The following is a 72,089-nucleotide window of genomic DNA, read 5'->3' on the forward strand; positions in this document are numbered from 1 at the left end:
ATTCGGAATCATTTGCAAACTCGTTTTATGCATGCTAGTATGGCACGACCTATGGAAATGAACGGTCGTCTTTCTCATATTAAAAAGGGAGATTCACAAAATATGGATGGTTATTTCCGTGAGATAAAGGTTATCGCTGATTCTTTAGCTGCTATTCAGTGTCCTGTTTCGAATCAAGATTTGGTTCAATATACTTTATTTGGTTTGCATCGTGACTATGACCATATTGTCAACACTTTACTTCATTATCTGTTTCCTTTGAATTTGGATGATTTACGTCCTAAGCTCTTGCTTCATGAGCAACGTATCAAAAGCTCCAAGGAGTGGTTGGATTCTTCCTCTCAACATGCTCTGGTTGCGGTTCAGTCATTTGGTTCTAGTACTTCCTCTACTAAAAAGTATTCTGGGTGGCAGAAGCAAAGGCAAGAACAATAAAAACAAAGGTGGTAACAATGGTGGTTGCAATAGTAATCGCGATAATGGTGGACAATCAAATTCTCATGGCGCTGGGAACAACAATAACACTGCTAATCGGGGACGCCAAAATGGCATGAGTAACAATTCTGACTTGATATTATCTAGTGTGCCTTGCCTTGACTCTATTACTAATGGTCTGCTGGAATAATTCGTCAAGTAGCAATTTAAGCTCTACCCCTACTTCTGATACTTGTGGTCTGGTTGTTTCCAGGTCATTAACTGGCTTATTACCCACAACGTTTCAGTTCTAGCTTTGACCTTTTTGTCTCGGATAGTGTCACTCGAGCCCTAGCTGCACTGTCTGTTGGTAGTGAAACAAATGACTCAGTTTGTTACTCGAATTCGGGAGATGCATCCAACATGACTCCTCGTGATGGTAAGCTTTCTGATATTCTTCCTTACACTGAGTCAAGTTCTATTGTAGTTGGAAATGGTACCTCTCTCCCGATTTAAAGTGTTGGCATTTTGACATTAAAAACTACTAGGCGTCCTCTTATTTTGTCTTATGTTTGTCATGTGCCTAAATTGAACATAAATTATTATCAGTGAACAAGTTGTATCAAGACAATGATTGTGTTGTGAGTTCTGATAAAATTTTTGTTTATGTTAAGGATCAGACAATGGGGGAGGTTCTACTTCGGGGAATCAGTAAGCAAGGTGTCTATCCTCTTCAACCCATACTTGTCGCCACTGAGTCTATTGTTCCTGCTTTGCTAGCCACTAAGGAGTCTGGAGATTTTTGGCATGCCCGTCTTAGTCATACTTCATCTAGAGTTTTAGGATCTTTATGTTCATATAAGCTTATCTCATGTACATCTAAATTTCATGATGACTGTGTTGGTTGTAAGTTAGGAAAAATTCATCAATTACCCTTTGAACTAGTTGAACATGTTTCTCCATATCTTTTATATAAAATTCATAGTGATCTTTGGCAATCCCTTGTTTTATTCAATCAACTATATCGCTATTATGTTGTTTTTGTTGATGATTTCTCACGCTATTCATGGATTTATCCCTTATATCATAAATCGATTGTTCATTCTCAATTTCTTGTGTTTCAAAAGATGGTGGAAAATCTTTTTAATTGCAAAATTAAAATTTTCCAACATGATGGAGGTAGGGATTGGAATTTGATAATTCCCCTCTTCTTCACCATTTTCGTGACAATGGTCTTATTTTTCAGAAGTCTTGTCCCCATACTCAAGCTCAAAATGGTGTTGCGAAAGGTAAACATCGTCATGTTATTGAAATGGCTCGAACTATGATCATACGTTTTGACTTTCCTGCTGAATTTTGGGTTGATGCTTTAGGTTGCCTAGCGCGGTTCTAGTGGGTGTCTCTCCTTTTGAAAAATTATTTTCATCGTTCTCCTTCATATCATTTTTTGAAAACGTTTAGTTGTGAGTGTTTTCCTTTGCTCATGGATTCTAAAATCAACAAACTTCAACCTAAATTTAAGGCCTATGTTTTTATTAGATATGTTATGGATTATAAAGGTCATCGTTGTATTGATCTTGTTACCAACAAAGTCTTTATCAGTCGTCATGTTCTGTTTCATGAACATAAGTTTCCTTATCGTACTTTAGTTGGTTCTTCCGTGCCTTATACATATCCTTCGATCTTGAATGAAAATTGGAGTCCCACTACTGTCTCTTGTTGTCTTCCCTAGCTTTCCTTCCCCAAGCCCAAACACAACTTGTGCATGCTATTTCCCATGCCACACTTGATCAGCTCATAGCCCTCCCATCTATCGTTAGCTCCCCTCCCCTCAATTTTGTGAGCTCTGCCCAGCCAACTAGTATCTCATTGCTTGCTGGATTGCCCTCCCCCAAACTCGTGTTCTATACTCGGCACATTGGCCTACCAGCAAGCGCTAGCCTGCAATCCCCCCTCCCTAAGTCTTCTGTTGGGACCAACGACAATCGAACGTGTGCTGGATCTCCCTCCTCTCCTCTTGCATCTGTCGCTCGTCCCATAGGCTCCCCAGAACACGCTGGCACCCCTTCTTCCCCTTTTGGGCATGTTTTCCCATGTTAATTCCCTTTCTCATGCGGTTGGGCCAAATTCGGCTTTGTCTCCTGGTACTTCTTCCTCCACTACACTTGTTGTGTCTACCCCTTCCTCTGTGCCTAGTTCTTCTCCGGTTGTCTTAAATCAATACCCAATGGTCACTCGGTTAAAAGATGGTGTGTCCAAGCCACACGTCTTATTGGACTTAAAAACTGATATTATTGAGTCTTAACCAACTAATTTTAAACAAGCGTTTAAGGACTTACGATGGTGTCAAGCTATGTTTGATGAATACTAAGGTTTAATTAAAAATGATACATGAGAGTTGGTACCTCGCAACTATGATAAGAATATACTTGGGTGTAAGTGGGTTTATCGGATTAAATATAATTCTGATGGTTCTGTGGAGCGGTTCAAAGCCAGACTTGTTGTTTTTGGCAATCACCAACATGCAGGTATTGATTACTTTGAAACCTTTAGTCCTGTTGTTAAGCCTACTACTGTTTGCTTAGTTCTTACTAGTGTTGTTTCTTTTAAATGGACAATTCGTCAATTAGATGTCAAATATGCTTTTCTTCATGAAGAGGTTTACATGCGTCAACATTCATGTTTTGTTCATCCATCTAAACCTATACATATTTGTCTTCTTCACAAGTCCATTTATGGTTTAAAATAAGCCCCTCGCGCTTGATTTTCTCGTTTCAGCAATTTCTTATTATTTATTGGCTTTCAGTGCAGCAGTTGTGACACTTCCATGTTCACTCTCAAATTCCATGGTCATCTCATTATACCTTTCTTATATATTGATGACATTATCCTCACTGGTAGTAGCTCTCATCTCATCTTCATTACTTCTTAGGAGTTCAGGTTGTGCATACTCCCTCTAGTTTATTTTTGTCTCAAAATAAGAATGTTTCTTATTTAGTTCGTAAATTTCATCTGCATACTGTCAAACCATGACAGTTCGCACGCATGTTGTAGCTAGAGTTACATTGTCTCTCCTTGAAGGAGAACTTCTTGCTGCTCTCACAGACTATCGTAGTATGGTTGGTGCTTTCAATACTTAACTATGACTCGTCCAGATATTGTGTACGTTGTTAATATGGTGTCTCATTTTATGCATGCTCCTCACACTACTCATCTTCGTGCTTTTAGAAAAAAATTCAGATATCTACGTGGCACCTTAGAGTTTGGTCTTTTATTTTATAGCAGCAGTTCTCCCAGTGTTGTTATTGCCTACTCTGATGCAGATTGGAGGAGTTGTCCTGATACTCATCGTTCTACTACTAGTTATGTTGTTTTTCTTGGGAATAACTTGATTTCCTGGCGCTCCAAAAAGCAACCTATTGTTTCTAAATCCTCCATTGAAGCCGAATATCGCATAGTTGTGTACACTGCTGCAGAAACTATTTGGCTCTGGCAACTTCTTGTTGATCTTGGCTATTTTCTTTGACGTCTTGTGATATTGTAATGTGATAATGTTTCCACTAGTTATGTCACTGCTAATCCATTTCACCATGATCGAAGTAAACATATTGATGTTGATTACCACTTTGTTCGTGAAATGTTGCCAAGGGAGGTCTTATGATTCGACATGTTCCTACTTAGTCTCAGGTTGGTGATATCTTTACTAATAAAGGTCTATCTACTGACTTGTTTACTAAACATTGTTCCAATCTATCCATTGTTTCACCCCGTAAACATCGAGGGGGTGTATTAGAGCAATATTGTATGTAAAACGATAGAAAGGATTCTTAATAGTATTAGGTATGTAAACCCTATTTATATTGAATGTCAGGGTTTACCTATTTAGGTTAACACAATTCATTCTCAATACTTGTACAAATATAAATACAATTAGCTAATGCATTGTGCATGAGAGGTAGATGGTGAGAAGAAGACTAAAATTAACCAGCGTGAATATGGATGAATGGATTATATTTGCGTGAATCCCAAATTTCAATCAATGAAGTAGATTGATGTGCATAAACTAGGATACTATCTTGCCTTGGTTTAGTGATTGAGCACTCATATCAACATCCTAACCTTTGAAAAACTCGGAGTTCAAGGTTCCTTATCAATGTAGGTGTTGATTCGAATACCTAGATGAGGTCTTGATTGGTTCATCTTGGATTTTGCGTCATATCTAAATTGGGTCGAAACAAGTTTAGTTCTAATAAGCTTGCATATTGAGTTTAGTTCAGTCAATTTTGGTCCATTTTGGATTAGCTAATTGACAAGTCAAATGTAGAATATTAGGTCAACTTATTTATCGCTTAACATCGGGTCGGTTTTGGGTCCACTATGAGTCATCAGTCTACTCAATTTTTCTATTACAGGTTCGCTATTTTAATGAAAGAGAATCTATTAATAATCAATTCGATCAACTATTAGGGAAATAATCTGAAAATTTGATAATATTATAAATGATGGGGACGTGGTGGTGAAGTTTGATCGATGTCCGGTATTTCTTTGCTTTGGAGATGCAAATAAAGCAGTGAATTTTATGGCTAATAAGGTTCATTCTTACCATACCCTCCTTTATTAGTTTTTCTCTTATTCTATTGATTTTTCACTCATCATTTATAAGGATGTTTTAGTTTGGCACTTGGATTTAGAGGTCTAGAATAAGTTTTCCTCCTTAAAAAAAATGAATGACTATTTGTTATTATATAGGACTTGATGTCATTTAAAATAGTCTATTGTTGTATGGGGGCTGACTAAGTTCCATACCGGTCCTCCTAGACCGATATGCACTGTCATGGTCAATACACTTCCCACAGATCCGTTGACTTCGTCATATCGGTTTAATTAGGATACCAAAACGGTACTCCTTCCTGGGACATTCTCGATGGGCCTGGGTTTGATCCAGTTTCTATCTAAATGCGCCTACAGGCCTAAAGATAAACATGTATAGAGGATAAAAGTATATTCTAAAAGGATATACCTACGTCCAACCAATAGGAGCATAGTCCTACTTGAACAATGACTCTTGCCAGCTCCTATAAATACCCCGTTGATCTGAGTCATAAGCTACGTTCACAAACACAATTATACTCTACTTGAGAGCTATCGATTTACTTAGTACTGACTTAGGCATCGGAGGGGCATTCCTCGGATCAACCCCCGAGTTTAGCTTACATGTTCTCTTTTGCAGGAAACGAAACCGGCTTACATACGAAGGACATATCAGTTCACACCCTACTACTTATTCCATACCGGAACAACCATCATTTAATAAAGATTGAAGAAACCAAAGAAAAGGGGATAGAAAATTGATTCCATTTCTTCAAGACCAAATATATCGAACGAAACATACTCTAAATAGGTGTCGATGAGATGAATTTATCCAAATATCGATTCAGATCAACTTTGTTAAGTCTAGTTTTACACTAGCAAGAAGAGTTGGATAATAGTAGCATGTTAATTGTTTATACTGTTTTCATCAAAAACAGGCCAGCTCATGATCCCAAAAATATATCTTCACTTATCTATCATTAGAACCATATGACCAAATGTGTGAGACTACACTGAAAATAAAGGACCAAAAGGTCAAAAAGTGTATTACCACGAAAGGAATCAGTACCAAACCCATTATTATCTTTATTTATAGCACTTAAGAAATGTTTTGCTTCTTGTAAATTAATTAATTAACTGATGCTGAGATCTTTCGGCAATTAATTGCCTACCATAATTGACCAGAATTATAAATGTTGGTCCTTTAGCCTATGATAATGTCATTCATTAAACCCCTAAAGGAGACACGCATGCTTTTAGATTTCTAATAAATCCAACTTCCCGTGGATAAAAATGGTGAAAAACGTCTAAAGTCCACGTGTGAGTGAGACAGATCTTTGTCCCTTCTTTAAATCACTTTGTCTCTCTTTTTTACACGTCATTTGTTTTGGAATGTAGTAACAAATAAAAGCCAAAGATTTCCATCCAATAATGATATTATAAGTTGACAATAGACATGATTGATGATTTATAAGATATATAACGAGGGAGTGAGTGAAGGACTGAATAATCCAAGGATTCTTTAATGCCATTACCATTCAACAACCCCACTCAGAGCAAGGAGGCTAGAGAAATGATAAACAACTAACCTCTCCTCAATCCTGAGTTTAGATTGAGCTTTAGAAGGGACGGGGCCGTATTTGGGCACGGGCGAGAGGTATGTGTCCAAGTTTCAAAATACAAAGTCCAAGTTAATAAAAGTTAAAAAGAGAAAAAAAAAAAAAAAAAGTTAAAAAAAAGAAGAAAAAAAATCCATTATATTGCGGACCGTTGAAAATGACGCTGAATTTACAATCTTTTTCAATCCACTTCTTGTTCAATTTTTGGGAGTTTCCATACTTATTCAATTCTTCCACTTCTTTTCTACAAAGGGAATGTGTGATGACTAATGATATTAGCAGTGGAGGAGCTATTGTGAGCCAAATAAATAAAAAGTTTTATCTATTTTTTTTTAATGAGGCATTATGAAATTAAAATATAATGTATCAATTTTGCTCACCTATAAAGAATTTTTAAGACGTTTCGTACTATCATGACTTTAAGATCACAAGAGACATCCTTATTAATAATGACTTATCCAAATAATTCAAATAATAAAAAACGATAAATTAAATATATGACAATATTAATGGAACTAATTTAATTAATTAATTGAAATGTCACGTAATCAAGAATAAGTTCTAAAGGTTAGCTAAAGAGTTAAAAATAAATCATGAACAAATACATGTTTTCAATATGGCAGCAAATACAACCTCATATATCCCATGTTTACATACTTCTGGATAAACAAATGGGAGATCCATGAAGAGGGGGAAGATTTTGATGGTTGAAAATCAAATTTGTGTTCAAGAACATAACAATGTTTAGCTCTCATTTTAGTTTGGCAATGATCTTAAAAATCTTTGTCTTGAAAAAATCATATATGAATGCAACACCCAAGTTGAATTCGATGGTTTATAGCGCATCGACTTAAATGCGGTTCTCCTACCAAAAGGAGAAACCCAAAATACTCTCTGAAGAGAATGTTGAGTCTACAAAGGAATGTGACTCTTTGAAGAATCATGAGCCAAAAATTCCAAGTGACATAAGGACTAAGGTCATTGAGATTGCTCATGCGGTAAAATGAAATACTAATCTCACTCTTGCTTGTCAGTTGTCCAGATTGTGAATGAATCCGCTCCTCCCTACACTTCCAAGTTCCACCACGTGTATTACCCTTTTGATGCATATTGTCTTCCCCTAAAAAGTTACTACAGGCAAGTGATTATCGACTACAACTATCAACGTTAATGACTTAATTATCACAATCATGAAATAGTGAAGGCATCCATCGCCAACAGTTGCTTACGAGTTTTAGTGGTTTACTTAGTTTTTACTTTATATGATTTGTAAGAGCTAATAAAGCTCGGTCAGTGATATATTTCAGTTTATCGTTTATGTGATCTATTCCTAATTTGTAATTTAGGTTTTTAAGTATGCACATTATATCGATGTATAAAAAACCCCATATTTAGTAAATGCGAGAAAGAGAATGCAATGAAGAGGAATTTGGGGTTGCTGACTTTGGCTGAGGCTGCATTGAGAAGGAAATTTGGACAAGTAGAAGAATCGGGCACTAGGTGACTAGAAGCTTGTATTGGTGTTTATTTGTTAGTGTTCCAAAGACTCCAATAAGGACTATTTAGTTATTTGACATGCTTAATAGTTAAGTTAATATCAAATTCGAGTCAAGTTGATATGATAAAATTAGACTCAAATTAAATACCACATTAAAATTTAATACTAAATTTACTCTTACTTGGTACTAACTACTAAGTTTTAAAAACTTGATACTAACTTAATACTCTAGCTTGTGAAATAAACATATTAACGTTATTAAAGCTTTCAAAAGACTTACAATTGAACACCAAGTGTTTCTCAAATGACTAGCCATGAAATGAAGAAGGTGACGGCAGCATTGAGAGGTAAGTAACAACAACAAAAAATAAAAAGACACACTAAATTGTTACTAAATCAAATTTGTCAACGCAACCCTATAATAATTAATACTTTGACTTAATTCAGTTGGACAACAATAAACAGATAAATAAATGATTAGGTCAATTCCTATCAATTTTTAGGAAGAAATTGAACTACTTTAAAGTATAATGCAAACCAGCAAATTTAACAAAGAACTTCATCAATAGATTATCGATAGTTGGACAACTATACGCAGACAGATAAAGGACTATGTCAGTTCCTAACAACTTTCCTACAAGTTGAACTACTTAAAGTATGGTGCAAACTAGCAAAGTCATCAAATAACTTCGTCGATACCTTTTTTTTTGGGTTTTACCATTTGATCTTTGCACATTTGCAGCGTACAACAGTAAACAATTACAGGTTTACTTCAGTAAAAATTATTACAAAAACAATATTTCCAATGAATATATATATATATATCAAGATAAATCCAACTAAATCTCGAAGATAGTGATATCGACAGATTTAAACACAAGATAACTATCAACAATAAAATGGTAAAAATAAAATAGTTTGGAACAACAGATTTTTAGCAAGGAATTTCTCACAAAAACTTGAAGCTTAAAAGGTGGCTTAGGGTAAAAAATATAATTTATTAATACACTTTTACCTTGTTTAATCATGCTCTTAAAAATTAGAATCATGTAAAAGTCCAATGGTTGGAGCAACCTCATGGTCGGGAGTTCGACTCTCATCAACCCCATATTTGGAGCATTTCTGTTGATATTTGCTTCTGTCTGCTTGCATCAGTAAATTACCGAATCAAAAAAAATCATGCTACTAAAAGTACGAATCAAACCACTTGCTTGCAACTATTATATAACCGCACAGGCCTAGTGATATTGACATCATCTCCAATTCTAAAGGTCTTGAGATCAAGTGTCGCAGCTTTCAGGAGAGATATATCCAAATTTACCCCTACTTGTAAAGAGCTATAACTTACCTTATTAAAATTTAAAAAACCAATGGAGAAAGTATATAAAAATTGAATGAAAGCATAGTACGTATAATTATCAACACAAAGCAACGAAAAAATTGAAATAAAAAGGTTACAATGGAAAAGTGTCCTTACAGTTACTTAAACCCTATATACAGATGCAAAACATGGCAGCCTATGAGAAAGTCAAGCATTAATCATGTCCCTTGCTAACTTGCAACATAACAAGAAGAATGAAATAATTAGCACATTAGATTGAAACATTAGTGAAACATAATAGTACACAAGACGCTTCATATCGCAAAGGACACAGAAGTGATTACTGTAAAACACCAAAATTGATCGCCCCAACAGGGACTTCTGGCATACCACAAAATTCGTTATGAACTCCTTATACCCAGATCTGTAAACGAGCTCAAGTCCCGTATATATGTCTGTGAATGGGTTGGCTATTGAAACTCTTAACCACCTCCAACCACGGCTTATCTACGACTATAAGAGAACTTTTGGAAAGGTGACCAACAAATAAAACAGGATGTTTAAACTGGAAAAATTCAAAATTTCTTCTACCATACAGCTTAACATACATATCAGGCTGCTGCAACTTACGCTTTAGCGTTCCATTTGAGCTTAACAGCTTCTTTGAGACGGAGTCCAAACCACTAAGCATGTCGGTAGTGACTTGGTCACTACTATCATCACGTTCCACAGGCATTCCAAAGTCAATCAAGCACATTGCCCTGTGACAGAATTTTATTAATAATCAGACTCAGCTGTTTCCTCCATTACAAAAACCAGAAGCAGACAGCAAAACTAAGATGAATAAAATTCACAGCTATTTAAATGTCAAGAAAGGAATTGAAGAAAGCTAAAGCTATTGAAGAAAGCTAAAGCGTAAGTTGGATGAGATAAAAGCACAACATTTAGTAAGCTATTGGGAGAGGTGGGTCCTTGTTGTTAGAATGCACTCAGGTTAACATATAGTAAAGAAGCTCCGTGAAATAACACTAGGGATAGCAGCAAGAACTTAAATGCATCAATACTAGATGAATACATCCCCTATTATCCTTGAGGCACTAAGGAACCATTTCCAGTGGTTAGCTCCATATCAACCAATTCAATGCCATAAACTATGATACTCGAACACAATAAAATCTCCGGCGTACCGGTGTCGACACAACCCGACAAAGATACGTGTACGGAGTACGTGTCGGATCCTTCAATTTGCACCCAGATACACCCATGTTAAAGCAATTGTGGACATATTTAGCTAGGATGCCTTCTCAGTTCAATGAATCTTTATGGTGAAAGCTACGATGCCTAGGACCCCTTTGAGTCCTTGTAGTCATTTCATGAAGGGGAAAAGAAGGAAAATTAGGCATGGCTCACTTATTACACCCTCTATCCCACTTCAAATGCCTTGTTTCCTATCATTTATTCTATCAGTCCCAACTTCTCAGTCCCTTTTGAGCAGTCTAATTACTCTACTACAATAACGAAACGTCATTACATTTCAGATATACCCTAATTGTACAAGAAATAAAGTCGAGGATTAGGTAGTCCATGCATTGAAGTATGGGGCGGTTTTAGAAGTTCATAGAAGTTCTAATTTTAAGTTTTTAAGAGGTCACTACACTCGGGCTGCTGTGATGCGTTGGGCAATTGCCTCTCCCTGCCTTGTGTCAAGGCATGCCTCATACACACTTTTACGATAAACAAGTGAGGCCAAGTAATATTATAAGAAAGTATCCCGTCTGTAGTAAAGTTGTTTCAAAATCACGAACAAAGTAAATTTATTATTTTCATAAAACATAAGAATCAAAAATAAACATATTTGGATCACCTCAAATCATAAGCCTATAGGAAAACAACAAATCAGTAAGAGACGGGGGGCCAAGTAATTATACGGAGTAAACAAATTGCGACTCAAACAATTCACATGATTTAACTTGCACTCAAACAATTCAAAACTAAAACACGACAGCCAAACTACACTTGTAAAAGATGACAAAGCAAACAATAAATTAACAAAGCAGTGAAACAAACACCAAAGACTAAGTAGAAAGGTAAGAGAAACCCACCTTGAGCTATAAACAATAACAGATGATGAACTCGCAGATGGTGGGAATGAGAGGCCAATGACCTCACCCGGAAATTCCTGGAACCTTCGAGGCAAAGCAAATGAGTTTTTCCTAGACCATTCGCCCAGTTGTTTGGCCTCTACATCAAATGCATATACTTGGTTTGATGAGGTTGTGATGATTAGCACATTGCTACTCTGGGGAGAGAATCCACCAGCAGTAACAGCAGCACCATCTAATCTTGATATAAACCAATGTTGTCTGCTTCCACATAAAAAAAAAAGGGGGGGTGGTGGTTCAGATTAGACATAAGAAGCAAGCTATCAGAACAGCACGATAGATAATCAGAAGAAATTTTCAGGATAAACAAGCAAGGTAAATCTATGATGTGAAAAAAAAAAAAAAAAAAAACAGAACAATATCAGAATTGATCACATGAGAACTCAGTAATACAAACACCCAGCAAAATTAGACTCAATGCAGCTAAAAGTGAACACAATACGGCAGTATTAGATGAATGATTTGGACATTATTATTAGACAATGTCAGATAGCACTTGCAACAATCATGTCTCTCCCCAATGGACAATGCTTCATGTGCATGCATAAAAGCAATGAAATAAGAACTAAGAATATACTACCTCTTTTTTTTTAATTGCAACATATGCCTTTTTGCACAAATATTAAGAAAAACGGAAAAAAAGAGTAAATTTAACCCCAATTGTCCATGTCCATGCTTTTTGCATGTAAGGGTAGGTAAAACGAGGATAAAACGGTCAAATTTCCCCAAACCAAGGAAATGTTGCATCTAAATTTTAATTCCCACCATTCTAGGATACATAAGAGCGCCCTTGACAACCAAAAAGGTGGGTTTTTCTGGTAACTCAAAAGGTAATTTTTCTGGTAAGACTCAAAAGGTGATATTGCTATGTAATACTCCCTCTGTTTTTTTTATTGTTACAATTAACACTTTTCCACATGCCACTGCAAAACTTTAAGGTCAATACATCTCTAATAGTGTATTTGTAAAAATTATAAAAAGTACATATAAATAAAATTCATATTAAGACAAATCTAACAAGATTCCACATGACTATATTTTTCTTCACGTACAAATCTCAAACGATTGTCAAAGTAAAACTTGTGAAAAGTGTAAAATGTAAAAGTGTGCAATTCAAGAAAAAAAGGATGGTAGTAAAACTCAATCTTCAAGAAAAACCACAAACTGTCACTACTATATGAAGGTGCCACTTCCTGCTTAAGGTTGTTTCAAGTCTCACCTTCCTTAACATACATTTCCTACTATTGGTTATTTTTTAACACTATTAAGTGTATTTATCCAACAAGGATAGTTAAGGAGAACAGACGAGATTATTATATTAATCAACCCCCTGATTCTCAAAATGCCCTGCAGTTCCAGTCCTTAGGACTACACAATTTGGCAATTACTATTTCTCTTGAATAGTATACAGGAAAAGCCCTCTCCTTGCTTCCTGGATTGAGAAAAAGGTAATTGGCCATTGGAGAGGCCAATTAGAGTTAATCAAAATTGGCTATCCTAGTGTTGTTTCAGCATTAGTTCCTCGATCTGGTAGTCATAATACCAGTTATACTATTTGTCAAACTACAACACTGTATCAGATATTTAATGCTTATACAAGAAGCATCAGTATATCTCTATTCCAATAGAAGAGAACTAGATACAAAATATTGCAACAAGCTGTACAATTTTCATAAAATAAAAAGCTAAATACTAAGCATATAAACAAAAAAAATTAAAAATAAGTTCCCAACAATGCTTCTTACCTATGTATCTCCATATTGAAAACATATATATCTCCAAAGCAATTTACAGCCGTCAGCCATTGCCCATCAGAACTTGTGAATAATTTTGTAATAGGAGGTTCACGTGGTTGAGAATACTCATCCTGTGTCTTACGGCAAGGTGTGAAAACGTGAACTATCCCTGTCGATCCAAGATCTACTACCTGCAACAAGAGGTTAATGCATATGAGCATAACTCCTTAGACCAAGTTTTGAGGCTCAATCAACTACTAAATATAGTTTCACAGTTTTCTTCTATTCAGTAATCAACGAAAAAAAACAATACTCACGAGAGGACATAGAAGTTAGTTAATAGTTATCCTCAACAATTGAAGTAGCAATCATCAATTGATAACTAAACTATGCATTTCCGTCCACAAGGATATGTGATCCCCAATTTTGAGATTGCCACAAATGCCAAGTAAAGCTCACCGAAACTTTAATACCACACAAGAAGAAGACAAAATGGGATATGAGGTCACCCTCACAGAGTACAGGAATACAATAGAAGAGGAAGGATACTTACATATATTCGTCTATCACTCCCCGCAACAATTAACCGGGATGAATCTGAAGTGAAAATCAAGGCATGAGCATAGGGTAATTTTCCAGGAAGTTGTCTTTTGTCAATAACCCACGCACTTTTGCAACCTTCACCTCGCCTTAATTCAAACAGTTTAGGCTTGACATGATTAGAAAAGCAAAAAAGTTTCCCAGAAGGAGACATTGTGCTACAAGTAACCTTTCCAGATCCCTTGCTACTTACACGAGCCAACAAATTAGTTGCTGCACGTGCACCATAAGCCTTATCAAGATCAGCGCCACTTCCCAACTTAAGAGACAAGACATCAACTCCATTAGAGGTTTGAACTAGAAGCAATGGCATTTTGTTGAAAATGGAGTTTTGGACTATATGCACAGGCACTCTTTGAGGAGCAGGGCAGACATCATGAGGTGAAAATTTCGTGAATTCATTGGCAGAGTACGCAAAAATCCTAGTGTCGTCGCCAGCTGACAGGAGCATTGGAACCCCCAAATTGGCCCACTTGTGATAACTGAAGTCCAGAGACTTTTCTTTTCTACGAACTCTCTTAACCTTTTCATCTGGGAGCAAATCTGTTAATAGAGAACACAGGTCTTATCAGAAAATAGGCACCTAAAAGGCTTCTGTATTATGAGAGAAAACTTGAAATAAGAAAAGATGTTCCACCCATGATGAAAATTATAGGAAAGAAGTAAAGCACGAATACAAACCTTCCTGGATTATCGGCACTACAACTGTCAAAGCCCTAACATCATGTGTATGAACATTTTTATTATCAACATAAACCCATCTCTTCCTGGCTTCCGAAGCTAACTTGCTAGCATGACCAGTGTTGGGATCATGTTCTGAGAGCTTATATAAGATCACCTGTTAAATAATTACACAGTGTCCATCAGCTCAAGTTTGCTACTGCATGGAATGAGATACTGAGAATCTCGTATCAATCTTAAACTGCAGCATGCAACACCCTTCACACATCAGCACAACAAATACACTTGTCTATACGAGTTGCACATATTACCAGAAAACTAATTTGAAGAGATACTATGTCCACAATCTCCGGGCCTCTCAATTCTAAGCACGATGCACAACTGAAAGATTGCCGAACGCCAATACATGGGTTCCTTGCTTCATCTCCTTGTAGTTCTGCATGTAACCAGAAAACTATTCCAACAATCATAAATATCCGTAACCTCCAGCCTCTCTTTTTCACCAGGAATCATTAATTGACAAACTTCCCAATGTCAATTCAGGGGTTGCCTGATTTTCCTTGGTCAAATTCAATAAACCACCATCTTTATCGGAAACAAAAATATCAAACTAGCTACAAACTTCTTGCAACCATTGGCAGTACATATGCAACTATTACCCACCCAAAATCTATCAACTTCATGCAGTCACTATCAATAGAGAATGCAACTATCACCCACTTAAAAACTATCAAGACAGAAAAACAAATTCAAAAGGAAATAAAAATCTTTGCAAACACCATAACATGAATGACCCTATGTATGTCTGTATGTGTGTGTATCTATATGAGTGTGTTTATATAGTGCTCTTGGCAAGGGTGATCAGGAGTAGGTCCTCATATAATTTATTAAATAAATGATTCTATCAGGCACCAATATTAGGCTGAAACAAAAATCAAGATGAAACATGTTAAATAATCAACCTATTAATTTATCACCCGCAAGCTCAACATAACAGCCCATAAGACAGAAAAGGCCAAGTACATAAAGAAAACAAAGCAATGCAAGAGCTGATTTCTATAAGCAACCAAGTAAACTAATGATTATCTTCCAGTCTATAACATCCGTCATATTAACATTAATGCTATTCATCATCATGGCATCTAAGAGTTTGCATGCAAGAATCTCATACCTTGCCATCAGAACCCGCAGAAAACACCTTATTGTGGGAAGGAGTAGCAGCCAGAGCATATGCATCACCTTTGTGAAGCGAGTGAGCCTGCAAAAGTGTTCCGTGCTTAATATCCCAGAACTGAACACTGCCCGTGCTATCAGCACTGACTAGAACCCGACACCTGAATTTTACAAAAGTGTGTGAGTAAGCAGATAAGGTGAATATGCCCACTGGAGACCATTACAACGAGTCATACACAATGATTATGGTATACTCGTGTCTAGATGTACATAGCCTGACCTCCACTAATCAGAACCTACTAATGATGATACTTTATGCAACAAAAATAGCTTAAGTCCCAAACCTACCTCAGAGCAAGTAGTGACCAGACACAAAGATCTGACGATGTACCCAAACCACCAAGACCTACTGTTATCCTATATAATTCATGCATACGTTTTGCATCCCAACATCTAATATACCTGCAGATTACAAAAGTACAACATTAGATATCCCTTCTTCTTGCTCATTTTACACAATATCATCCTCTAAAGTTAAGACATTTTTTCAAAGTTCCGGGAAAGCATACCCATCACTACTTCCAGAATAGATCAAATTTCCATCAGGACTCCAGGCTACACTAAGAGCTCGGCCTGTTATACAAGAGATTAGACTGTAAATACCAACACATTCTCAAAACAACCCAAAACGTCAACAAAGTCATTAGACATAGAGAACTCACCGCTGACCCTGGGCATAGCTTTATGGTATGTCAACTCATCACAATCAGGGATGGTATACAATCTTACACAACCATCATCACAAGCAAGAGCTAAGCGGCGATTCTCTAAAGATGATTGCTCATTAAGCTCAAATGTATCATCACTATCATCATCATCACTACTTTCACTAATCTCACTATTATTATCTATCACAACCCCATTCCCATTCCCATTGCAATGTGCTTCATGCTCAACACCTCCCATAGGACTCTTACAAGGCTCCACCGCCATCTGCCATATCGATACCCCAACCGACTCTAGCACAGTCTGCCATCACAAAATTCAAACAAAATGAGCTGAATAAAACCAAATCCAATAGCAATTCAAAATAATGTACCGAACCGAAAGCGCAAAAACTACCTTTCGATTCAATTGATAAAGATCCCACTCCGAAACCGACCCATCAATGCTAGACGAAAACAACCTCCCAGAAGGATTATCATTGGAACTCGTGCGGCACCAAACAAGAGACGATATTCTCGAATTCGCATCGCCATGAATCGTCTAAAACCATATCCAAACATAATATACCAACATAAACAACAACCAAAATGAAAATGAAAATGAAAATGAAATTGAAATTGAAAAATCAACAATCAGAAAATTAGAATGAAAAAAGAAAAGATACCAATTGACAGTGCCAACCAATAGAACCAGGAGAAACAAGCCAAATCTCGAGAGAACCATCTTCTCTCGCAACAGCGACTTGAGTATCGTCGGCACTAGTAGTTAGGGCAACTACAGGAGATGGCTTCCAATCGATAGAACTAATAACGTATTGTTGGAGCATATTATTGAGCTAATCAATCAATCAATTTAGGGTTTAATATGGAAAGAGAAAAAGAGGAGAGAGAAAATTCTCTCTTCGTCGATGGAGGAGAGAGAGAGAAAAGAAATGGAAGAAGAGAGTGAAGAGAGGAGAGTCTAGGCGACGCCCAATTTTTAGGTTTTGGAGGGTTTAAGGATTTTTGAGGGGTTTTCATGGATCCTCCTGTATCCTCTGTGTGTATGACCCGATTGTTTACGGGTTTTGTTTTTGTTTTGTTTTTCCTTTGAGTATGAAACGGGAGTCAAATTGTAGTTTTGAGTTTACTAATCTAGTTAAGCTCGATTTGATGCTGGTTTACTAGGTAATATTTGAATGTTGTTGCGGATGTCAACTAGTTTAATGGGTTAAAGACGGAAGGTAGTATTTTAGATTGAGGATAAAATCTCATCTATATCATTTATCCTTTACACGTCAACTTACATAAAAAAAAAATTGAATATTGCTCAGTTATTAATTTAGTGATGAAATTAATCTAACTTAAAATTATATTATTAGATTGGAAGAATTTGTTAGAATAATGTTTTAGATGCATTTTTTTTCGAGACGCAACTTTTTTAAAAAAAAAATTGTCAAATGGATATCTTAAAAATAAAAAAAATTGCGAGGAACAATCTTGACTTATTTTTCGGCATTGGCTCATTAAAACTAAACACATTATGGGCACCTGATCGTCGTATCTTATGCTTCAACCCTATTTCGTTGCATGTAAGCTCTAGTATTATTCAAATGTATGGAGAAAACTTGGAGCCCGCCACGTGTCATATAAATGTATATGTTGATATGACCCCAGATAAGCTCTAACATGATACTCTCACCATCTAATTAATTAGAATGCCATCATTTGTACCACCAAGCCATATCACTCCATTAAAACTAAAGTCTAAATTCAAATAGTAAATGCTTCTGCCTCATTAAAAGTTTGTAAACAAAATAAAAGCACAACAACATCACCCTTTGATTTACAAGAGAACACAAATGTTCAAATGTTTATAAGTTTGAACGCATATAAAAACCTTATAATTTTTACCACATTCTCAAAAGTCTCTTATTTTCCCCTTGAGTTTCCGTAATCCTTCTCATAATAACTTATAATAGTTGGAGATATGAAATCCCTCTAATTGAGCACCAATGAACTCACTTAAAATGTTTTTCTTCCAAGCATTTTCCTTGTTCTTAACTTCATAGCATCCATGGCAACTTCTTCCTCCAAACCTCCTTATTTAATAAAATCCTTTGTTTTCTTTTCTTGAACATCCGCGATTGACCTAGCCGATGATGGAGAGAATTATGTTTTGCTAACGGAGGATACCAAAGATTTTACACTTTTTCACCCTTATATATATTACACCCTCATCTATCTATACAAATATATTAAAAGGCGTGTGTGACAATGTATAGACGCCACGTGACACCTCTATTACTCCATTAGAATTATCCAATGTGTACATAAGTCATGTTAATTAACAAAAGTAAAATTACCTTGCAACAAGATTTGAACCCGTGACCTCTTGTTACTATACATGACACAATTAGCATCTCAACTAACTTTTATTCATGCTTTAAGTGTCCACATTATTATATGTGTACCATTTAAATGTTGAGGTCTCGTTAATATATTTTTATGGGAATGGAAAATATACATATCAAGTTCGGAAAACAATACCAATTTGGGGCAACGTCCGGGCCCAAATACTAGTTATCCCCTAAATAATATTGGCATAAATTGAATACTTTGGATTTTGTAACTGAAAATTTAGAAATTTCACTCCCTAATTTACGCCCTTTCATTATCTTTTATTATTCAAATTAATAATATTGAATAATATTTTCAATTTCTTATATGTATGTCCACAAAGTAACTCAGAATTGTCTGTGTCAACTATTAATGAACATTTAATGAGGCAGAAGACATATCACTCTCTTTCATTAACCTATATTATTCAAAGATTAATAAAAAAAAAAAAACCTATATTATTCAAATAAGTAATATTAGCTATCTTGAATTTCTTAAATATGGGTCCAAAAAATAACACAGAATTATCCAGGTCAATTATCTTAAATTTTCCCTTGAGTAAATGTAAAACCTAATGACTATATATTGGATTTCTCGGCAATTATTTGTCATGAAGTACAAACATAATTAGACAACCAAAATAGATCTCATCCATGAAGTTTCACTTGACATCATATAGAAAAAACACACATTTAAAAAAATCAAAAAATAATCATCTAAGTCTAGTATACAACATAATTTCTGAATGATTGGCCTGCATGATTAACAAATTCTATGGGCATTTAAGAAAGACAAACTAACTATAATAAGATAAGTAGCTCCTTTAATTCATATAGGTAAGCTCTAATGATTTTTATGTAGTTATATATAAATTGACATGTTTTTTTTATTTAAAATTATTTTGATTGTGAAGTAAATTATTGAGGTTCTTTTAAATTAAAGGTGAATGATTTTTAACTGTTCAATACCGTCACTGTAAAATTTGTTGATGAATTAATAATTTCCTTTTCAGCGACTTTAATAAAATTCTTTAACAATTATAAATGTTAATAAACCATATTGTTTGAACTTTGTAAATATGAAATATTATGTTATCACGACATATTGCTAACTTTTTTTGGTTGAAGATTCTAATTGATTTCGTGAATTGATTGTGTCAATCTAGTTTGTCGAATTATTGATGTTATTGCATATTTCATTTTTGACCTACTCATATGGCAAGTTTCATTGATTCTCATTTTTCATTTTTTTATAAAGAAAAATATTATTTTAAATTATTAGAGGATATTTTAGTCACTTCAAAAGAGGACATCACATCTCATTCCTTGACTTATATAATAGAGATAAGTAATCCCTAATGATTTTCTAAGACAAGTGAATTTAAAAGTAAGAAGTGATCCTTCTTGTATAATTAATTAAAAAATCCAACTCCTCGATAATTATAAGTAGCTCTTAGTATTTTAATAAGTAAACCCTAACAAATATAAGTGACCCATATATATTAATAAATAACTCCAACGAATTCAATAATAAACCTAATTATAAGTAACCCTTACTATATTAATAAGCAATCCCAATAATTATAAATAACACTTGTTTATTAACTAATCACCTCAAAATATAATAGGTAACCTCATATGTGAACTGATCGAGCATCCACTAATGATGTGGCTGGCTACATATAAGAATTTTAATGGAGGAAACGAGAAAACGTTTCGTTTCCTCGGTGGAGGAACCAAAAAATTGGTTCGTCTCCCCAGCATTTGAATTTCGATTTTTTTTGTTATGCGTTGTTGCATGCGTGTTTTTTTAAATATTTTGTTACATGTTTTATTTAATTTCGAATATCTAGTAATTATTATGTGTTTTTTGTAATTTTATGTTACAGGTTTTTTAATTTTCAAATATTTAGTAATATTAACATGTTAATTACTATGTTAAAATATTTATATAATAATTAGATGTAGTATGTTAAATGTAATTAGTTAAATTATTAGATGTATTAGTTAGATGTAGTATGGTAATAATTTTAAAATTAGTTAAATTTTATATATGTTAATGTAGTATGTTAATAATTAAGATGTATTAACATATTAGATGTATTAGTTAGATGTAATAAAATTAGATGAAATATAATATGTTAATAATTTTATAATTATATTAATTAAATGTAATACGTTAACAATTTTATAATTATATTAATTAAATGTAGTATGTTATTAATGGATAATTATATTAATTAGATGAAGTATTACTTGTGAAATTAGCATTTTATATTAATGTTAATAATTAAATTAACAACGAATGTGCTACGGTCACTATTAAATAGTGACTAATTAAAAAAAATTGAAAATTATGCTCAGTCGAGGGCTTTAGGCGACGAGAGTGTGGGTCTTGATGGATCTGGTCCCCGACACACTCGATCTCGTGGTGTTAATGCCTCGAGTAGGAGGGCGAGGGCAGAAGAGCGCGTTAGGCCGGAACCTATTCCTGAGGATGCGCCTCATAGTCTGGGTTGGGATACCCATGATGAGGAGGAGTTGGAGAACGCCATGAGTGGTGGTGCAGAGGAAGCCACTTCCCGTGTGACTGTGAGGAAGGGCAGAGGACGGAGGTTCGTTTCAAAATCGTCAGGTTTCGCACGTAGACGGACTTCGAGCAGGGCCAGAGCTGCTAGTGATATTTCCTGGTTGGTCAAGGAGTCTATACCTGGCGGACCTCTGGACGGCAGCATGATTCCAAGTTTTCCGATTCACCTCAGTGCACTTATCTACGATGATCCGTATGCTGCTACAATGATCATGTGCCATAATCGTGCTGGTGTGGTTGATACTTTGAGGAATTGGAACTTCGATCGCCAGTCGCAGCATCGTATACATGTGTCTTGTATAGCCCATCTCCCGTTCATCATGTATTCGCGCGCACCTAGACTTCCCATTGATTTCAGCGTTTATAGAACGTTGGCAGCCCGACACGAACACGTTCCACTTGCCTTTTGGGGAGATGACGATCATGTTGCATGATGTTTTAAAGATTATAAAATCGGGGTTGTTCACCCCATCACCAAGGATCAAAGTAGTCCAATAAGGATGCAAGTCTGTCAGTTACAGACCCTGCTTCGCCTCCAAGCGTCTGCGTATCATGCATGCACAAGGAATGCCATGTGTGGTTCTCAACGAGCAACCACAACGCTGATAGACCTCATCGGCCAACTCCCACATACGTATTTCCTCGTGTCATAAAAGCTCTAAACAGTAATGCGAAACTCGACCATTTAACATAAGCAAAGCCGCATTTTTGTATAAGATCCCATGCCGACTCCAACTCTCCTCCAGGTCATTCGTTACTTTTTTCACCTGATTTTCTATCTCGCTATGAGCAATAGAAAATATGGTGTCCAATGTAGCTGTACTACTGAAAACCCAAGATTTCAGAGCTGAGTGTGCACTTTCGACTCGGCAAGTGCACATATTCCCAAGATGAAAAAATTGTCCGTCCAAGCCCGAACGAACTTGTAACACCCTCCAAATTTATGGGTGACTCTTATTGCACTTCTTACAGATAAACACCTTCTTATTATTGTCTCCTTGTCTCCTTTGACCTTGATTGTTGTTGTGAGAACTGTTACTGTTGGTATAACGACCTCCCTGATGGTTACCCCGCTATTATTTCCTCCTAGCGAGCCTTTTTCTCATAACCTTGAGTTTGAGAGTTCCCACTTTGGTCCTTCCTCTTGATTCGTCCCAACACTTCCTCTTCTCGTTTCAAAATTCTCTCCATGTTGCAAGCTTTACCATAAGCCTCCATAAAAGTGGGGGAGGTACTACCGCCTAGTCTCTTTTGAATTCTAAAACTAAGTCCATCCTCAAATTTCTGGGCTTTTGAGGCTTCATCAGGAACCATATTGGGGCAAAACCTAGCATATTCATGAAATTTTGAGCATACTCTTCTACACTCATAGTAGATCCTTGATTGAATCTAGTGAACTCACTACATTTTTATCTCCTAATGTGCTCGGGAAAGAATCGGGCCCTCATAGCAGTCTTAAAAGTAGACCAATCAAAATTAGGTTGCATACGAATGGTAGGTCCTTGAGTCTCCCACCAAAGATCAGCATCCTCTCGAAGGTAAAAGGTAGCATGGTCAACCTTTTGGTTGTCAGGGGTTCCTTAGAGGTGAATATCTTTCTATTCGCGCAACCAGTTTTCTAACACAAGAGGATCTTCTCGACCAATGGAGGTTGGTGGTTTCAAATTGGCAATTTTCTTGGCCATGGTTGCTTGGGATTCCTCACCAACATGGTTGTTGAGTTGGTTTTGGAGAACAAGTCCAAAACTTTGGGATAATTGCTCAAGAGTTTGCAAACGAGCAGCAATTTGTTCGGAAGTCTCAGGCATGTTTTTGTTTGTGCGTGAACGAGTATAGACGTTAAATGGCATAAGCTACTTAGAAAAGAGAAAAATGGTGTGACCACCATTTATTATTGATGTAAAGTATAATAATGAGACATAAGTATTTAGTTTGAGCTAGGAACACAACTTTAGAAAAAGTAAACATCTTTATTCAATCATTCAATCAACATAACATCTTTGGTCAACATAACATCTATTGGTTCTAAAAAAAAATCTTATTGCACGTAATAAAATAAAAGAAAGAACAACTTAAAGGTCATCATCCTCCATAGTCTCTTCATCTTCCATCTCGGACTGAGGGTGGGTAGGGTAGGGCTTCTATTAGCTTCCCTTCATCAGAACTAGAGCCATTTAATTGAGATTGTAATAGTATTCTTCCATAGCATCAATCATGACCCTTCGTAGATACTCAATAGTCAGAAACCATGATCCTTTATGCGTGTACCTCTCAACATTAGGTGTATCATTAACATAAACATCATTGTATTTTCTTTTATCTCCTAATGGTCCTCGCTCGGGTAGGGTTGTCAATAAAACATATGCTTTCTTTTCAGGAGTGCAAAAGTCTGAATCTCCATATAAATCATTAAAATGGTAGCTTTCAGTAGCCAAGTTCAAATGATGGACAAAATCACAAACATCCTCCCCGTATCTCATGCGAATCAAGTAAGGTGAAGCAGAGAGAGGGCCAGTGAGTTTCCTCGCTGTCCTTTTTCTTACGGTTTGGTGAAGTCTTGTCATCTAAAACATAAAGAAGCATATATTAAGTACTTAAAAGTAGTACTTCAAAACATTAATAAAATAAAATAATCCCTTTTCGAACCCACTCTCATAACGTAGTTCATTTAGTCCTAATTTTATTTATTTAATTTACTTAACCTATCTAATTCATTTAACTCAACTATCCCTAGTTAATCTTAAACCTAAGCTCTGATACCACTTTATAACACCCTCCAAATTTAAATAAGTGTAATGTCAAATAGGTATAGTTTTAAGAAAATCCTTTATTCAAACTTGGAGGATATTACCGCCCATTCACTCTCTAAGAGTAAACGAAAGGCAACAAAAAATAAGCTAACCCAATTATCTTAAAATAGAAATATCATTACAACCAAAGTTAGATAAAATCTAAAATAGTAACTCCAAGATAGAAAAACTAAATAAGGTCGTCTAGGTGAATTATCTAAGCCTCCTCACACGAGATCCCATCACCAAGTCCAACCTGCAAAGTAATAGGAAGAGACAATAAGAGAGACAACTCCCAAAAAATCAGAAAAACTGAGTAATTCGACTCCATCCCGTAAAAATAATAATTTTAAAATAAATTTTGATTTAGAAATAGAATAAAGTGCTCCAACAAAAATAATATTAATGTTTGGATTTTCAAACGTTTGTATTACTAACTCCAGATACAAGTCACATCATAACATTTATTCACACAACTAAAAACAATAATTTTAAATTAAGAGAGGGAAATGTGAACGCCAGTAGGCCGGGACTAATCCCTATTATCCGCCTACTTCACCAAGAGGTCGTCACCCCAATATAAACATGTCCAAAATCATAGAGTCCCTAGTGTGCACACCCCTTTTACTTGGATCACAACAAATAGAAGGAAGACAACAGTTTCATATCGTATATAATAATTAACCTATAGATAGCTATACCATCATATAGGGCAACCTGTTCAACACCCTTTCGGGTTTCATTACCCTCCTTAGTTTTTATTAAAAAGTCATGTGTAACAATCCGTATTTTTATACTTGTTAAGTAAGTATTTATATTATTTTAGTTTATAAAAAAGTAATTCAAGATACTCTTTTATTAAATATATTTTATTTCCCTCAAGTTGACTTTATCTTAAAAAGAGTAAAAAAAAACCTAATTCCTAAATTTTCTAGGTTTAAGTACCCAACTACCAATTATGTTATTATTTTGAAGAGGGAGGAAAAAAAAAAGTAAAAAAAAAGAAAAAAAAGAAAAGGGAGTAGTATTACTGTTACCTAATCCTAATTGCCAAATATCAAACCCACGACTCCTTCTTTTTCCTCTGTTTTACATCTTCCTTTCTTTTCTTCAGTTTTCAACTCCTTGTAACAAGTATCAAGGAAGCTACAAAAATTTCCATCAACTATCATCATATACCAATAGTAGTTCGTCCATCTTCACTACCTCTTAGTTTTGTGGGTTGATCGAAGAAAAATAGTTGTTCTTAGGTTTGTTATATCGGGTCAAAGAAGAGCGTTTTCGGGTCTTTGATAGAGCAACTTCACCCTATTACTTCCCCTAATCAAGTAAGTTATAAGTCTAAGTTTTAATGATTTCGTATTTGGTTGATTATCTGAATTTTGGGTTTTTATAAATTAGGGTTCTTGAATAAATTGAATTGGGGGAAAATTTTGTTATACGAAATTGTGTATTGATTCATGTTTGATGTTTAGTTTTATTTGGGTATCAGATTTTTGAGATAGCTTACAAAATTATAACAATTGCGATTTGTTCTAAAATTCTTGTTGTGTTGGATTGATGGTTAGTTGGCTTGTTTCAATTATTAGTCTAAAATTATTAATAAGTATGGATTTATGGTTGTTGTGTGGTACTTGTGAGTGATTATGTATAATTTATGTTTTAAGCAACTAAAACATGTTAAATTGTTTTGGTTCACTTTAATTACATTGCACAATGGACTTCATTTCCGTTGAATACAATGTCAAAGGTCTGATATTGTGTTTCCTTCTTTACTTACATCATCCAAATCAAAAGATGTTATTTGTCAACTTAAATCAAATCACTAGTTGGATTAGTTGGCTTATATCATGATCATAATGAGAGTTTGATAGGAAGCTAAGGAAAGGGGAAAAAAAAGTACTGGTGATAGTAGTATAACATACTCACCTTTCTGCAGTTTGTTGGTGATTTAATTAGCCTTGTTTAATTATATGATTTACCATTAAAGTACTATGGGTAAGGTTTAACTAGCTGTATAGTTATCTTTCATTAAGTTACGTTGAGAAGTTTTCAGAATTAGTCCAAGCTCAGTAACTAAGTAATACCATTCTTTGGTGAATTATGTGAAGTATAGTCAAGTGGCTTATATTATATTATTATATTGTAGATTGCGTTTTCGTAGAGGAATCTCTTTGACTTGTAATTGAGATTGGTTGACTATGGTTTGCTAATAAGGTAAGATTTCTTAGTGTGCTTGTACAGATGAGTTCAGAAATGATTTTACATTGCTTAGAAATTTCTTTTAACAACGAGGTTGTTTTATGAACTTATACTTTAAGATTTAAATTGTTCTCGATATTTTTATTGAAAGAGTTGAGATATGTTTATGAGATTTATATTGAAAAGAAGAAGTTCTCCTATGTAACAAGTTTGATATGAAAGTTTTAGATTTTGAGCAGAGGAAGTTCCTCGCCCTTACGAGGGTTTCTAGTTTGATTAAAGTTTTAGATTTTGAAAGGAGGAAGTTCCTCACCCTTGCGAGAGTTTATAGAGTTTTATTGTGGGGTTGCCGGTAAGCGGTATTCTCCGAGTTTGGAAGTATGTTGAGTTAACAGTGTCTCAACAATATATTTTAGTAGTTGGGAGTATGTTGATCAATACTCTTGCCATTTGTCTTCCTTCTTGGTACGTTATCAAGTTAGGGGTATGCATACTAGGGACTTTGGTGTTTACCTTATCTAGTGAGCCTAGCTAGCTCATTGGATTTTTATTACTTCCTACTCACAGATTGTAAAGGAGTTATATTTAAAAGTTTTACAAAATGGTTTAGAAAGAAAGTAAAGTGGATTTGAATTATTGAAAGTTGTCTATTATATTCAAGTTAGAATGTTGTACAAGTGAAATGATTTTGTGGAATACTATGTATGTATTCCACCTGCACATTGGATAGTTCAAAGTTGTTATTGGTATGAAATCTTGCTCAGCCTTTTGGCTGATATTACATGTCTTCAATGTGCAGGGCTTGATGGTGACTAGCTTATATTGGGGTGAGAGCGTTGATTTCACCTAGATGTAGATTTATTAAAGTTAAGACTTCCGCTGCAATAGTTTAGAATTATGGTTTGTTATAGGAGTGTATTAATTAATTACATTTTCTTTTAGTTGTAATAGTTAATAATTAATTTATGTATTAGTAGTAGTATCTTTCGCCTTGCTGTTATTAAATGTTTATAACAGCGGCATAACAGCTCTTGAATTGTCCATGCTTTGTACTCTAATATGTTTTCTAAAGAAAGTGGAAAATCAAAGTTGTTATATCATGATAAACACAAGTTCTCAAGTTGATAACCATACAATTCCACATGTTCTTTTAACATAAAACATACTCTAGTCATAAAGGTTTGCTACAAGAAAATTCATATACTAATACTTTAGTTCAAAAGAAATCACATGATTATAACATATTTATACTATTACCAAAATATAATAACATACTCTAGTTTCAAAGTATTATGAGAATCATACTTTTATAATAGTGATTACTAACTCAGAAATTCATAATATTAGTCTATAAATTATTTATTACATACATTACCACATAATCATATAATCACACAGATAGCCGTTTTGCAACGGGAAATAGGGTACGATCAACATCGAAATTACCTCGAGTAGCACAGATACGAATAATAAAGTCACCCCTAGAAAGCCCCTTCTACAAAAGCCCCTTCTACAAAAGCCCCGTCTACGATAGTAAGTAAATAAACTAAATTAGTTACCTATATATAATACCCAACGTAGTTAAAATTTGTTAAATTAAAGGGAGTAGCTACTATACTCTAAAAGTTTAGAAGAATCAAGTACTAAAAGTAGTATAAGGGTTTGGTTTTTAAAAAAACTACAAAAGAAAATGATAAATGATAATAAATAAATAAAAGAAAAAAAAAATCTGCAAAAAAGACAAAAGAAACTTATCAACTTCTTAGTTGTCAAGTTTCACGTGATTAACAAGAAATGGGTTTAAAAAAAAGAAGAAGAAAGGAAAACAATTAAGAATTACAAGTAGTAACAGGAGAATAAAAATAAAAGAAAACAAAAAAAAATAAAAATACAAGTACCACTTCATGAAACTTGGGTTTTCAAAAAAAAAGTGAACAAGAAAGTTGCAAAGAGAAAACAAAATAAAGAGAACCTCTCTGGTTCTACAAAAACAGTTTTCTTTTTGAAGAACCAAAACAAAGACCAAAGGAAAGAGAAAGAAGAAAGAAGAAGGTAAAGATGAAGAAAGAGAGAAGGCAAGAAGTGGTCGGCCGGCCATCCCACGGCGGTACACGACCCCTCCCCTTTTTTTTTTTCTTCTTCTCTAGATTTTGTTTAACAGAACATGGTGTTTCAAAAAAAAGGGTTTCGCACCTACTGAATTTTTGAAGCGAAAATTGTGTTTGAATGAGGTGTAGAAGTACGGTATTTATAGTCTTAGAAGAGGGAAGAGGAATAATTCAAGAAGGAAGGAAGGATTTGATTGAAACAAAGTAGGAAGGTTAGAATTGATTGAGAGGAAATTTTGGGTGATAATTGATTGAGAAATCAATTTGACAGATTTGCTTGATAAAACTGACGAAATTCTGGAATCTGCGTGAGATATTTGCTTCAAAACAATTTTTTTTTTAATATTATTACTATTTTTGAAATTCAGATTTCCAAATAAAATAATTCAAGTATATTAGGTAATAAATGTATTTTTGAAATAATAATAAGATCATGAATTTTATAATTTGGAGAAAATAATTATTTAGGAGTTTTAAGAATTTCGGGATATTACAGAACTTCTCTTTGTACACAAGCCAAGTGTTTTCAACATATTCGATGATTCTAGTCCACTGCCTGTACACATCTCTCATGTTTTCAACGGTCGCTAAATAACCCATCTCGGAGGTGGAGTTGATTATCGGATACCAACTTCTCTTCAAGAATCTTGGGCCAGCATCGGGGGTTAATTGGCGATGATGAAATTAACTCTACTCTGCACATCTTTGCAAATTTGCCATCTACATAACAAATGTATAGAGTTAGGGAACACTTCCCGTACCGCTTTCATAAGTCCCAAATCACGGTCGGTTATGAGTGTAACAGGGACAATATTCTCCACGATAAGCAACTTAAATTTTTCCAACACCCAATTGTAACTATCTGCTGTTTCGTTGGCCATCAGAGCATAACCGTACCAACAATAAAGTTCTTGTTACAAGGTGTCATCCCAATGAGCTCTAAAAAATGCATGTTATATTTGTTGGTTTTGTACGTTGCATCCATACCAACAACATGAGGATAAGTACGGAGGATATCTACTGATCGAGGGTGCACCATGAACGCCTGTGTCATCATATTTGTCTGCTTGTCTTGCCGTATCCAAAAAATGTGGTTGTGCTCTCGAGCAAGGTGTAGGAATTGCTACATCACGTCTCTGCCATACATTGCTTCCCTTCTATCCTTTTCTTTCAGGTTGTACAAGTTTCTCATATTAGGATGATCATCGGAAAATTTCTCATTAACGACTTTCATGATACTAGCGGGCCCAACATGCGACTTCATCATATCGCGCGCGAAAACCTTTGCCGCAGAACTAAGACTGCTAACGAGTCGGTGGCCCTTAAGGTAATGAATAAACTCGTGATTATGCATGCCACTTATCCCTGGATCTGCTTTGATCACCCATCTCGTTCGATCAAGGTAAGACAAAAACACAAGCTTAATTTTCGCCCTACATCCACATGCTTTTGTTTTCGTAGTTACATGTTCGGCTATGCTAAGATCCCTATTACCTTCACCCCGATATCTTTCACCCCGGTTACATCTCATATATACTTACTTATTCCCAGTGGATTCGAGTCTATGATTTGACGAAATAACCATCACAAACCCAATTTCAAGTGCCCAGATTTCACCCAAGCTTGTACTTCCTTTTTGTCACCCTAAATCGTTTCATTATAAAATAACATGTGATTATAATCTACATAATCACCCCCGAAATCCAGAAAATAAACCTATAACATTTAAACATATAATGATCATTAACTAAATTTTTGCACGCCGATTATAATAATTCCAATACTACGCAAACATGAATTTCAACTTATAATTACACAATATTAATATATTTTCACAACAATAATCGAAAACACTCACTTTTAACATACTACATTTAATGATTATAATTACAAATTATACTAATTTCCATGTTAATATCACTAAACATTCGAAGTTAAAACAAAAAATAACCACATTACGTCCAGATGTTGATGGCGGTGTTGACGGTTCTTCGTCGAACATTGTCACGGTGGTGGTTGGCAGTGGTAGTGGTGGTTCCGGTGATGGTGAAGTTGGCTCCCGGTGGTGGTGCTCACGGGTGGCGGTGGTGTTCAAGTACGCCCAGGAAATGTTAGTGGTGCTTCGGTGGTGGTGGTGCTCACGGGTGGTGGTGGTGTTCAAGTACGCCCAGGAAATGGTGGTGGTGGTCGGCCAAGCGACAAACTAAGGGAAGTGAGTGAGAATAGATGAGAAGTGAGAGAGGAAGAGTGGATGAGTGGAGTGAAGTGGGAGGAGCAAGGGGGAATATAAAGGCAAAAATACGGGCGATTTTAATAAAGACAAACGGCAAATAGCGATAGGGTCTCTCTCTAAAAAGTGAGACCATCTCTCTCTAAAAACACTCAAAAGAGAGAGCTAAAGTTTTTTCTGTTTCTCATTCTTCCAAACAAATTAACCCTCTGCCAACTTAGTTACCTCTTTCATCACTCTCATAAAATGAATAACCACCACAACACCTCCCAAAATTCTGAACCTAATGAAAACAATGAAATTTATAATCTTAGAAGAAGGGGTATCCAAATAGAATCGGAGGATGCTGATATCACTCCCGATGATTATATTCTATATAACTCAGTTCTAGGCAAAGTCAAGGACGTTCGAGATTTTACAGAAACACAAATTGGAAATTGGGTAACCTCTAACTGGCTTACCCATGATGCTATCCAAGTTAAAAAGGTGGGGAAGATATTTTTCTTCATGTGCCAGGATGCGAGGGATCGTGCAAGCCTCATTGATCTAAGTTCAGCTAATTATCAGGGAGCTCTCTTCCTTTTCACAAAATGTGTACCCTACATATCTTTTAGGGACCACTCCTTTCTGAGACTACCAATCTGGATCAAGGTAGAAGGCCTGCCCCTCCTCTACAATAAAGTGAGCATAGCTAAAAGAGCTTTGGAAAAATTAGGAAAAGTCCTGTACTTCGATAGTGTTTCCATGGCGGAAGGTTTCAAGGATTATATTAGAGCAAAAGTTATTATACCTATCAATAATCCGCTGGTTCCGGGATTATTCTTCAATAGACAAGAAGGGCCAAGAGTCTGGATTGATTTCAGGTATGAAGGTGTATTTGTGTTCTGCTCCAAATGTGGTCGAATTGGGCATAGAAGGCCTAGATGCCGGATTCCTTTTGCTATTGCGCAGAGGCACTTCGAAATGGTTCTCGCGGATATTGGGCAAGGAGTGCATCTGCAAGTAACATCTCAGAGCGATATCCCGCTGTTTACAAATAAACTAATAGGCCTGAAGAGAGTTGAGAGAAACAGAACTTCCTCTCTCAATCTCTTAGATTACGTCGAGGACAGGGACCAGGAAGGCGATAGTCACTCGGAGCATACAATACAAGATGACGTTATGGATGAAGACAACTCCGACTCATCCGACTCTTCTGGAGGGGGTGGCCCACCTTCTAATGGCAATGGGGAAGATGATGCTGCCCCTCCGAATAGGGATAATGGTGACCCTTACCATCAAGCGAACCTACCTTCTTCTTACCCTACTGAAGCAGGATCATCTAAAAGGAAAAGGAGTTGGGATTATTCACAAAATAAATTTCACTCTCTAGCAATGCATGTTGATCACTACACCAAGAAGAGCAAAATTTCATCAAGGTCTACTGTTCATGGCAAGAAGAAATCAAAGGTCAAGTTTGCCAGGAAAAAATCTACGTCCAATCTGCAGGGCACTATTCATTGGAAGACCAAAGACCAAGAAAGAGTGTGGCCATCAATGCTGTCTCATCCACCTAAGAGGAAGCATTACTTCACTGAGCATGAATGCAAGGAAGGAAGAGAAGAATTAAAGAGGCAGAGGACTGGGCGACGGGAGTTTAATGCGCATGGTTTCCCCAACCAACACCTTGGAGAAGCGAGCCATCATTTATCAGGTAAGTTTTTTTTTCTAGCTGCATGTTTTACCATTATGTGAAATTACGAGGCTACCCCCTCCTCTCATAAAGAGGGTAGCAACGTAATTTTGTATAGTAAAGTTGCAAGAAAACACCCGGATTTTTTCTTTCAAACTGTGTTTAGAGTTTTTTCACTGACATACTGGGCTAGAAGGAGTAATCCCTCTGCAAATTCGCCAACTTCAGTTCACTCTCACTCCTTCCAGTACATCTATTTATATCTAATCCTACTCAAAAGTTTAATGCCTCAGACCTACTCCACATCATCTCCCAAAAAGCTTCCAAAAATGGCAACAAACTCAAGAGTCCACCCTTCTCCTTCACTCAACCCACAAAACACCAATTCTCCTGAGCACCAAATGGAATTTTTCCCCCCATACGAAGAAGGTAACCTTGCTAATCTCTTTACCAACGTTCAAATCAATGAAAATGACCGTCTTTTCGTTCCTAATGATCCGTTTAGTGATTTCTTTATCCCGTTCGGTTCCCTCACCTACTGGGAAGCCAACAGCTCCACTCACTCTGTCCCTTTCGAAGTCGAACAACTTGAGGAAGAAGCCATGCTTTTTAAGAACCCTCCTAACTCTCCATCTGTAACCTCCCTAAATCCTGGCCAAAATGTGTTTGACCCTCTTCACATTGCTGAACCCCACTGCTCCATCTTTTCTACCTCGTCAAAAATTGGCCATGCAACTCGAAAGGTTGATAGCTGTGCTAGAAATAGTAAGGCCCACAAAAATCATTCAAGAAAAGGCCCACTTTTGTCTGCTTCGGGAACTATGGGCCTCCCAAGATCTTCCTCTTCTCAAAAGAGGAAAGATAGGACCACTTCGCTTTCTTTCTCTGACTGGGAAGAATTAGCCAAGTTGGGCCAGCAGGTCCCTCAAGATCCACCTCACCACTTAACCGCACTTCAAGAATCTGAGTCAAACCTTTTCAAAGACCCCTCCTATAAAGAGTCAAACATCAGTGTGTTTTCTATAACTTCGTCAACTGACTCTCACTCTTTCTCTGAGACTCCTCCTAATTCACCCACTTCATTAAGCTCTTTCAATTCTGCTTTCTCTGACTTTCCCATAGAAGATTGGGATTTTGCTATTGAGACTATGGATCATAACACTATCTTACCTCAAAAGGAGATTTTTGAATCCCCAAAAGCTAGTCTCCCCCCTGATGTTTCCTACATAAAGAGAAGGAAGAAAAGGGAGTGGAGGCCTGCAGGACTCCTGTCACAATATTTGCGGCTCTATGAGAAGAAAGCGCAGAAATCTAATGCTGAGAAGATCTTCGATCTCAATCTCCCTCCAAAGGAAGAGAGTCTTGCTGGGGGTTCAACAAACCCTAAGAGGATGAAATTTCAAAAACACACTAAAGGCAAAGAAATTCTCAAGTTCGGGTTAAGTGATGGGGATATTGAGTCTAGTTCTGGTAGTAAGTCCCAGGAGGCAGAAAGCTCGAGTTCCTCAGAGAAGAAGAAGAAGAAGGTGTACGGTGCGGCTGACCAACAGCCTAGAGTGAAGATATGAGTCTCCTCAGTTGGAACTGTAGGGGACTCAAAAACCTTTGTCCTCAGAATGTGGGTTTTATTTCCAGTGTTGTTAATTCTCACAAGTTAGATGTAATTTTTCTTTCTGAAACAAAAAGTCAAGTGTCGTGTGTAGAGCCTATTTTCAGTAAGTTAGGCTTTGATAATTGTACGGGCTATGATCCGGAAGGGAAAAAGGGGGGTTTGTTTTTATGTTGGTCCAAGAATGTAGTTGTAGTAGTCATTTCCCTCTCCAAAAACTATGTATGTTGTTGTATTTCGGATTCCCCTAGTAATGAATTCTATGTAGCGTTTGTTTATGGTTCGCCTTACCTTGCTGATCGCTCTGAAATATGGAATAATTTCTCTATCATAATGGATAATAACAAAGGCAAATGGATGTTGATAGGGGATTTTAATCAAGTGGAATCTAATGACCAAAAGATGGGGGGCTCTCAGACCTTAAAAGGAGCTTCCCAGTTTACAGAATGGAAGCTGAACAATAATTTACTGGATGTGCCCTACCAAGGAGTCAATTACACTTGGACAAATAATAGATCCAACGACGAAGCAATTTACGAGAGAATTGATAAAGCTTTATGTAACACAGATTGGAGAGACAGTTTTCCGGACGCAGAGGTCTGGAATAAATCTTCCAATTCTCCTCTCAGATCATAGTCCAATTGTTCTCCAACTTCGGGCGCCAAGTCTAGGGAAGAAGAAAAGACCCTATCGGTTGGACACCTGGTGCTTGAATTACCAAGAAGTTCGAGACTTGATAAAAAAAGAGTGGGATGAGGCACAGGATGGTTCCCCCGCATTCATTCTACAAAGGAAATTACAAAGGAGTCTAAGGATGATAAGAGAGTGGTGTTTAAAGTTCAAAAACACTAATAAGATTGATTGGAGAGATATTCATATTAGCCTCTCTGACCATCAACAAGCTATTCTTTCTCCCACACAAGCGCAGGAGGATCAAGAGATGCGAAAGAAGATTCTGAATGATATTGAAACCAAGTCCGATTATTGGAGACAAAGGGCCAAGTCAAGATGGGATGACTTAGGTGATAGAACGTCGGCTTTTTTCTATAGAAGTGTAAAAGGAAGATCTTCCAGAAATGAAATTAAAGCTATCAAAAATGAGGTAGGTATTTGGACTAGTGATCAGCCTCAGATTAAAAAAATCTTCTTGGAGAGTTTCAAAGAAATATACCAGAGTGGCAAAGTGGGAAGGGCTGGAATCAATCATGAGGATCCCTTTCTTGATCCAGTAGCTACTCTTTCTCAGCAGCATATTGAGCTACTCAGCAAGCCCTTCACAGGGAAGGAAATAAAAGAAGCTTGCTTTAGCTCAAAACCCTTCAAGTCGCCGGGGCCGGATGGTACACCACCTGCTTTCTTTCAACAAAATTGGAGCTTAATAGGTCCAGATGTGATCAAAAGTGTCAACTCCTTCCTCTCGTCAGGTTATGTGCTTAAAGAGCAAAACAGGACTTTCATCACTCTTATCCCAAAGAAGGATAGACCGCAAGAAACAAAGGACTTCCGACCAATTAGCTTATGTAACACTTCATACAAGATCATAGCAAAAGTCCTAGCAAACAGGCTTAAGCTAGTGCTGGGAGACATTGTGGACGAGTTTCAAAACGCCTTTGTTCCAGGTAGGCAAATGTCTGACAATTGCTTTGCTTCACATGAGATTATCAACTGGGTTCGGAAGAGGAAGAAAGGGAATTGTTTTGCAGGAATCCTCAAGGTAGACTTAAGTAAAGCTTATGACCGGATTAGATGGGATTTTGTGGAAGCCATGCTTAAGAAAATGAATTTCCCTGATAGGTGGGTGAATTGGATAATGCAGTGCATTTCTACCGTTTCCTACTCAGTTTTAGTTAACGGGGAGCCTTCCCAAGTATTCTACCCTACTGTAGGCCTTCGTCAGGGGGATCCTCTCTCCTCCTATGTATTTATTCTGTGCATGGAGGTTCTTTCGAGGAATCTTTCCAAGCTCCAAGAGTCAAAGGAATTGGAGGGGCTGCAGATAGCTAAGGAGCACCTAAAATCTCTCATCTCTTCTTCGCGGATGATGCGTGTTCTTCTTCAAAGCTAACACAAAAATTGCTGGACAATAAAAACGTTCTCTCCATTTTCTGTGAGAAATCGGGGGAAATGATAAACTTCGACAAGTCCCATGTTGTGTTCAGCCCTAACACGCCGAAAAAGTTCAGGAAAATAATGAGGAAGCCTTTGGGGGTGATGGATAAGGACAAAGTTGGGACCTATCTTGGATGCCCAATGGAAGTGGATGGTCGATCTTCGGAAGCATTCAAAAGCATAATCTCCAAAACGGCAAATAAGATACTTTCGTGGAAATTTTCTAAACTTTCGCAACCTGGTAAGCTTATCCTAATCAACACTATCCTGTGTTCCTTAGCGTCAAACATAATTTCTGTTTACTTGATGCCCAAGAAAATCTCGAGATCGATCACCTCTATGCTGCTTAAGTACTGGTGGGCCTCTTCAATGGATAAGACTCCAATCTACTGGCGGAAGAGAGAGTTATTAGAAAACCACAAGTCTGAAGGGGGGCTAAGTTTCAAGAATATTGACCACACAAACAAGGCTATGCTCTTCAACCAAGCTTGGAGAATACATATGAGAAAGGATTCTCTCATTCATAAATTATATGTGGCTAGATACAAAAAAGATCCAATTCAGTTGGTTATGGATAACGAATCTCCGAGAAATGGTTCCTTTGCTTTTCGCAGCCTGTTTAAGGCTAGTTCTGCTTTTAAAAGGGGGATGTTCAAGAGACTAGGTAGTGGGAGATCTATTAACATTGATGTGGATAGGTGGCATCCTATCTGTCAGTTTAAGCCCATCTTTACGGCTGAGCATGAAGCGAGAAAGCAGATCATGAAAGTCTCAGACCTGATGGATAGCAGCAGGAAGTGGAAGCCTTCAGCAATATGGTCCCTATTCTCAGCTTCAGATGCAAGGGAGATTTTTGCTACACATATTCCTCATCAAGAGATGGAGGACGGGATTGGATGGAGTTACACTAAGTCAGGTGATTTTTCAGTTAAGTCTGGCTATTGGTTCCTTAATAGAGAAAATAAATCTCAAGTCCCAAAATCGTCTTTCTGGATTCAGTTCTGGAAATCAAGTATTTTTCCAAAGTGGAAACACTTTTTATGGAAAATTTTCAGCAATTCATTGCCAACATCTGACAATCTCATTAAACGAAGAATTAAGGGGATCAACGAGATTTGTTGCTTGTGCAGCAAGGAAAAAGAGTCCCTGGAACATTTGTTTCGTGATTGCCATATTATACAACGAATTTGGAGTTGCTCCATAGGAATTGTAGCTACGAATGGAGCTATCCTTCCCCTAAAGGAATGGATTAAGAACTTCTTGAATCTTTTTAAGAAAAGGAAGGTTGAGGACGGGACAGCTATGGAGACAGATTTTGTGGCTACCTTATGGGGAATCTGGTGTCATAGGAATGAAGTGATATTTAAAGGCATGTCCCCTAACCCGAAAAGAATAATGAGTTTAATCTCAGAGCATTCGTTACGAGCGAGCAAGGAGGAGAAACACAAGATAGAGAGCTCATCTATAGGAGAGGTTAGTAAGGGGTCAGGAACCCCTAGTCAGCTGGAATGGTCTATGGGGAAAAGGGGTGCTTCAACTGTTCAGATTCTTGTAGTAGATGGTGCTTGGAAGAACAAGGTAAATGCAAACAATTGTCAAGCAGCCATTGCATGGAAAAACATCAATAACGACCCCCGAGAACAGGCTGTAGCAAAGATCTTTGCGAACTCTGCAGTGCAAACGGAAGCCTATGCAGTTCTGAAGGCTATAACGGATATGGAATGGCGAAGTGCAGGTCTCATAATCAAAACGGATAATCGAGAAGTGGTTAAGGCTCTGAAAAATGAGCGTAGTATAAATCAAAACATAGATAGTATCATCCGGGATATTAGGAGAAAGGCTAATAGTTTCCATTTTATCTCTTGTATTAAGGTAAGTCGAGAGGAGGTCAAATTAGCTCACAATCTCGCTACTATGGCAAGAAAAAGCTAACCTCCTGCGGGTTTTGTTCCACCTTTTCACCCTTTGACAAAAAAAAAAAAAAAGCAAGCAACTGCTTTTATGTTTTTTTTTGTATCCGGTAATTAAACATCCCTAATTCCAACTTCCAAGTGCAACATGTGATCAATACTATCTTAAAAAGGTAGAACCTTATCCTTTTAACTTCCTGCAAGAGAAAATATATCAGTAGGCGTACTCATAAATCATAATCTAACTTTATATTGTAACCAATTTGCCTAATGTTGCTCCACAGCATTGCCAATTTATATCAGGTACAGCCTTTATCACCTTCTAAGTCATCCCATTTATATGGGTTCAAGAATTATTCTCCTTGTCCTACCTTCTTCCGCAGTTTTTCCCTCAACAACTTAGAGCAGGTCAGTACATTAAGGTGGCCATTTGGTATATCATCTTGTTGCAGAGCAAGAAGGAGAATAAGATATGTGGATGAGGAAGAAGATGATGAACACAGTTCTGGTTACAATGAAGAAATAGCCATGCTGGAAATGTACAGTCAGTCAGCCAGAGGAGAAGCCCTTCTTGTCACGGCTATGGTTGATGATCAAGAAGTAGAAGTTCTTATCTTTAAGGTGATCCACTATTTTGTATTATTTCAGCTTCTTCAAATAATTTCTTTTCGGAAAAGGCTCTAGTTTTTGACTTATTTTCAGTTCAGTTAATTTAATTTCAATCGCTTTGTCCAATTCAGTTTCTCTCAATTCAGTTAATTTTAATTCAGTTCAATTTCTATCAATGTGATTCTTTTTGAAGTACTTTAGCCACCAAAATGCTCCCCCCATTGTAAATTAATTTTCAATTTGTCACATGCATTAAAATTTCCATTTGCGTTGAAATTAAGGAATTTGTTCATAAAATAGCTAAGTTCGAGTAACATAGCTCACATCATTATAACCCTTTAACTAGTACGAGCGTTGCTCCAGGTAGATACTGTTTTCCAAACTTGATATGCATTTTTTTTTCCATTCCCATTTAAATACAAATTTAATAATGTGAACGCTTAAAGCATGATTAAAAGTTAGTTGAGATGGTAATTATATCACATATAATAGCAAGAGGCCACGGTTCAAATCTTGTTGCAAGCTAATTTTTTTTTTTGTTAATTGACATAACTTATGTACACATTGGACAATTCTACTGGAGTGACAGAGGTGCAACGTGGCATGTAACACACGCCTTTTGATATATTTGTATAGCTTTCAAGGATTTACCATGCTTTTACAAAATTACAACGATTACATTTTAAAAGTTTAATAGGTTTCCAGGATTTTAAATAAATGTGTAAATTATTATCTAATTTTTTTGTCAATTTTTTTTTCTAAAACAATATAGGTGACTAATATTCTAACATGTATTTTATTGATTCCTTGTAGGGGTTTTCATCATGCTTGAGCTATGGGACCTCGCCAGATGCATCAAAAAGTGTTATTCCACAAAGAGCGATAATTAAATTTATAGACAGGATTAAGGGTCCCTTCAACCCCGCCAACATAGAGTACATTGAGAAAGGTTTGACATTGGAGACATTCAAAAGTCGTTATTCCTCTAATTAATGAAAATTTACTTTTATTTATTCAAGAAGGGACTTCATCCTTCTCCACATATATTAACAATACAAGATGTATTAAAAGTAATAATCTGAGTTTGTAATTCCTATTTCGGGTTATTCTTTCTGAATTAAGCCCCTAAAAAGTAAGATCTAGTATTGTCTCATTATTTGATTATTTCATTAATATATATGATATATGATTATGAATGATCAAATAAGTAATCATAGTAATAAGTGGATATTTGATAAATTACTATTAAGACAACTTTAGAAAAACAACATATGACACTACTAGTTACTTACGGATGAATGAATAATGATGGTCAAAGTGAAGTATTTAAATACGGCAAACATACAAAGTGTGGATATAATAAAAATTAAAAAGAGCTTGACAAATTGATGTTTTAAAAAAGGAATGAAACTTGCAATATTTTTGATAAATAATTAATACGGTGTTAAGGTAATGTGTTTATAAAAAAAAAATTAAGGAAACTAGGAAAGTTTATGTGAATTTTTATGGCACTATGACTACATCATAAAAGGTGTTACTTGATAAATTTTTACTACTAACCATGCATCAACACTTGGGATAATTGAAAGGTGTGAAAAACTAATGAAAGAAGATGCAATACTTGGATGTGTGGTAGAATTACCATAGTAGTAATTGACATGTCAGTTTCCATACAAAATTACGTATAAACTAAAATACTATTACCGTCTTTTACTAAAACGCCTATCAAACAAGCCGTCGAGGAGTTCAAAGCTAAGCTATATGCGTAGTATGTTCCGTTAATTCATATCCTAGAGGCTAGATGGAAACAAGAGTACTATATTGTGCAACCGAGTCTGAAACATTAAAAAAAAACTAACCACCTCTTCTTTAAGGGGAAATCAACACATATTTTCTGGTTGGTATCACCACGACACCACCTCTTCTTTAAGGGGAAATCAGCACATAATATGACAGTCGAGGTTCTCATTTCACTGATGTGGTACAAATTAAACTGTGAAATTACCACTTTATATATATTGCATACGTATGCTCTTACATGGCTTTAATTTCTCAATAGTTCACTTTAGCACTTCAGTCAACTAATAATCCTGAGACATCAGGTTTCTTCGTCAACGAAAATTTTGCGTTTATCTCGAACGTAGCAGTGCTCAAGTTGGCTAACTAGCAGTCCAAATTAAGATCTATGCATATACATCATCAAGAGACAAGTTTGATAAGCCGAACTTATAAATATAAATGAATGTTTTTATTGTTCACTATGTTTATACTTAACAATTTGTGAAAACACAAGATTTACAAGTATACTCCCTGATTTTGGTTGATAGTAGATATCTGAAAGAACCAATGTGGTTCCTAACAAAAGAATCACAAGCACAACTAAAGGAGCCACACATCATGGTAGTGTAATAACAAGCAAGAGGGTATCTTACAAACTCGAACATTTTCCATCACTTCTATCCTATATCTCAAAATTAATGCTCAACGGAGTGGTTCTGTCTTAAGGCCCGTGACTCTATCAGGGATGTATTGGAGCCTGTGTGAACTAAATAATTTTCATATGTAGCTTGTTAGAGGGAATTTTCACCTTTCACTGCTGCAAAGTTTGTTACTGAGGGCCAGTGAGAGCTTAAAGGACTCAATCGTGTGTATGTCTTTACTTGTTCCATGCCACAGCATCAATATCATCTCTGGCTGACTTGTAGAGTTGAAGCCTCTTTGCTAGCGATTCTCTTCTAGACATTAATGCTGGATCTTCATCCAACATGGCACTAAGTTGATCTTTCTGCATATAGATCAGCAATCAATGAGTTACATTCTTTTCATGAGCGAAGCATATACAAACAAATTAAAACAAAATAGCATGCAAATTCGAGATAAACCAACTCTGATTTCTATTGAATAACAAATATCATTTCTGAATCTCTCACAGCAGAACAAAACAGAATTATTCAGCAAATACATTCTAGAATAAAAGAGAAGGTGGTTATAAAAGTCTATGTTTTTAGCAATAATCATATTCTTAATTCTGAATTTTTATGAGCAGTGAATTAGTTGGGAGCTTCAACGCTGAAGTATACACAAATTGTCCAGCTGCATTAGTAATTCTTTACAATTCCAAGAAAGAGACCTTTTGCAAAGGCCAACTTGGGCAATGCCAAAGCCAGATTTTACTCTGGCTTAATAATATGCGACCGACATTGAGTGCTCATCTATCATACACTAGAGGCTGCCCTTTTGTTTTGGTTCATTGATCCTAAGGATGTCAAGTCTTTACTAGATTTTAAAACATTTGCCTACTTTACATTTCTTTGCTTCTTAAAAAACATGTAACTACTACTTTCAATACATTGATATTTTTCTTCTATTGCACCAGTATGGCAGTCTCTCTATAACAGTCTTCTTATTAGTTTTGACTTGTTTCAAATAAGTGTTTACATCTGGACCGTCTGGAAAGAGTGGTACACTTCATGGAACATTGCACTTTGTTGTAAGCAAACATTTTCAATAGAAGAAAATATAGAGTTTCGTCCTATGATAATATTTATTCACACATCTGAGAAAACAGGAACAGAGAACAATGAGAGAAAGGAGGTGGTTCACTCATTAGGTGATTAATGCAATTATTCCTAGCCCTCCATATACTAACAACCACTAAGCAAAAAGTTCACAAGTGAAACCACCAAAAAAAATGATGCAGAAGAGCTTACCTTCACTAAAAACCACTAAGCAACAGTTCATTATTGAAAGGATCATGAAATGTCCAAGTTATATAGGACTTACCTCTCGCTTTCCGATATGAACATAGAAGTGATTGAGAAGTGCTCTTTTTGCTTCTCGGACTTGGCAATGTACAACTGCCTTTGGAATAGAATTCTTCAATGTGTCACAAACCATACCAACATAAGCTGAGACATTTGATCCTGGGAATAGAAGAAAATGCATTTTCACTTTTGCATATATTTATTAAAGATGTATACGCAAGGCAAGTTGCTGCGAAATAGAGCAGGAAACTTGATCAAAACGAAAAACCCAAATACGGGCATCAGCACTTCAAGCATAAGAAAAATTACCCATTCTCCGAAGATGATTATCAGTGTAGCGATCAGAATTTGCAGCTGCTTGGCTGGCGTTGCCGCTATTCTTCTCTGGTTCAAGCTGAAGTTTCCGGAAAAAATCCACTGTTAGATATGTGGATTCCATCTCTACCAGACGCAAGACAGTTTTCCGGCTTTCATCACGAAATCTTTCCAGTGCTTCGTTTGAAGCAGTAGCTATATCATTTTGAAGTGATGGGAATCGCTTCAACTCCTGTGGCTCACCAAAAAAAAAAAAACATTAGCAGAAAGCCTTCAGTATAAGCCCATAATATAGTCTTAATGCAGGTAATCCTTTCCCTTTAATTGACTAGCATGTACATGCTATTGGTAAGAGAACTTCGAAAACAAGTCGTGAAGTTGATGTATTAACAGTTGATGAAGATATAATGCTTAAACCTACTTTGTACCCTGATTCAGTATTACATGAACACACAATTACACGAAAGAAGAGTAATATGGGTTGTGTTAGCATATTACTGGCATCAGTAGCCAAAAAGAACATTTATAGCCTTTGATCTCTAAGGGACTTTGGTTTGAGCTAATATTAGTACATGACACATAAGAAAAGAGATGATTTCTAAATATTTGCAGGCACATATAGATAAACTACAGTAGCATACAGCACAAAAGTGTATCATTGAAAGGATCAAAGAAAAAGCAACTCTTGACAAACACAAGTTCATAGATATTTCCAATTTAGCAATCCTAAGGGATGCAACAATTGTCAAAATTTTATAAAAAGGGAAACCCATCCTTATGCAATAATGAGACATCGGAATTCAGACACCAACAATTAACACATAATATGTGTGACTCCTATGGAATGAGCACATACAGACACACTCTCAAGTGTATATTTTGCGTGCGTACACACACATGATATGCGTGTGCACGTGCATGTATGTGTGTCCATATATGTTCGTTTTCTTACCACTGTTGCAGCTATTGACTTCCTGACGAGTTCTTTCAGGATTAGGTGCACCTGCAAAAGACAAAACCTCATGAGTTATTATGATTTAGTACATGACAAAAGGCATTGCTATATCATTAGGGGGGCACACTTTCAAAAGTATTCCTTTGCTATAACAACAACAATATTTAGAGCAAAAAAGAATGAAAGAAAGCAACATTTAATTTGGAAAATCCTCTGAACCCAAAAGCATAGCCCATGCTAACTTTAAAGCATCAATGTGAATTCTACTTGTTATTATCATAATAAAAGTGCAACCAATACAAGGCAAGGGCTCCCACAACCTTGGTGTAAAATGGTGCATTTATGCCCTAACGCACACACCTACTAAGCGAAAGATGGTGTTTCCTATTTAAACTTTTGAATGAAATGGCATTGGTAAACTTTATTCTGCATAAAATGAAGGACTACATGACACATTATTGGGAAACTTGATTTAGTACATTGTAATATAAAGTCATAAATTCTAATATCTCCAAATTGTATTTGTGACTTTGAGTTCTGCTAAAATGGATTGAAAACTGAATGAACATTTGAAATTGTCATTATTCCTAAAGTTTTTAATTGAGAGGGATGGTTGACATGAGGATTCATCCTCTCTGTTGGTAGCTTTATTTCAAACGGAGATGATCCTACTTAGCACTTTATCCATTCCTTTCCACAAGCATAGAAGTTTCTAGCAAATTCATGAAAATAAAATACCAACTGGTTTATGACATCACATGTCCATTAGCCCAAGAACAGTGAGCAACTCCAATGGTAGAGCAAAATGAAAATTGGCTTAGAGTGCCACATAGATTTTTCTAGCTAACTCCATTTTAAGCCAAAACTCCCCCAATGGTTAGCCAATATGAGTAGGTCCCACTTAAAGTAAGATAGTTTTTTTTTTAGAGAAGAGTATAGAAATTGTTCACCAAAATTCTCACATGGGCCCACAATTTTAGCTTAAGCCAATTGGCTTAGTTAAGCTACATTGGCTAGCAAATGAAAATCTAGCTACTCACTCCAATGGTTGGGCTAATTGCTTAACTTTTTATTTATTTGCTAGCAAGTCCCTAATGTTCACCATTGGAGTTGCTCTAAATCAACTTGCGAAGTAGTTTTCTTAAGTCACTAGTGTCCATTCCCAATGACCTAGACTAGGGACACAAGCAATCCTACATTCCAATTCACTAGATAGGATTTCATTACCAAAGATTGTCTTATAACCTGTTTGGATATTGGAGTTGAATTTGGACTTCCATTTAACACTAAACCAAATTATATATATCTATCTATATATATATATATATATATATATATATATATATATATATATGAAATTGAATATTATTTTCATCAAATGCAGAGCAACACAATCTCCAATGATTTACAATTATGAACTATATAAAACAAAACCTTTTTTAAAGAACGCCGTAGAAATCACAATCGCTATCAAAAGTGGTTGATTTCTATCCAGGTTTATGAGCCGCATGCTTAGTCTGTGGAAGAGGCTTAGTTAATAGATCAGTGACATTGTCATCAGTATTCAGTCCTCACTTTGCACATCTGGACATCACCCCTATTCATGAATTCTCGAACAATATGAAATTTCATGAGTATATATTTGGACTTGTGATATTCACTACACTCTTTTACCTGATCCTGGGCTTTTTAGCACTCTTCTAACTCATAGCTTTTGTTAAATAGAACATGCATCCAAATTGAGATGACAAATCATGCCAGTCGAGGAGCACGCATAAGTAAACTCGGTAACAACCAGCTCATTATCTCCATCATAGACCAAGAATTTTCACTAGTCCTTGTAGACCTATTAATGCCAAAATTTATTGCACCTCACCTAAGTTCTTTTTTATAAAACACTTAACCAAAGGTCTTCACAGACTCTAGCATTTGGAAAATCGTTTCTTATAGTAAAAAATACCATCGACATAAACGAATAGGAATGCAACCTTGCTCCCAATGACCTTGTATACACATGATTTCACTATATTTTGTTCGAAAACTAAATTTCTTAATGCTTCATCGAAAGCATATTCCTACCCCAAACGAATAGAAAGCTTGAAGACCTTTCCCGCCTCTTGATGACCCACAAAACTTCCAGGACATACCATATAGACATCTCTTCCACAATCTCATTTAGAAATGCGGTTTTAACATCCATATAACAAATCTCATAATCATATGAGTTGCAATTGCTACGAGTCCCCGAACTGGCTTAAGCATTCAATTTCATAAAATGTTTCATCATAATCCACCCCTGGATTTGTTTATGACCTTTACCTACCAAAACATAAACGTTTCCATCCTTGTCCATATGTGTCCAATGGAATTTACCCCAATAGGCCAATCAACCAGGTCCAAACCTGATCTGCATAGATGGAGTCCACCTCAAGTTTCATGGCTTCAAGCCATTTGGAGGACTCCGAGCTTGTCATCGCTTGTTTGTAGGTTGTAAGCTCATTACTTTCTGAGTAAGATGCTCGAACTTGAGTATGGGTGTCAACACGGGTGCATAAAATGTACTTAAGCATCCTTTTGGCAGCATCCTATTGTACTTAAGCATCCTTACAGTGCAAACTTCTTGGAAAATTAAACATATCACGTATGCTTAGCAGCCCTAAATTGTAGAAAAGACAATAATATTAGAACCCTTCCAACCCATAATTCATATATATGGTGTCTTTTCTACGGCTTTTGACAATGTGACTACGAACTTAGAAGAGCAATTCCCAAAAAGAAACTGCAAGATAGTTTTAAACCATTATTCAATGAATCAGATATGGTTTGTTTCTCCTATCCTAGTGGAGTCGATTGTGAAATAATGCTACAATTTTTTAGATGGTCATCAAATTCTTGACTTAATTATTTGCCAACTTGATCTGATCGAAGTGTTACAGTTTTCTAGTCAAAATAATTATGTATATATATTTAAAAACCTGAAATATCTAAAAGGATTCAGACTTGTGTTTTATTAAGTAGAAATAACCATATTTAGCTACATCATTAATGAAGACAATGAATTAATTGAATCCACCTAGCCTAGTAGTCACTTGCTTTCTAATCCGGATGAAAGGTGAATTTGCCTTTTTTTGTTTCATTAAACACGATCCACATTTATCATATGTATCTAAGCCAATTGATTTAAAGCATTCTATGTTAAGCTCCGGGTCTATGATGGCTTTAGAAGTTTCCCATTCTCGGGCACCTGGAAAATGTTCGCATTTGAGTTGAAATTATTATTGCACGTTTGGGCTCAATCTTGCCAACATTAGCAACTTGACACCTTTTTGCTCAACCTTTCCAACTTGGGTTGCCCTTCTTCAAGAAGTATAGGGATCAAAGTGTCAATGAAAACTATTTCTTTTTTATTGCATAAAAACTATTCTCAAGTTTCTTTTTCAGTCAAGAAAGTTAGTGTCATTGAGTTTAACCTACTTAAGGATAAAGGGCAGATGAAATTTATTTCAGTTGTTATATACAGCCATGAAGACTACAATGTGATTGCGTTTCTTTTGTGTCGTAGTATCTAGGGTCCCAAATAACAACGACTCAAACAATTTTAATCTACGTTCTATCCTTGAGAAGGTTGAACTCAATAGCACTAATTTTGTGACTGGAAAAGGAACTAGAGAACAGTTCTTATTATTCAAGAAAAGAAAAGGAATTTTACATTGACACTCTTATCCCTACACTTCTAAAGAAGGGGCAATCGAAGTTAAAAGAAATGCACTAAGGCGTGCCAAAGTGCCTAATGTTGGCAAGATTGAACCCAAACATGCAAAAGCAATTTTTAAACTGAAATGCTTACAACATCTTCTAGGAACTCAAGAATCTATTTCAAACAAGCAAGGGTTGAGAGGTTTGCAACCTCTAAAGCCATTTTCAATTCGGAGCTTCGGATGGAAAACTAGTGGAACCCCATGTCCTGAGAATGATTGGGTTATTCGATAACATAGACAGGCTGAGTTAGAAAAGTTTGACTGAGCTGCATGGTATGCTTAAAACTGTTGAGCCAAGTACTAAAAATAAGAACAAAACTAGGTTCTGATAATGCAAGGAAAAAAAAGGGGAAGAGAAAAGAATTGTTAAAAGGCAAGGGTAAAGACAAAGCCTAAGCATCTCGAAGCTAAAATTCAGCATCCCGAAGCAGAAGACTGCAAAGCTGCCGTCTAAGACTTCATGCTTCTATTGCAATAGCATAAAGAGAGAGACTAACTCAAGTTTTTGGAAGAAAAGAAGAATGAGTGTATTAATTTTACTTCATGTACAATTGTTAAAATGCCAATTTTGCTATCTATACTTCATGGGTATTGGATATAGGATGTAGTTCTCACATTTTTTTTCACATATAAAATGGACTAAAAAAGAAGTAAAAGTTTGCCGCAAGATGAAGTTAACATACGATTATATAATTTCATGATTTATAAATAGATAAACAAGCAAACGATGATCAGCAAGAAATATATACTTCCTCTGTCTATTTAGTTGCTACTCTTCTTGTTTTCACGCCATCCAATACATTACTTGGATCGATAATATCTTTAATTACGCATGGCAAAGAAAATATAAACATTTGATATTATGGAAACATGCATTAAGAGGACTTAAACAAGATTCCACTTTACTATATTATTTCTTATACATAAATAATAACAAATCACATAAGGTGAGTTGGTGAATAGTAACTAATATGCAAGCGCAGCATCTAAATTTTTTTGGAGTATATCATAATAACAATAACACTCTTGTATGGGCATTTCATTCTCAAAGAAAAATTTAAAAAGGCAGTGAGTTTACCAAGTAATATCATCAACACCTCAAGCCAGTGAGTTTACCAAGTAATATAATCAACGTAAAATTTAAATTATAAGTGATCTTAACTTGTGCGAACTTATTTTTAAAGCTTATTGAAACTTATCTAAACTTACTTTTTCCTAGATTAATAAGTTAATACACAACACTGCCTTAGTACTTCTAGAAAGATGCCAAAGTTGGATTTATGTGGTGAAATTAAACCACTAGATAGCCACATATAACAATTGTAGTGGCAGCTTAGCAATAAAGATAGCAGTTCCTAATGTTAAGAGAAGATAATGGAGAAAGAAGGTTAGGTGGAGAGTGAGCCCGTGAGAGTTGAAGACGGTGATGGTAATGGTGAGGAAAGAGAGGTGGTGGAGGAAAGACAAGTGACAGTGCCAACTGCCAAGATTTGAGGAGGCAGGGAAGGATAAAGTGGTGGTCAGGAGCACAGGCAATATCAGGCATAATGGGGGAAGAGAGAAATTATTGGGAAGTTCATTAATTTTAAACATAGATCGAACAAAAATATTTAGGAATCAAACACTATTCCTTTCTTGAACCAACAAAATAATAGGATCCTCTTTCTTATTTCTTTCCCTGGTTTCCTTATCCAGATTTCAGTCCCCAAGTTTCTAAACATATAGAAGGGAAACTCGAAGGGACAAATACGTTATAGGGTATCTAGTATGCCTCAGTCCTTCAATAGTTAGCACTAAATGCATTGCTTTAGTATGATGAAACAATAAGCTAAAACTCCAAACTATAAGTCTTTTTGGCGACAGTTTCATTAGTGCAGGATTAGTAACTTTGTTAACATAAGAAGCTTACTCATCCTACTCTTTGAAAATTGATGTTTTAGTGACAGTTCCATACTGGTTGCCTGTCTCTTCTCTTGAACATGTGAAATCAGTGGTAAAATGCTTCGTCATATATCAAAACAAGATACTAAACAACAATTACGAATTGTACATTACCGCATCAACTGTTGCTTCCGCTGGGCCTCTAAAGTATCCAAGTGATCCATCAATAAGTCTTCTAATTCCTTGCTCGGGAGCAATTAAATGGGGCTGGTAACCATCAGCTTCTGCTACCACTTTCCGGACATTTGATGTAGAGAGATGCCTATCAAGAGGGAGCTTTTTCATAGCAGCTGGCAGTTGATGATCAAAAACCCCATAAATGCGATCACCACCAGGTCGCCTGAAACAGTATTCTGCTTAAGAGTTGTTGAAACCAAAATAAATATGGAGTTGCTATATTTGGAGTAACATGTACTCTAATTATCGAATCTATATAAAGGAGGAAGTTTCTGGGAGCATAGAGCACACCGCTTAAACATGCACAATCTAGAAAGGTATTCAGATTAGAGAATATATAAATCACTAGAGATGAACAAGGTAGATTATTATTTTTTTTGTGTAAAACGTGGCAAAACTCAGAAACTCTTTTCTCAAGATCCATTTATAATTCAACAATTTATGTACTATTTAAAAGCTTAAAAACCACTTTATACCAGATCAATTTATCTAAAAAAAAAAACTTAGTTGGACCTTAATGGAGGACCACCACTCCACTTGGGTAAAGATAAATAATTGTTTTCTGAAAGTAGCCAAAGAGGTCCTAGGAGAATCGAAGGGAAAAGTACCAATGCTTGGGACACAACATGGTGAGATAAGGACATAAGAGTAGTGTTCAAGAAGAAAAGAGAGTGCTACTTGGACTTGTGAAAATCTAGGAATGCATTTTTTAGCAAAAATATAAGGAGAAAGGAAGTCGTCTGACAAGCAAAGTTAAAGGTATATCAGGAGGTATACAAAAAACTGGAATCAAGGGAGGGTGAAAGAGAAATCTATATTGAGGAGCAGTAAGTATACTGGAAGTGTACGCAAGAAATTCAGAATATAAAGGCATTTGAAGAGAATAAAATAGAAGTATTTGGCCAGATTGTATTCTATTGAGATCTGGAGATGCCTAGGAAAGGTTGGTATTGATTGGCTGATAGACTTAGATAATAAGATTGGGAGGGCAACAAAGAACCCAAAGATTGAGGAAAAGCACTTTAGTATCAACTACAAAAACAAAGAATGACACCTCAAACAATCATGGGACAAAATTATAGAGTACTGATTGAGGAAATGTAAGTGAATTTATTTTGGAGAATCAATTAAAGTTTATGCCGAGATATTCCACTACAGAGGTCAAACACCTTATCAGATAAGTAATTGAATATAACACAGTGAGGAGGATCTGCACATGATTTTAATTGACCTATGGAAGGCTAATGTTAAGGTTCTGAGCCATAAGAAGTGTTGGGAATTAGAAAAAGAGATTTCACTATAAGTCTATTAAGAATAGTACTCCCTCCATGGCAGATTTTCAAAATTCTAATGCCAAAATGTTATTTTACGCCATCCAAAGATAATAGACTACTTTCTAAAGTTAGTGCATTAAACATTGAACTTTCTCATAAAATCCTCATCAATACCCTTAGCTAAGGGTTCTAAGATACATTACTTTGCTAATATGGAGATTTGAAATGCTAAATAGTGAAGGACAATTATTATGATATCCAACAGTATCGCTTAAGTCCTAATATATGCCCGATTATCGAGGAAGAGATGCAGCGTATTCAAGGGAAAAGAAAATCTGACATAGAGCCAATTCAATTTGGTTTAACATGATTCCGATATGAACCACAAGAATTACGACCGTAATTCATGGCGGCATAATAAGCACAAATGACAAGGAAACAAGAATAAGAATCAAAACCATTGCGTGACCCAATACTCAAAACAAATCTGAAAAAGTTACCCTCCATCAAGATGTTCCTTGAATACTTTATCAAAAGCACGGCACATGTCCAATATTGTGTACAGCTGTGCCTGCATATTTGGGGAGACAAGTTCATATATGGAGATCCATCACAAAGAGGATTTTAACTTTAAGCAAGAAGCCATATTTACCCCTCCATCTGCTGCAATGGGCCGGCCAATTCGGTCCAGTTCAGCATTAATGTCATCAATTGTCTTATTGATAAGGGCAATGATGCTTGGTATTTTCTGTCTTATTACGACCTCCAAATGCTGGTTGAAAAGAACAGGAAGTTTAGCATCAGAGTTTGTCACAAAGCAATTGGGGAATACTATTTATATAATTTTGACAGCATGATGGAGCATAGCATAAGCATTATGTTCTGACCTGAGATAAAAGTTTTGCCAAATATTCAGAACCCATTTTGTGAGCCAAATGCGAATACTCTGGACTATGTTCAAAATATTCTCTTTCCTTCCTACGAGCAGAATTTATGTCGACATTTTTGTTGATATCAGCTTGTGAACGATTCACTATACCAACCCATGGATGTTGCAACCTGTATGCTCTTCCTTCAAGAACCTTTGCATATGAAGCATAACTCATGAAATTTCTATTCCTTATTAATTTATTGAGAATATAAGCTTTCATTCACAAAGAATTACATACATCTTTAGCATCTGTTCCTTGGTCCATCAGATCAAGTTTTGTCAAGACACCAAATGTCCTTTCACCTGCGGAAGGACAAAATTGCTGGTATAATCAAGCATTTGCCAGCGAATGAAGTGCTTGTATGGAGGAGTGGTACCAGAGTCATATCGAAGCATCTAAAAGCACAACGGGAAAATTCTAACTTACCGGAAGGATCAACTTCTCGTGCTAGCTTTATAGCATCTGATGTAGCTATATCTTGATTAGCGGGTGATATAGCAAGGATGATGCAGTTAGGCTACAAAAGCAGAAAGAGACATGTTTGCCTATCAGTTATTCTGCAGGTAGACGAAACTACAACATAACTCAATAATGATGAGAATTGCAGGTAGAGCACATTTCCTCTCCTTATGCATACTCTTCAACCAAAACTGTAATGTCTGCTATGAATTGCAAGTAAATATGAAAAGGATCTATGTACAATTTAGTAGGCTGCACTTCAACCCTACCATCCATCCCCAACTGCTGCAAAGAAGAACAATAGGCAACCATTGTTTCCAAGCACAGAGCGAAGTGTCGGCTGTTAAAGAGTAGTAGACAAAAGGGGCAGCAAACGCAAACAAAGATCCAAACACCAGCATGACAGAGTAACAACTCATTTTTTCTCGGTCTTCCCAGACCACCCATTACCCATCAAATCGATAAAGACCTAAAAAAACTACTTGATGACAAAAGAAAGGCTCATATTTAGACCATCTTCATGGAAATGAACACTTAGGAGGACCTAGATTTTGAAGGGTCCGAGTTTATAGTGATCACAGTACATATGGACTAGATCACTTAGGTATTCACAACCACTAAGAGATTGTTTGGTTGCCATAAGGAACACGGAACTTCGTGGGAAGTTAAAAATGGTGGGGTTGTTTGGTTGGCAAAAATGTAGGAAGTGAAGAGGGACCTAGGTAAGTAGACCTTCTCATGGGAAAATTTTCTTCCCCTACGCAACCAAAATACTTTTTCCACTTCCTAGGAAACGGAACATCAATGAAAAACAACTTCTGAGGATACACTTACTCCCTACATCAAACCATAATTTTTTTTTTAATCTTTGTGAGTCGCGATTACCTTGAACTGTTAAGCTACTATAATTTGAAATGCTGTATTCTTCTACAGAAGCACGTCTATTAGACACCATAATAAGAGAAACATAACATCATACCATTTCTAATTTTTTTAAAGAGACGTAACAATGAATTCACAGTAAAGTTAACGCAACCTCCCACATAGGAGTTGTTTAATTCTAATCCTATTGGTCCCACTTGAAGAAACGGAAAAGGGAGAGACAGGCTCGTGCAATCCACCACAACCTATATGGATTACCATAAACCCACAAATGGCAAATAAACTGCATTTAGCCCCTCATAAATTGGGCATTAACTAAAGTGAATTTCAAATACCTTTTCGACATAACTGCGGACCATGTTCTCAATGTCTTGGACAATACTTTCTTGTTGTCCCTCTGCAATAGGTCAAAGTTTAAAAGGTCAGTCATATCACCAGCTGTGTGAAATTCTTGCACTAAACAAATAGTCAGAATATTACCTACAGCAACCTTTGTCAGGCCAGGAAGATCTATAAGTGTCAAGTTCACGACTGTAAAAGTAAATGAAGAAAGGCTCAGCAATAATTAAAAAGATTAAAAGGAATGACAGAGCACGATCTCATAGTGATATGTGATAAACAGAAAACAGCACAAAGACATCTTTGAGATTTCGAAATCAAAATAGAAGCATTTATATATCTTGCGGTATGATTTTTCCAATCACGATGATAGTGAGTATGCCAACAACCTACATGTAAAGATAATGCCCAACAGCATTAAGCCATTAATAAGTCACTACAGGTACTTGATTAATATTGTATTATTGTCCAAGATGAAAATAGTCTCTGCTGGAGCTCTCAAGTGATATGCACAATGTAACTTCAAGATATATAGTCTTGTCAACTCCAACCAGTATTTTGAGTAATAGACCATAGCATTCATTTATTTTTTCAAGTGTGAAAACTCATAAATCCCACGTTCTCATGTTAAAAGAAGATTCATGTAGTTACTTCTTGAGGTAGCGATAACCCCAACCCACAAAGCAAATAAGGGAGACAGATTAGTGAGGCAAGGCTACAAGGATTAATGTTTAAGCAAATTAGCATGTTGAAACTTGTGTATTTAGTAGGCCAAGATCTGAGGTTGCATCAACAAATACAGCAAATGACTCAATTCATGATCTTCAACCAGCCATCAGTATTTTGACTGCTTGCTGATCCCATTAACCAGAAGAAAAATTTAGAAAGTTGGAACTTTGAAAGGAGTAAAAGTGTAATCAATAATGAAGTTCACCATGTATTGACTTTGAATCAAGAAATCATTTAAGGATGGGAATTGGGATAGTTATAAGTCATCACTTCAAGAAAATGACCTAAATAAGCCAGCTCAACAATCTACAAATTCAAAAAAGGCAAAAAAAATTCACAATCAGCAAAGAACAGCAATTGTTAATGTCCACATATACGAATAGGAGAAGAACAGGTTGATATTATAGCTTGGAAAAGGAGACTGCCCAAACACCATTATTACAGTGACAATGTTTAGTTCACAATGATTACTTTGCATCAGAAATGTATGAATAGACTACATCATAGGTTGAATTAAACCTTTTGATCCTAGTACATGAATTAGAGCCTACTTATAACATGCACAGAATGTGCAAATACACGACATGTCACATACAGCCAATTTTCCTAAACAATAACTCAAGATCTCGTGTAAATTAGAAAATGACAATTCCTATTCTTCAATCTCTATCATTTATTACTGACTAGATGTCGAATTATTAAAACCCTACGTTTCCCTTTCACTTTCCTTTTGCTAGAGTCGTGGATTGGTTGGAGGGTAAGATAAGAAAAGATATGAGTGAGTTACATGAAAGACATAAAATGGACAAAATTATGAATATAAGACAATTGGACAAGACAACCTCATGTAACCACGAAGTAGGTTCAATGAATTTCCATTGCCTTTTTTTCACATCGAATAACGAATAAGTCCCAATCATTATGAATTTACCAACATGATAAAAGGTTACAATTTCTTATACCAATCTTGCGAATTGGTGTAAGTGTCTTTTGGAAAACTAGTTTATTTAATTTACTCTCCAATAATTTTCTTCATATCTTGAAGTTTATAAATTAGAAAGACAGCCCATTCTTTCCAGAATTTTGCAATATCAATTATCCATCTAAGGCACTTATCTATAAAAGGAAAGAGACGTAAATAAATGGTGGTTGCAACTGGTACCATAAAGGAAAAGAGAGAAACAGTTGAATGAATTAAAAAAATTATTTATCATTTGATAGGCAAAAGTCAAGAAGAAACAATAAGTTTTGGAACTTGCTGTAATCAGCAAGGTCAGCAACCATCCATAGCATTAATGCCAGGCACACCAGTCGAAAAGAAAAAAAATTGAAACAAGAAAGAAAGAAAAAGAAAAAATCAAAATGGAGAAAAGATGCAATATATAAATATAAGTTCCATAAGCAGAGATTTGATTGATGGCCCAGCATAATATGTTTAAACTTTAAAAACTTCCCCGTACTTGATACTTGAAGCATCACCAAAATACCAATTTATATTTACTCTAAGTAGTGGATACAAATAATTCAACAAATCCCTTCGTATAATCATAGATGATGAATTGAAGATACCATATTGTAAGTAAGAGTGAAACTTGATTTAGTACTCATTAGTAGACAGCTAAATTCATAATGTATAAATATCCAATATCACTGCATACCATGTGGTGAGTAGATACTCAGGTGAATTGGGATATTAGAAATTGCTTTTGTCTTCCCAGTTATACGATCAGTTTCATCAGCTATTTCTTTACGAACAGCAGCTGCATACCACGAAAAGTGAGCAATAAGAAAGCCACTACCATGCATTTTATCTCTAATATAGTGGTGATAAAATAGAGCCTCCTACATGCACAAGGTAGCAATTTAGGCAAGGAAAGTAGGAATGACAGAAAAGGACAACCAAACAGGTGAAGTACTTGCGTAAAAACTGGAAAGGAGTTCTTTTACTAAGCTTCTAACATCCTAGGTTATTGGTATAGTGGTATTATTATCATAAGAGACCCAAGAGAGCTATGAAGTGCATCTTGGAACATGCTATGTGTTTATAAAACGGTCATGCTACACAATTTTCTCAGTCCACTACGCACATCAGCAATCAGTGAGGATGAGATGCTGAAAATCTCCAAACCTCTTAAAAAAAAAGACCCTCCTACTTCCATAAGAAGTTTTCAGTTCTTTTTAGATGTGCCAACTCCCAACACATGGATTTTGAAGAAAAGCAGACTATTTAAAAAACACGAAAAGCCCTGACCCAAAGGAATCAAGTGATAAATTATGATGCATCATTTTATAATTGGTTGTTACTTATTACTTCTTCAACAGTTCCTTTATTGATCTTTTTCCAGATTTAGGTGGAATCTGAACCCATGCTGGATAGGCCCCTGCCCAACAAATTGTCAAAGTTGTCCACAAAAAAGCTTGACCAAGTGTCAGATACCAATGAATGATACATATAGATTTCAAAGATTGGTATCCATCTACAATAGGTCAGTAGCTATTCAAAACCCAAATTTGAATCATGATCTTAGATTTCAAAGATTGGTATCCTAGAAGCAAAATTATATTTTGACGAGTATCCTTCCACCATCTCTCATTTTTGCATCTTAAATTTTGAAGAAGAAAACAGAGATCGAAAGTGCGAAATGTTGTGACCTCTGCATCCTACATACCAGGACTTACAAGCTTTTACAGTTCTTAACAAGATACCGGCACAAACTCAAGTTCACTGCCTACTCATTGATTTAGAGGTATAACTCATTAATTTAAAAAGGCTACCCATTTTTTAACCCTCTAATATCAGCAAAATCTTCAACTTCAAACCCTTACATAAACCTCAGTTGTCTATAAAATGCAGTACAAATCAAGTAGCATTACAAAATTGACACAGTCAAGGAACAAATTGTTCCTCTGATTTTGTACTATCATCAACATAAATTAACATTAGCTCAATGAAATTTTAACTAACTCATCTGATTCACATAATAACCAGCAAAAGAAATTCTGGACTATGAGAGTTGTTGCGAATTCATAACCTATGATCATTAGATGAAAATAGATACTAAATATCAGAAACAAATATTTGAGCTCACATCCAGGCGGCAATATATACAGATTTAGATCACACTTGTACTTTATCTATAACTTCAATTACATTCAGATAGAAACCGGAAAACAAATATACGCACCAAAATCGGTTAATCTTCTCTTAGGCGCATGAAGAAACTCCGCATATTCGGTTCCGCCATCGATCTTGTGCAGTTGTAGCACTAGCGGCCGCCGTGTAACAATGCCTAATAAAATCAATGAAAATAAGCTGATTCATAATCTAATTAATCAATTAGATCTCATATATTACGCATTATCAATACGATTGAAATTCAAAACAGTACCAGATCCACGAGGAAGAAAATCTCTTCCAACAACGCTTTCCAACACAGAAGATTTTCCAGAACTCTGGACATTTCCATTAAAAATAACATTCAAATTGAATCAAACAATGTAGCGAAAATGAATGCAAATTTAAACCTACATTATGCAAAAATTGATGCGAAAAAGAGAAATTGAAAATTTGAAAAGACCTGACCACCGACGACAGCAACAGAAGGAAGAGCTTCCCAAAGAGAAAGACCTTCACCGCCATGATCGCCGAGAACAGTACATGCTCTTTGGATTTTGTTCACCAGTCCAATTAAGCTCTCCATTGTCGCCATTTTTGTTGAGTTTGTGATGAAGATCTAATAATCTCGAAAAGTTTGGTGAATCGGAAATGTGGTGTATTATAGGTTTAACAGTCAAAATGGAGTTAGGAGAGAGAAAGGTTGGTTCTTAGATTTCTGCAGATCTGCACATGAAGATGGAGGGACTGGATGAGAGAGAGAAAGCACGACGAGTAACGAGTTAGTTGATGGTTCCTTTTCTTGATCAACTCGTGAGTTCAAGCCCCGCGGGGGAGGAACCAGTAATTATTTGAAAAAAAATACCTGTTCTTTTATGGGGTATTTGGTACAAGGGATTGGGAGTTTGGGGATCAGAGGATGGGATTGGGGATGAGATTTAGAAGGTGGGAATTCATTAAATATATCTCAATCTCTTGTTTGGTATCTGAGTGGGATTATGTTGGGAATATTATTATCCCATGTTTGGTATGAGGTACTTAAGTAGGGAATATATTGCTAAATTACAAATTAATGTATTTCATTATATTAGCTATTTAACTCATTGGTGAAGTATATATATTTTAATGAAGGGTAAATTCGTCTTCTAATATAACCAGAAATAATTCTCCTCCCTACTACCTGCCCCCTCCTGGGGTGTTTGTTTAGGGGGATTAGGGGGTGGGAAATTGGGAATGGGATATTATATCCCCATGGGTAGATATCCCATGTTTGTTTGAGGGGATATCTAAATTCCCATGTGAAGGGGAATGGGATTAATCCCCCTTATCCCACCAAAATAATACAAAGGGGGCAGGTATTAGGGAGGGGGATTATTTCTGGTTATGTTAAAAGACAAGCTTACCCTTCATTAAAATATATTTCACCAATATTGCTTGCTCTTCTTTTGCTATCCTTCATTAAAATGGGTAAATTTGTAATTTAGTAATATATTCCCAACATAATCCCACTAACATACCAAACAAGGGATTGAGATATATTTAATGAATTCCCACCTTCTAACTCCCATTCCCAATCCCATCCTCTAATCCCCAAACTCCCTGTCCATGTCTTATTTTGGTGGGATAAGGGGGGTTTAATCTCATTCCCCTTCACATGGGAATTTAGATATCCCTTCAAACAAACATGGGATATCTACCCATGGGGATATAATATCTCATTCCCACCCCCTAATCCCCCTAAATAATCACCCTTTAGGACAAATGATAGGAATCTAACTAAATTGTATGCAAAAATCAAAATATTGTACATAAAATAAATAAATCTAACTAAATATTTGAAGTACTATTTTTGTTGTTTTTATTTTAATTTACTACTTAACATATACGAAGACCATTTATTTACACACATATATATGATTTTTGGATACAAAAATACTATATTTGTAAAAAAAAAAATATTGTTAGATGCATCTAACTGTTAGATCTTTATCATTTCTCACAACATAGAGCGATCAAAAGCGGAGCTACTTGAGTAATCGACCTGGAAAATGATCACTTTGAATTTGAACGGATTCAACCCAATACTTGCCATGTTGACATGAATATTTTTTAGGGGACGAGGTATGTTTCGAGAACTAGATATTGTGGTTTGTCAAAGTGCGGATTTGGAGATTAACTATATCTCCTCGTTTAATTTAAGTATGGTTGTTTGAAACTAAACTTGTCCTGATTTTTTGGATTAAAGAACAAGAGAAAATGAACCATCATACTAAAATGTTTTTTAAAAAGCCCAAAATCATATAGTTTCCCGAATTGTAGTCCATAATAATTATTTTGTTTTCTTGGCCAACTCATTTAGAAAATAAATTTTACGGCATTTACTTAAATTTTCTTATAATTCTGGATAATCTCTAATATATATGGGAACTCTTGAGTGCTTTGGTGCCCACTCTTTTTGACCAATATACCCCTAACTACACAAGAAAACTACAACGCTTACTACTCGATTAGTTTTTTTTTTAAAAAAAAAAGGAAACACACATCTAAAAAAGCATATCAGTTACTAGGTTACCACTCATCATTCGACTTCGCATGCATAGTGTGCATATAAAAGCTAGTTGATCAATATGATAAGACCTTATGTCAAAGATATGAGATCTTTGTGAAGTTGCAAGCCAATTGCAAACAACTATTTGCTTGCCACGTAAAGGTTCACGTTATGCGCAGGCAGTGGCGGAGCCAGGATTCTCAAAGTGGGGGGACAAATTATGGACATCGTGAATTCGGATAAAACTTTTATATCCAAAAACATTGCTACACAAATTGTTTAATACTTAACGTTTTATATCCGAAATTCTAAAATGCTTATAGGCGTGGGGTTTTCTAAAAGCAACAGGAGCCAACAAATTTGGTTGCACACCACTCACTAGAGACCATATGCAAGCTATGGAAAATGCATTATCTTTCATTGAAGCTAAGTTTGAATGAAACTGGTATTAAGATGCAAAGGCAACTATGGAGTTAAAAACACTCCAATAAGGGCAGACATAATCAAAGTGATTCCTATAAACTAAAAGAAAAAAATACCCTATAGGTTATAGGTCATTTGTTGCAGTTAATATGACTATATCAATTGTCCTTAAGTACATTAAATTAAGCCACATAGTAACCTAATTAAACTAGGTTTGATAGTCATCTTTAAAAAAAAGTACCATAGAAGTGAACAAGACAGCAAGACTAATTTATTATGCAATTTATCTCTATTATATAAGGGAAGGGGGGAGCAATGGTGTCCTCTTTTGAAATGCCTATTTTGTCCCCCTTCCCTTTCTAAATTACAAATTCACTCACAAATCAAAGGGGGTTTCAAACAAAAATACCAAAAATATATTTATAACAATCTCTCACAAGTCAATTAAAATCATAAAATTGCATAATTTGCGTTATGCAAATCAATAAAAAGAGGCCAAGCTTTACAAAAGCTTAAAAATTCAGTTACAAACTACAACCTATGAAAAAATTGACTTGAAATCAAAGTGTCCACTTTCTTTACAATTTATGAAGTATTGTACTTAATTCAAAAATCAACTAAAAAATAATAATATTAAAAACCGTGAATAAATTCAATAAAATTTCTATTTTGTTCATAGAATTTAACTTTGAAAAGTAAAAAAAAAGCAAAAAGAATGGTGAGAGACTTAAGTGACAGAAACTAAACCAATCAAATTTTGCAACTAAAAACAATTATACTTTGTATGTCTAATGTTCAAATTGTGACTCTTATGCCGAAGAAAATTGAGTTTCTGTTTCGAAAAAAATTCAAACAATTCTAGTACAAATATATTAAAAGGCGTGCATAAACAAGAAAATGTGCCACGTGGCGATCTCCCTAGGGAGTTTTAGTTCATGTAATCCATGTATAATAAAAAAATTTAGAAATTGCATAGTATAGAGTTTGATCCCGAGACCTCAAGTACATATACTAAAGTCTTAACCACTAGGCTAAGTTGTATTTAGTGTTATTATCATAAAGTATTATATTAATAAATGAAATTTTTTTCTTACCCGAAACATCGCCCGAGCCTAATAACTAATTATCTATACAAAACAAAGCTCTACAGAGTGGATAATATAGTGCATATTAACTAGAAATTTGTCTTACCTCACTAAAAACCAAAATGGATGTCACCCAAAGAACCAATTTCACATAGAATTGTGAAGTCAAAGAATTTTTATAAGCAGACATTTACGCAGTTCACATTTGCCAATCAAAATCATGGACTTGAACATCTATTTGGGCTTTACAAAATAAAAACCCATCCCGCACATTGAAAACCATCTTCACTTTCAAAAACCTCTACATACCCTCCCTTACCCTTCTTCCTCTTCAACTCTGCGCGAAAACCTAACAATGTCGGCGAAGATGCAACCACAAATCATCTTTCTAAAAGAAGGCACATATCATTCTTCCTTCATATCCCAATTTCTCAATCATCCTTCGTCGCTTTTAGTTTCTCAGTTTTCTTTTGTAATTTTTTTAAAATTCTGTGAATATCTTTTTCCAGATTGGGGGACATCTGTCCCATGTCCCCCCAGCTGGCTCCGCCTCTGTGCAAGAAGCATGTACTTGACATATGCAAACATGCAGCGCAAGGCCTTTCTTGCATCCTACATAAAATGTCTTTTTCATAATTACTTGTGAGAATTTATTATAATGAGGGTAATGGTAATAAAATGAGTTTGTTCGAGCAAACATTAGTTAAAAAAATATTTTCTCATATTTTGAATGTTGCAATTTTAAAAAAATCCCACCATTTATAACATAAAAATTTGAAATTTGTACACAAATGTTGCGCTTGTTTAGTAAATCGCATCGATTGTAAACAAATGATAACCATAACATTCGTTTACAAAACTTCGACTTTTTCTTACTCGCATCATTTGGAACCCACCCCAGATCTTGAAAAAGCGTACCATTCCCTTTCCTTTCCAATTTCACTTCTTCAATTCCCTCATTTCGACCCACGAAGACACCAAACCACCCAACTCCCCTTTCGTTCCTTTCTAATTTCACCCAGGAAAAGCTGATCACCACCTCGACAATTTCATCGACCACCTCTCTCGACTCTTTTTGCTACACCCACTTATGGGGGTTGAGATTGGTGCATAAAAGTGGAGAACCTAGGGTTTTGCCATAAACTTTGTTTGGGTTTTGCCTCATAAACCACCTATCCAAACACCGAATAATCTTTCCTATAGTGTACATCTTGGGGGAGAGAGATTTAGGGGGTGAGAAGAGAAGTGGACCGATAATTTCATTTGACTTTTGTTTTTTTCGAGATATCTGCCATTGGAGTTCTTCTACGAGTTGATGGAATAATAATTATTTAATTATAATTAAATAAGTAATGGATTATCAGCTTGTAAGGTCTTCTACTTGCCAAAATTAATTATAATTTAAGTATTTTTATCGACATAATATTAATGTAAAGTTAGACCAAAAATTCAAATTGTTGTAGATTAGGAGCCCAAAAGGCAAAAAAATTTGTTTGTTGGCCCAGTGTCAACATAGGCCTAATAAGGCCACCTATAGTTAGTAAATGCAACTACAAGCAGAGGATATGTCATATACTAAAATCAGCTAGTTAATCATTGAACATGTGACACCATGTCTAATGGCCAATTTGCTAAAACTAATCATCAATGGAACAAAAAGATAGAACACATATTACTTATTTGCAAATCATTTTAAGTTGCTAAAAAATCGTCTTCGAACAAAAAAAAAAAAATAGCCGGGCGCAAAAAAATGCTCAAACGCTATTCGGTTGTAACTTGATCAACTCTAGACTAAACGAGTTAAGTATTGAAATCAATTTTCTCGAATACCTCCTTTAGGTTACTTAACATGTCCTCATGTTCTTATAATACAAATTCAATTCGTTTTCCACTTCAAATACAAATACACCATTTTCGACCCCAAACTTTACTCATATGATCCTTCGTTTTGTTGCATCACTACAAAGACAACTACTTCTAAGAGCACTACCATCTGATTTATTATGAGTTATTCCACAAATGAGATTTAATAAGAGAATGATTAAGAATTTATACTCAATACATTTTCTTATTATTTATGATTTTCCCATGTAAAGCACAGGAATATTATAATGCCTCCCCTTGTATCCATCTCTTAAACATGGAAGCACATTGCTTAGGCTTGTACTCTGGAGCCGTGTGTCCTGCCCCCTGCACATGAAAAATGAATATTTCAATGACCAATATCCTCTATAGCAAGCCAATAAAAATTATCTGCAGGTACTAACCTTAACAGTTGCAAATGTCATCTTATTAGTGTATGTCCTTGTGAAGCTACAACAAAACAAGAAACGAAGTTAAAAACTGAACATAAAAATTCATCCATATATATAAATTATTAGAAAACTTAATTTTTCAAAAGAAAATATGAAATCTAGTAATATATTAAAAGGCGTTCCTAAATAAGGCATGTTGCCACGTGGTACTCTCCATCAGAATTTCTTAATTCATGTAATTCTCATACAATAAAAAAAAATTAGAAAATGCTTTGTATAAATTTTGATCCCCTAACTTCAAGCTCGTATATTAAAATCTTAACCACTCAATCAAGTTATATTTAATATTATAATATTAAAGTAAAATATTAACAAATAAAAAATGTAATTACGCAGAACGTACCCCAAACCTAAAAATTTCTATGTAAAAAGGCCTAAAAAGCCCTACAATGATTAAAGAGTTAAAAGTTGATATACATAGTGCTCTAATATTGTTTAAAAATAACACTTATTGTAAAATTTATTGTTATGTTAAGTATCTAGTAGATTTTTCTTCTGTTTGATCAATGTACAAATATATGATTTATCTATGATTAGTAAGCAATGAACTTTGAGAGAGAGGTGGTAGCTCAGTGGAGTATTAAACTATTCTTAGGACTCCAACCAAAAGCTTAAGCTGATACCTGACGCTAGATATTCTACTTAGAAATGAGGGGGTGGATGAGATTTGAACCCGTGACCTTTATGCCACGTTGGCTCTTGATACCATGTCATAGGACCAACTCAACCAAAAGCTTAAGCTGATGGTTGGAGTCCCAAGAATAGTTTAATACTCCACTGAGCTTATGACTTACTACTTATGACTAATTACTTACTGTATTACTTATTACTTATGACTTACTCCATCCGTTTCCTAAAGATCTTCCCTCTTTCCGTTTAAGGGTGTTTCCAAAAGATCTTCCCTCTTTTGCTTTATTCCTTATTTGACAAAACAAATTTCCCTATTTACCCTCTCATGTCACTATCATATGGTCCACCATTACATTATTAATTCAATTTTACTCCCTTTCTCTCTCCTACTTTAACCCCTTTATATTTGTTTATTTATCTTAACCCTTTTCTCTCTCCTACTTTACTCACATCATGCCCCACACAACTTGATTTTCCTTGGTATCTGTAGAAACGTAAGTGGGAAGATCTTTAGGAAACGGAGGGAGTATTACTTATGACTTATTACTTACTGTATTACTTATTACTTATTACTTATGACTTATGACTTATTACTTATTACTTATTACTTATTACTTATTACTTATTACTTATTACTTATTACTTATTACTTATTACTTATTACTTTTTACTTATTACTTATTACTTATGATTTATTATTTATGATTTATTATTTATTATTTATTATTTATTATTTATTATTTATTATTTATTATTTATTATTTATTATTTATTATTTATTATTTATTATTTATTATTTATTATTTATTATTAATTATTTATTATTAATTATTTATTATTTATTATTTATTATTTATTATTTATTATTTATTATTTATTATTTATTATTTATTATTTATTATTTATTATTTATTATTTATTATTTATTATTTATTATTTATTATTTATTATTTATTATTTATTGTTTATTGTTTATTGTTTATTATTTATTATTTATCATTTATCATTTATCATTTATCATTTATCATTTATCATTTATCATTTATCATTTATCATTTATTATTTATTATTTATTATTTATTACTCCCTCTGTTTTTTTTATCATTCCTACTTTTCTGTGCGCGTCTTCCAATGCACGTTTGAAAACTTAAAAATCTTTCATTATATATTAGTAAAAATTATAACGATTGAATATTAATAAAGTACTAATTGAGACGAATCAAACAAGACCCCACATGACTATGTTTTTTCTTATAAATTGAGAACATTTGAGAAGGTTCTCTCTATGCATGAATAGTGTCAAGATTCCAAGTGAGAAAGATAAAAAAAAACAGAGGGAGTATTTATTATTTATCATTTATTATTACTTATTATTAGTACTATTATTTATTGATTATTATCGATTGTTATAATAGTAATTATTTATTATTATTATTATCGATTGTTATAATAGTAATTATTTATAATATTATGTTAATACAGTTCAGTTTAGTCCAATTCAATTCAGTTCAGTTCAACACAATTCAGTTCAGCAAAAATAAATAACTTCATCAAAACCTAGCCTCCCCTCTCCTTTTCTCTCTCTAAAACCCTAGCCTCCCTTACCCCTTCTTCATCAATTAGGGGGCTGCCATGGATGTTTTCATCCATGGTAAGCCCCTTTTTCCCTTTTATTTTCAGTTTTTAGTTCATTTCTTGTTTTGTTCAATAAATTAGTATCTCTTTATGAGATTTTCTCAAACCCTTTTACGGGGTTTTTAGTTTCTGTTTTGAAAATCTCCTTCTCCCCTATGGGAGTTGTGAGTATGGTTCTTTTGTTTTTAGGTATGAGAAATTATTCTCATTTGTTGAAGTTCGAGACTCAACATGAAGAATTAGGGTTTCACAACTTCTGTAAAATTATGGAAGACTATTGGAGTACGTTCATCCCAAAATTTCCGCATCTGCAGATCGTATGCCGAACCAGAGCGAACTCACAGATTGCATTGCTTCAGATGAAGATTTTTATTAAGGCAAAATTAAGTCAAATCTGCGATGTTTACATTTCTAGGGTGATATGTATTTCTATTAGAATTTTATGTTTTTCAGAAATGACTTGTAGGTGCCGTTTGGCGAAATATTAATGAAATCCCTTTTCTTTCAAAAAAATAAATAAATAAGTTCAAAAGAACAAGGCCTAAAAGCGGATGACCATTAGTTGAGATTGTCTTGATCCTCTTTTTTTTTTTTTTTTTTTCCATAAACGACTGATAAGTTGTACTTGTGCATATAAACTCTTCAGTTTGTGCCATAAACTGTGAGATACGTTGTGATGTATTAATTTATAAAGAAAACGTATCCAACCTTTGAGTTGGTGTGTCATGCAAGCAGGGGTTGTTTTTCGGACCAATTATCTTTTCTAATAAAAAAAATAAGAAATGGAATTTGAGTTCTAATCTTGACAAACAAATTTCGCATCGTAATCTCTATGTGCCTTATTCTCTATTTTTTGTTCATTTGCTCTTTTATTTATTGTTTATTGTTTATTGTTTATTGTTTATTGTTTATCATTTATCATTTATTATTAATTATTATTATTACTATTATTTATTATCACTATTATTTATTGATTATTATCGATTGTTATAATAGTAATTATTTATTATTATTATCGATTGTTATAATAGTAATTATTGATAATATTATGTTAATACAGTTCAGTTTAGTCCAATTCAATTCAGTTCAGTTCAACACAATTCAGTTCAGCAAAAATAAATAAGTTCAAAAGAACAAGGCCTAAAAGCGGATGACCATTAGTTGAGATTGTCTTGATCCTCTTTTTTTTTTTTTTGCCATAAACGACTGATAAGTTGTACTTGTGCATATAAACTCTTCAGTTTGTGCCATAAACTGTGAGATACGTTGTGATGTATTAATTTATAAAGAAAACGTATCTATTTGATTAATGTGAGTTAGGCAGTTGCTTTTAAACGAATTTCTACTAATATATTCCACAAACCAAACCAAGCTTTTGATCAAATGTTTTAAAGAGTATAAGTTATAGATTGCAAGCAATTTAACTTTGGTAAGATATGTATTATTGTATTCACAATCTTAAGGTTGTAGTATCAAATCTCACTAAAAGCATTAAGAATGTGGCTTTCCATCTATTTATCTCCTCACTCCCAACGACTCTCATATGTCAAGGTGGGATGTGTACGTTGACCTAAGCGAAGATCTGGTCTTGTTAAGCACCTATCTTTGTTAACTAAAACATATTTTTGTAAAAATGATGGAATAGCACAAAACCATCAAACTAAATAAGAGAGTAGGATGAAAATTCGTTACTAACCCGGCTACCTGACCATCAACCATCCATTTTCGCCAATCATCAAGTATCGAGTAATTTAATGACCTTATCCATGCTTGAGTTCCCAAGAATGGTACAATCATGTCATGGTCGCCACTATTCAAAATCATTTGAAAAAAAAGTTAACATATATATTAAAAAATCAAATTATACGATATTTCCTCTGTTTCAAAATATTCTTCCTATTTTCACTTATTTGGATTTAGAAAATAATAAAAAAATATATATAAAGAATCAGAGTAAGTAATAAAATAAGAGATCATGAATATATTAGACTAACCTATATATCAAAGATCGAAATCCTTTGGCACTTAGTTCCAGATGGTATGGAACACTACTTGAAACTTCATATGAATATTTATGTGCGTAATTGCATCTTTTCCATTTCCCTATAGTACCCTACACCATAATAGTTAAACTAATTACATTTATTATTTTCAAAGAACAAAAAAAATTGTTTAATGGTACATACCTTACGAATGTGAAAATTAGCTTGAACACTCCTCTTGTTCATCCAATCTTGAGCGATTATATATCCTTCTTTCTGATTAATGAAGACATTAAATTTTGTAAGATAATTGATTCCTTGACTTATTCATTAACTTTGGAGAGTATATATACAACACTAACTTGCTTAATCTATCATAATACTCTAATATCCACATACTAAAGATATGAATATTTACATATATACTCTAATACACCCCCACAGTCGTAGCGGGAGGAGGTCGTACGTTAAGGGCCTGTTCTTCCCAACTTATTTTCAGTTCAGTTCAGTTCAGCTCCAATCAGTTCAATTCAGTTCAGTTTAGCTCCAAGCATTTCATTTCAGCTCAGTTCAGTTCAGTTCGGCTCCATTCTTTTATAACCATTTTGTTAAATATTATTATTATGTTGGTATAATTTATTTTACTAATTACTCTTATTATTATTATTATTATGATTATTATTATGATTATTATTATTATTTAAATATATATCATTACTATTAAGTATTATTATTATTATTATTGTTGTTGTTTTTTCTATATATTATTTTGTTTATTATAGCTTTACTCATTATTATTACTATTATTATTAGGAGGAACATGCTTTAGGTCAAAGCACAAATAAACCCACTTTTTTAGCCCATAAACCAATCAAATCACATCAAGACGGTTTATGATGTAATTTTTGCGGTCCAACCCAATCATTATTTTTATTACTAAATATTTTTATATTATTAAATCTAATTACTAAAATAGTAATATTAATTTTTTTCTTAGATATTATTGTTATTATATATCATCATCAATTATTAATATATTAATACAAATAATATAAAATAATAATTTAATTATCATTAATTATTATTATTATTATTAATTTATGATTATTAATATTATTTATTTATAACTATCATTTAAAAATATCCAAAATACTATTATTATTATTCATTATTATTATTTATCATTATAATTATTATTTATATATTTATTACATTCAGTTTATTTCAATTTAATTTAATTCAATTCAGTTCAGTTCAGTTCAATTCAGTTCAGTTCTGCTCTGATAAGTTCAGTTCAGTTCAGCTCCAATAAGTTCAGTTCAGCTCCAATAAGTTCAGTTCAGTTCAGCTGTTTTATGCCGAAGAGAACAGACCCTAAGATTGTCTAGAAAATCAGTAAAAAGTATCAGCGCAAAGCCCCTTGGTGAAAATATCAGCAATCTAATAACAAGAGGGAACATAAAGGACCCGGACTTCACTGCGTGCCACCTTCTCGCGTACAAACAAGATATCCATCTCAATATGCTTTGTGCGCTGATGCTGAACAGGATTGCCAGAAAGGTAAACAACACTAACATTGTCAAAATACACTAATGTACGTAGCCTTCTTAAGGGGACAATGAAGTTCCAAAAGAAGGTTATGAATCCAACAAGACTCAGCGCAACATTTTCCATACCATTCAGATTCCGCACTAGAACGAGACAAAGTAACCTGGCGTTTAGAAGACCAAGATATCAGATTGCCACCCAAGAAAATACCATAACCAGACGTAGAACGTCGGGTGTCAGGGCCCCCTCCCCAATCAACATTAGTATATGAAATAAGACCAATCACAGAGGAGAGATACAAATGAAGACCCAAATAAAGTGTACCCTGAACATATCGCACAATGCGTTTGAGAGCTTGCATATGCTGCTCTCGAGGGTCATGCATATATAAGCACATCCGTTGTATTGCATACGAAATATCAGGTCTAGTGAAAGTCAAATATTGAAGAGCACCTGCAAGGCTATGGTAGAGTGTGGGTCCTCAATCGTAAAGCCAGAAGTGGCCCCTAGCTTTAACTTAGAGTCAACAGGTGTAGCAGAAGGTTTACAAGAGGTCATGCCTGCACATTCAATAATTTCCTGTACATATTTTCGCTGAGAGAGAAAGATATCTCCTGCATGACGAGTAACAACAACACCCAAGAAATAACTCAAAGGATCAAGATCCTTCATGGCAAACTTAGACCCAAGTTGGGTAATAATAGATTGACAAAGAGTGTCTGAAGAAGCAATAAGAATAATGTCATCAACATAGAGAAGAATATAAGTCATGTCCTTACCATGTTTGTAAATGAATAAGGAATGATCAAATTTGCTGTGAATGAAACCTATGGTGGCAACATAGTCAGCAAACTGCTGGTACCAAGCTCGAGCAGTTTAAGGCCATAGAGAGACTTCTTCAACAAACACACATAATCTGGATGAGCAGAATCATGGAACCCAAGTGGTTGATGCATATACATAGTTTCAAAGAGATGCCCATGTAAGAAGGCATTCTTTACATCCAACTGATGAATACCCCAAGATTTAGAGAAGGCCAGATTGAGAACAGTGCGAATAGAGGCAGGTTTAACAACCGGAGTAAATGTCTCACCACAATCAACTCCCACCTGTTGAGACCTGTCATCACTAACAAGACGAGCTTTGTGTCTCTGACGGGCACCATTAAAATCCTCTTTATGAGAAAAAAATCCACATACAATGAATAATATTGACATTAGCAAGTTGATGAGGTATTAACTCCCACGTCTTACTTTTAATAAGAGGATCAAATTCATCTAGCATGTTTGCAATCTGATTCGGATCAGACAAAGCTGTGGTGGGGTTACGAGGTAAAGGAGATTTCGTAACTGAAGTGGAAATATTAAAAAGCTGGTTGGGCTTAATGATGCCATTTTGAAGACGGGTGGTCATGCGAGATGAGGAATGGAGAGGGTCGTTGCACCGGCCCATAGTAGAAGTTAGGCCTAGTGAGGGCAATGGTGGGGCAGAAGAAGAAACGGAACAAGCTGGGCCAGGTGTGAACACGGGGGAGGCTGGGCCAGGTGAAGACCCGTGGGAATCTGGGTCTGGTGAGAACACGGGGGATGCTAGGGCCATGCTAGAGTGAGGCCGGGGAAAAATGGAGGAGTAAAATGAGGGAAAGAATTTGGGCCGTGGCTGGGGGACACGCGGACCAAAGTGGGGGAAGCTGGGCCTGGTGAGTTATCCAACTGCAAGGGGATGCATGGATATGATTTGGAGAAGGCCTAGTAGACATGGGTGGACTAATCTGGCCAGCAAGAGGAGGGGGAGCTTGGCCGATTTTGTAAAAAACGGAGTGGACAGACTAGGACCCAAGAATTCATAGGTATCAGAAGTAGGTGTGTGTATTGACAAAGGGAAACATTGACTCTTCAAACCACATGCCGGGAAATAATAATTTTGCGACTCAAAATGTCATAATACTTATACCCCCTATGATTGGAAGGATACCCCCAAAAACACACAAGGTGTACGTAGAACGAGCTTGAAGTTTATGGATTGTAGTTCAAGGAAAAAGAGGGTAACATAGACAACCAAAAACTTTCAAATGTGAGTAGAGAGGATCCTTTTGATAGAGCATTTGAGTCAGAGATTTATGCCCAATGACTTTCGAAGGGAGAAGATTGAGAATATAGGTGGCCATTTGAAGATCATGATGCCAAAAGGAGGGTGGCATGGATGCATGAAGGAGCACGATACGAATGACATTATTAATAGTGCGAATTTTATGTTTTTGCCATTTTAGGGAGATGTATGAGGACAAGAAAAACAAAACACAATGCCATGTTGGTCAAAATAAGAACGAAAAGGACCATTGTCATATTCCCGCCCATTATCGCATTGAAAACACTTAATATCCCTCTCAAATTGAGTTTTAACAAAAGTATGGAAAGAAATAAATAAATCCCGCACTTTAGATTTATGTGAGATAGGAAATATCCACAGGAAATTAGTGTAATCATCAAGAAAGAACACATAGTAATGATGCCCGTAAGAACTAAGCATCGGGGAAGTCCAAACATCACTATGAATGA

At 35.3% G+C, this 72,089-nt stretch overlaps 4 protein-coding genes and 1 long non-coding RNA gene across 6 annotated transcripts in view; 2 read left to right on the top strand and 3 right to left on the bottom strand.

Moving 5' to 3' along the window:
• Positions 1-9,697: 9,697 nt before the first annotated feature.
• On the bottom strand, positions 9,698-17,542 carry LOC104901882 (WD repeat-containing protein PCN). Its single transcript, XM_010689507.4, has 11 exons — positions 17,185-17,542; positions 16,917-17,060; positions 16,517-16,823; positions 16,364-16,427; positions 16,143-16,256; positions 15,793-15,955; positions 14,622-14,778; positions 13,894-14,483; positions 13,350-13,531; positions 11,545-11,805; positions 9,698-10,203 (listed from the first exon to the last, which is right to left on the bottom strand). Exons 1-11 carry the CDS (start codon positions 17,344-17,346, stop codon positions 9,879-9,881), a joined length of 2,469 nt encoding a protein of 822 aa, XP_010687809.2. The 5' UTR covers positions 17,347-17,542; the 3' UTR covers positions 9,698-9,878.
• Positions 17,543-25,238: 7,696 nt separating this feature from the next.
• LOC125491974 (uncharacterized) lies at positions 25,239-28,206 on the top strand. Its single transcript, XR_007268488.2, has 2 exons — positions 25,239-25,604; positions 27,278-28,206. It is a non-coding gene; the product is annotated as an uncharacterized LOC125491974 (long non-coding RNA).
• A 10,068-nt stretch (positions 28,207-38,274) lies between these two features.
• LOC104901877 (hypothetical protein) lies at positions 38,275-39,881 on the top strand. The gene is made up of 2 exons (XM_010689504.4): positions 38,275-38,737; positions 39,539-39,881. The coding sequence occupies exons 1-2, from the start codon at positions 38,387-38,389 to the stop codon at positions 39,716-39,718; spliced, it is 531 nt and encodes a 176-aa protein (XP_010687806.2). The 5' UTR covers positions 38,275-38,386; the 3' UTR covers positions 39,719-39,881.
• Positions 39,882-40,951: 1,070 nt separating this feature from the next.
• LOC104901870 (phragmoplastin DRP1C) lies at positions 40,952-58,227 on the bottom strand. Its single transcript, XM_010689497.4, has 16 exons — positions 57,829-58,227; positions 57,640-57,703; positions 57,436-57,540; positions 55,909-56,010; positions 53,663-53,713; positions 53,518-53,579; positions 52,268-52,358; positions 52,079-52,143; positions 51,797-51,991; positions 51,562-51,681; positions 51,410-51,480; positions 49,573-49,798; positions 43,757-43,807; positions 42,799-43,036; positions 42,509-42,648; positions 40,952-41,510 (listed from the first exon to the last, which is right to left on the bottom strand). Exons 1-16 carry the CDS (start codon positions 57,958-57,960, stop codon positions 41,382-41,384), a joined length of 1,842 nt encoding a protein of 613 aa, XP_010687799.2. The 5' UTR covers positions 57,961-58,227; the 3' UTR covers positions 40,952-41,381.
• Positions 58,228-62,787: 4,560 nt separating this feature from the next.
• The window catches only part of LOC104890288 (serine carboxypeptidase-like 17), a 17,675-nt gene continuing 8,373 nt past the window's right edge, over positions 62,788-72,089 (bottom strand). Inside the window, exons 10-14 of one of the 2 annotated variants that reach the window (XM_048647699.2) lie at positions 68,188-68,259; positions 67,996-68,114; positions 67,698-67,811; positions 63,689-63,734; positions 62,790-63,611 (exon numbers count right to left, since the gene is read on the bottom strand). In XM_048647699.2, coding sequence (XP_048503656.1) covers positions 63,528-63,611; positions 63,689-63,734; positions 67,698-67,811; positions 67,996-68,114; positions 68,188-68,259 — 435 coding nt within the window. In that variant the 3' untranslated portion in view covers positions 62,790-63,527. Of the gene's footprint in view, positions 63,612-63,688; positions 63,735-67,697; positions 67,812-67,995; positions 68,115-68,187; positions 68,260-72,089 lie in introns of both variants that reach the window. The other variant, XM_048647703.2, reaches the window with a different exon arrangement.

The sequence above is a fragment of the Beta vulgaris genome, chromosome 1 (assembly GCF_026745355.1).
Source record: "Beta vulgaris subsp. vulgaris cultivar EL10 chromosome 1, EL10.2, whole genome shotgun sequence".
Lineage (NCBI taxonomy): Eukaryota > Viridiplantae > Streptophyta > Magnoliopsida > Caryophyllales > Amaranthaceae > Beta > Beta vulgaris.

What these genes read in the sequence shown, in the direction of transcription:
- LOC104901882 (XM_010689507.4), bottom strand. Translation starts at nt 17,346, where the DNA reads ATGCTCCAACAATACGTTATTAGTTCTATCGATTGGAAGCCATCTCCT. An exon ending in CTGCGGGTTCTGATGGCAAG is followed by an intron (nt 14,779 to 15,792) that starts GTATGAGATTCT and finishes ATTATTTAACAG; the next exon opens with GTGATCTTATATAAGCTCTC. An exon ending in TTCAATATGGAGATACATAG is followed by an intron (nt 11,806 to 13,349) that starts GTAAGAAGCATT and finishes ATGTGGAAGCAG; the next exon opens with ACAACATTGGTTTATATCAA.
- LOC104901877 (XM_010689504.4), top strand. Translation starts at nt 38,387, where the DNA reads ATGTTGCTCCACAGCATTGCCAATTTATATCAGGTACAGCCTTTATCA. An exon ending in TAGAAGTTCTTATCTTTAAG is followed by an intron (nt 38,738 to 39,538) that starts GTGATCCACTAT and finishes GATTCCTTGTAG; the next exon opens with GGGTTTTCATCATGCTTGAG.
- LOC104901870 (XM_010689497.4), bottom strand. Translation starts at nt 57,960, where the DNA reads ATGGCGACAATGGAGAGCTTAATTGGACTGGTGAACAAAATCCAAAGA. An exon ending in GAGTATCTACTCACCACATG is followed by an intron (nt 53,714 to 55,908) that starts GTATGCAGTGAT and finishes TTACTTTTACAG; the next exon opens with TCGTGAACTTGACACTTATA. An exon ending in CGGAAGCAACAGTTGATGCG is followed by an intron (nt 43,808 to 49,572) that starts GTAATGTACAAT and finishes TGTCTTTTGCAG; the next exon opens with GTGCACCTAATCCTGAAAGA.